At 34.1% G+C, this 72,089-nt stretch overlaps 1 protein-coding gene across 1 annotated transcript; it reads left to right on the forward strand.

Annotated features, from left to right (window-relative positions):
- Nucleotides 1-7,205: 7,205 nt before the first annotated feature.
- On the forward strand, nt 7,206-13,735 carry SLITRK6 (SLIT and NTRK like family member 6). The gene is made up of 2 exons (XM_037800191.1): nt 7,206-7,625; nt 10,035-13,735. Exon 2 carries the CDS (start codon nt 10,059-10,061, stop codon nt 12,582-12,584), a length of 2,526 nt encoding a protein of 841 aa, XP_037656119.1. The 5' UTR covers nt 7,206-7,625; nt 10,035-10,058; the 3' UTR covers nt 12,585-13,735.
- Nucleotides 13,736-72,089: the final 58,354 nt, after the last annotated feature.

The raw sequence follows: 72,089 nt of genomic DNA on the forward strand, positions 1-72,089 counted from the left end.
TGGAGATTGTCAGTTGTTCCTTCAAATAATGCATTCTGTAATACTTTGTTTCTAATAATGCTCAAATTTGTTGTTTTATTCTTAAAATATACTTTTACACTACTGGAGCAATAAGTATGGGCTGGCAATAGAACAACCTAATATATGAACCACATATTTAGAGTAAAACTTGAATACTAAGTTTTTTGGTTGGTAAGATTTTTTTTTTTTTAATATCCACTAGAGGGAGGTAAAAGAGAGGAAAAGCTGTAAAACAAATGCAGTGTTAGAAGGGATTCCCTTAATTCTTATTAATATCATACAAATATTCAAGGTTGGTTTTAGACTGAAATTCTTATTTTCATTCTTTTCTCTTCCTCCCGAATAGATTATTGAAAAGCAATTTCTACTAGCTTTGAAGATTTATAATATTTTGGGAAAGGTATGTGTCTCTATGAAAAGAAAGGAAAAACAGGTAAGTACTATTTTGAATTGATTCATTGCTCAAGATAAATAAGCCATTATTTTTGTTATTTTTGCTGCTAAATAATTATTTAAATCTGTAAAATTTATAAAAGTCAATGGTTTTTATTTTTAGTAAGTTGGAGCTACAAATGAAAATGAAGAACTACTTTTTAGAAAAGCCTCTCTGATTAATATTAGCCAAGAAAAGGACACAAAATATTTCAAAGAGTATTTGTTTGATTGTAGTGAAGAAACTTAAAATTTAAAATCGTTCTGTAGGTGAATGAAATGAATCCTACTTCAAATGAGTGTTTTAGGTGGATTTGAATGCATTTTTTATTGCCCAGGGAAATCTGATATGGTTTATCCAAAATTAATTCTATATTCCTCCCATGGATTGCTACTGGGTCACTCCCACACCAACACACCAAGGTAAAACAAACTGTGTGTGTTCATTCAAACAATTCTAACTTAAAATATAGTGCTTTATAGGTGGTTATTATTATATATTAGTTTTTTTTTAGACTTTTATTAGTAATAGTATTTCATTAGTATTTATTAAATATTAAAATGGCATAAGCTGTATTTTTATATAGGTAAATATGAAATTATGTGTAACACTGCTCTTATTTTCTTAAACACAAATATACATAGCAATCTATGGGTTATATACAATTTTGAAATATATCAAAGAGAAACCTCAATTTTAGAAAGATTGTTGATTATTATAGAGTTGTATACAGGAAAATCATCAATGGATAGTTACATTAACAAAAATATCTCTATTAGTCTTCATCTCCTAAATTGTTCATGTGGATGTGTGGATAAGATAAATACATATTTAGGGGTTGAATATAGATTGATTATGAAGGAGTTATGTTTTCTTATTATCTGAATGAATTATTTATAACTCAAAAGTTTACTCTTTAAGTTACATGGCATTTTTAAAAAATCGTTTATGCCTTAAATTTAATATTTCTTATTTTGTTTTGTTGCTTTTTAACAAAATTTTTCTTAACCAAAAAGCAAATGATATTCAATGAAATCTGTCACTAATGATTTATTCAGTTTCTAATATATTAATATTCCAGTAATGATAGTAATAGTTCAGTAAATTCCATTTACATTAATTCCACTGTTATTTAGCCAAAAACTGCAGAATGAAAAATGTACTGATTCATCTGCTGAACTGTGTATTTCACAACAAATATTTATATCTGGCCAATTCTTTTCTTTCTTTACAAAACTAGATTCAACTGTAACAAAAACTTTTTTTCTGTCCAGATAAATATAAAAGTAAATGGTCAGTTCTTAAGTTTGCTTGTCAGCAAGTCTTAGGTTGCTATTGGCAAGATTTCAATTTACTTACTATCTTGGAAACATGTCTCTTCACATCTATACAATATCATCCATATCAAATATGTTAAATGAACAACTAATGTTTCAGATGGCATTTTCTTAAGTGTTATTTGTGCATACAAAATTTAAAGATGCATTACTTGCATCTATAGAAAAAATGAGCAATATCTCCACATAGATCTTCTCAAAGAAGAATTAATAAAGACTATGCCTATTTCTGCATGATATTGATTGTCATGACTTTTGGTAGCTTCCTCTTACTAAAAGAATAGGCAATCCAAGTGCAACTGACATTTTTATGTAAAATGGTTGAATATCACAATCTTATAAGATTAAAACTATTAAAAAAATTGCATCCCTCACTGACACAATAGTTGATGAGCAGAAACAGTCATGTATGAGTTCTGACTGACAATAGGAAGACAGCCTAGATTTAAAAATCTTCTGTAGGTGGCCCATAAAACAGCTTGTCTATCTCACATATTTGATTCAGTGGTATTTGCCTATCATTATTTTTAATTGAAATACAAAGAAAGTCAGTGACACAGATTATGGTATAATAATCACTGATCACCTGACATTTGAAAAGATACAGAAGATCAATTTATTTATTTTTAATTTCCTATCTTGATCCAATTCCTTAAGTTTTTGTGATATTGGGGTGGGGCGGGGGGAGAGCCTATTTATATACACTTCTGAAGATTCTACAATAGTGAAAACATACAAATAAACTATCCAAATTCAATAATTACTTACTTGATCATTTTTTATATTCAATACACTCTGTAATATTATGGAGGAAAAATTAAATTAAGTGGATACTCCTCCCCTCAAAGAGTTTCTACAAATCAAAATCACTCATATTCTAACATTATTCCACTAGAGCTTGCTGTCTTACACATTGCTCTTTAGCCATTGTGAAAACATGAATCATCATGTTTTGGATGCTTTTAGTAGGTTTTTTTTTTTTTTTTTTAGTTTGCTTAGTCATTCATGTTAAGTAGGAATTTTTTGAAATCTCCAGTACACAGATAGCTCAGTCTTAGCTTGAGAAAGACTGTTTTGTTTTGCTTTGTTACAGGTTTTGCCAGGTTAAACAATGACATCCGAGAGATCCTTTGAATCAACAGACTTCAGATCACCAACAGGAAGTTTCATTATAAAGCTTCTCTTGGAATAAGGCAATTCCATTTTTAGTATTATACCTTTGCTCTCAGATCAAATAAGCATGCAGGAAACTTGAGATTAAAAAAAAAAAAAAGCAAATTCACCTTTATATTAAATGTTCAGTGCAAAAGGTAAGTCTCCTGAACAACTATTCATGTGAGTCTTTATAAAATATTGCATCTGTCATTTAAATTCCCTCAAAGACCCATAGACCATCACTAAGAGAAGTCATTAAACACAATAAACATGTGCAAATGTCCTACTCATCTCTGAGGACATATATTGCTTAAAGACAGGAAATCTATTCTTCCTGACCCAAATGTCGCATTCCTTTAGTTAAATTATATGTTATATTCAGAAGCCAAAATAGTCACACTTTTTGAGCTCTCTTTCCAAGGGAATAATAAGATGTGTTGACCATAGTGTTCTGGGCTTCTCTTCCAGCGAAACATGAAAGAGACCTCTAGGTTCAAGATTTGAGAATCAAATTCAAAGTTTACAGTAAAGCATGGAATTGTGGAAGATAAAAGGCAATGTTGTTTTATTATTATTTCCTAAGAGTGAAAGTGATGCAAATAAGTCAATTTATTTATTTCAAGTAGACTTTTAACATATTATTATTTGTTTTTAAAGTTTGGGTTACTGTTGTTTTTCCATTTTATAATGGACAAGAAGATAAAACAAAGTGATAAAAATTAAGTTGTAATTAAGCTATGAGATGGTTAATGAATTTTATTTATCTTATTTCTTTCATATTTCTTTTTGGGGTTTTATACTGAAGAGAATCTGCTTTTTTTAAGTATATACAATTCTAAAGGAAACTTTTAGTTTCAAATAAGAGATGTGAAGTATGTCCTTATTAATCATTACAAAATTAGTGGATCATAGTCTCTATAGATTTAAAACTTAGGCATTATTTGTAAATCTGTAATATTTCATTTTAATAGTATTATGGATTTCATTTTAATCCATTGACTTTATAAAGCAGACAGAGCCCGTACTATTAACCATTTATCAAAGATTTGTATGGACTATTTCATTAAAAACATTTATATAAGAAGTACCTTAAAAATGAAATTGATTTAGGATTACTCTGTGTTTATTTTTTTTCTTCAAAAATGAAGCTACTAGTGAATATTTAAAATCCAACTATAGTATTATCATCCCCAAAGGGTTATCAAGTTTTCTACCTTCTACTTTCAGAGTATTAAAATATACCCCAGTCTTCCCCGCAGATGTTGCAAAGCACTCTCTCTGCAAATCTTCCTGATTCTTGAAATGGAATCTATATGACATATATCTTCACTGCAACACTTTAAATGTGGCCCTGAAAAAAGGTGGTCCAATTCTCTGACACAGACCAGTACTGTGCAAAATGAAGAAATCACTTTCATTTATTTCTCTCTTTTATCTTTTCATTATACCTCCTAGATGTTCAATGTCCTGTAGCAATCAGTGCTCAACTTTAGTCTTTTCGTTCTATTTGACCCACATACATTATCAGTCCAACAACTTTCATGGAGACTTTCACCTGGTGTTTGTGGCCATTGAACAGCTTAGATGATTTCCCCCCATCTATGTAAACAGAGAAGGGCAGGCTTCCTTGTAGCCCGGAGAGAGAATGCCCTGGACTGGATTCCATCAGCTGCTGCTCTAAAATGACTCACAGAAATGGGTTCATATCTTATGACTGCTTGTTATTCTTCAATGTAAATAGAATACTTTAATGTTCATCATTTTTAGATGTATACTATGAAAAACATAGATTGTTACAAGTCACAATAACACACACTTTACAGGTCATGTTTAAACATAATCAGCTAATTTTGGACATCTTCCAATATAAAGTCACTGAGGAAGCATAGATTAAGTTGAAAGATTGGTAAAATCTGTTGCTTATTATGGTTACTTAATAAATTTATTACTAAAACTGGGGGAGGCTATATTGTGGAAGTATTTTCCATACAATCATTGAAGAATAAAAATATTGTTAAAATAAATATTACCCAACAATCATTAACACATACTCTGCTGTTAACTTTTGGAAAGAATGCCTGCATCATTTATTTAATATAATAACTAAAGAAATTACAGTTAATAAAACTCAGAGAACAATGGATTTATTCATAATCATTTCAAATGTACTAAGAAATATATTTTACTATTACATATTAGATCAGTATCAACATTACTGCTTTGAATTAAGTTAAACACACAGCATGCTCCTGAAGCAACAATTCTTTTCCTAGTCTTACTTCTGGTTTCCACCAAAAATTTATAAAGAAGTGAACAATGTTTTTAAAAATATCTTGTTAGTTAGTTTTCTCTCCTTTACTATTGTGTAATTAAACAGTATGTTATGCATTAAAATTCAATATTTAGTATGTACACAATGGATTCAAGAGAAATAACTTCAAATTCCTGTTATGTACATATTTTATATAAAATAGACATGCTCCCAATTTGGGGGAATGAGAGAAAAGGTAACCATATATCGGTTGACAGAGGATTTAATTCCATTTGTTCCCATAAAGGTTTGAACAACTTCTCCTCCACAGACTCTACTTCCAGAATATTTTTCCTATGATCTTCCCTCCAATACTGGAGGAATACACTTAGAGAAATATGTCTACCGAGTTAGAAGGGAAATTATTTTTATCCTTCGATTTCTTAACAGTTTGCATTATTTTTTCACTCCTTATCTAAATAAATCATTAGGTTGAACATGGACATCTGCTGGGAGCAAATTGGGCCAAAGAGTAATTCCTTATCTTTACTCTCACTTATTCTCTTTATTCTTTTATTATTTGCTTTTATATTCTTTCTCTGCCCCCTCACCTGTATCCCAAACTCTGTTCCATCTTGAAGCACACAATGTCATTAAAATAAATGAGAAATTCAGTGAGTGGGAGAATATAATATAAATGAAAGTGGGATATTAAAAATTGCCTCAATGTGTTTATCTTTTTAAAAATTTACACACAAATGATATGAAAACAATGAATTAGAATGCATAACAGACCATCATTAAAGAATTATCCAGTCTGATATTCTTCCATTTTTGTGATGTAAGATATAAAACCCCCCTTTTTAAAAATAGCATTTGCTTAAATGAGACTTATATAATCAGCTTCAAGGACATATAGGCAAGAGTGCTTCTATACATGGGATGTTGCAAAAATAAATAAATGATCATATCTAGTATACTCCAAATGTGAAGAAGTTCAAGAACTTGGAGTCTAAAGAGAAATGATTTTTTAAAATATAGGGCTTTTGGCATAAATGGAATCTGACAGTTGAATGCTTTATTATTGATGATTCAGAAACTTTTAAGACCTGAAGAAACAGGTAACTTTTCACATATAATCTTTATATAAAATAAAATCTTCCTAGCTGGTACTATAAAAATCAGGGTACTGTCATTTCTCCATGCTTATTTAACTTGTTTCATTTTATCTATAAAGATGTAATTACATATTTTTGAGAGTGATGAGCAGTGTTCAGTTAGTGATAGTTATGTTGTAATTAAAGATTCTCAAATATATTTTCTAATATGCATAATTCCATACGAGATAAATATTATCTTATAAAAACTGAATGATAACCTCATTTCTAGTGTCCTTATTGAACATTAGCTGGGGGGAAAGAAATAATGATGTATAAAACTTATAGTCTCTCACACATGTTGGGTTGTGTTTTTTTTTTTTTTTGACATTTTAAAACAGAATACAAAATTACAAACATTGCAGGAAAGCAGTCTGTGTTAATATTTTCAAATTTAATTATTGCATAATTTCAATTATAAATACTAGTAAAAGAACGACTGAAGCAACTACTCTGCAGATAGACTGCTCTCAGTTTTTCTGCACGCATGTGCAAACAGTATCATGTAAGATGAGAATTTAGCATAATATATTATTTAGCTTGCCATAATAACAAAATGTATTATTCATCATCCAAAAAGACGTGTAATTATTTCCATCAAAATTCACTTGCACTATGGTTTTAAAAGGGAGTGGAACGACCGCTTGCAGAAAGAGGAGTACTTGAACAGTCCCAAGGTGGAGCTCTCTCGTGTTAAATGACACTGGCAGATTAAAGTGCTCTGATGGGGAAGGGCTTAAAGGCTGAGTCAAAAGCCAAGAAGTCTCTTTATTTACGCCTACTTCCCAGCCCTTGGCAATCTGACTAATAACAAACTGAGCTAACAAGAAAGACTAGAAAGGAAGGGAAGAGAACACTGCTGCAGCTTGGATCTTAAAACCAAAGAAAGCAAGAGTGATCAATCCCAGCTCTGTTAAACATCTTGTTTATTTACTGCATTCAGCAGCTTGCAAATGGTTAACTATATGCAGAAAAGTCAGCATAGCTGCGAAGTATGCCGTGAATTTTAATTGGGGGAAAAAAAAAGGACAACCGCTTCAGGATGATCTAGTATGCACTCTGCCTGAAATATTTTCATTGAAATGCTCAGCATTTTGTCTTTAGTCAGAGGTTTTAACTTTATGAAACTATGGGACTTGCCAAAAGTGACATTTAAGAAGAAAGTAGGCAGTGACTGGTATTTTCTGCTTTCATAAAGAAACTGAATTACTTTGAACATCTCTTCCAGCTGTGCATTACAGATAACGTCAGGAAGAGTCTTTGCTGTGCAGGTAAGATGAATGTTTCCAAGCTCTCCTTATACCTATTTTTGCATTATCCTAAAGTGATTGCATTTATATATTTGCCTTTTTTTTTTTTTAAATAGTATGCCTTAAGGGATATCTAATTTCATTCTTGCTCACTGGTGCTATTAATTCTGTAGCAGATGTCTGTTTTCTCTGAATAGCAGACATTTAGTCCAACAGCTGGCTGTAGAGAAGAACAGATATAAGAATATACCACTATTTTTCTTTTATAGTATGCAGTGTGATATTGGAAACAGTATCAGTGTGGGTTTTCTGAAGGAGCGATTACTTCCAAACACCACTGTTGAATTTCAAACATAGGCAGAATTTTAAAAGATTCTTTGTATATGCTTTGCTACTTTTATTGTTTTTAGACTTGAAAATATGTGGTTTCTGAAAATATACAGATGGGGATTTTTGACCTCTTTAAAATTTTACCAGCTACTGCCAATATGGTACCATTCTTCAAATTCATGTGTAGTTCTAAAAAGAATTACAAACTGTTCCCTGAAACGTTTTGAAGAGCATAAAATGCATAAGATTAAAAAAAATAGTGAGAGTTAATCATCTGGAAATTCTTTACTATTTTCTCAAGATGCTGTTCCTGGTGGCATGAATTATAATCTTTCTTTGCAAACTATGGAGAAGTACTTTAGGATTTGTGGAAGCTAATCCACAAGTTGAAGACTCCAACTACAAGCTGCTTGTGTCTAAGCAAAACTCGCAGTTGTTTAAAGTCAAACTCTTTCCCTATGAAAATTTTAAGTCAGCTAACTTGTCCTGTACACAGAGAAAAACCATATGTTTTGCAGTCTTTGGTATCCATTTGTCTTTCAGAAACTTTGTATCATATATGTTTTAAATAAAAAGTGTATTGTCATGGAATGAAAGTTTATTTTAAAGATTATTGATAGGACTCTGGAATGTTTTATCTGATTGTGAATTTTAAGTAGATTAAAAGTCTCTGTTCACATTTAGTCCACACAAGTGAAAGTAGTTACCATTTCAAAAAGTTGAAATCATAAGATGTGGTGTGTGTTTGTCTTTCAATTTAGTTTATGTAAATTTAAGGTACAATGCTTAAACATAGGAAATAAAATTAGATACCACTGGAGTTATATTATTTGCCTCATTTCAGCTGTCATTGCATCATTAGATTTTTTTTTTTTAAACTGCTGTTTCAGATGCATAAGCCCTAAATTTTTAAGAAGTAAGAATGTGTGATATCGTCACTCTGAGCTATCACTTTTACTTACCAAAGTTAGGGTTATTCTAAAATATTTTACTACATTGCAGTTAGTTTCAGAGTTCATTGCTTGTGACTTTAAGCCTTACAATAAAAGAGATCAGCTGCTTAATTATGTGGTCACATTCAGTGCCCTAAAGCCTGTTTCAATACTGCAGTAGGAAGTCATTTGCTAGAAGTTTATATGAGGCATTACTTATTTTTTTTAATAGCCTGAAATGCACATTACAGATCATTTTTTCTTCTTTAGTTCTTATGATTTTGACTTGCTTTATAATGGGATTAAAAAATAACAGGGAATAGTCTATTCTCTTGAAATTCACATACAGTGTGACTTAGGTGAAATGTGAATGGGTATACTAAAATATATCTCTGGCAATATTATGTTTATACAAACTGTCCTGGACAACATAGTTAAAACAGAAACCTTTTTTATAGTGCTGTATTGTGTTACATGTTCAAAGGCCTATTTTACCTAAGCTTTTTAATAAATAATGAAATTAAAATTATCTTTAGCCAAAATTAAAGCACATTAAACACAATAACATTGTGTTTAAATGTTATCCTGTGACATCCATTTAAATATATATATATAAACAAAAGGCATACAAACATACGTATACAGATGCAAACATATATACATTTTTTCCAACTACCATTTTTTACATAACCTACAGTTCTCTATGCTTCTGGCAATGCCTTCGTTTTTGTCTTATGCTGTAATCCTCAAGCTTTAAATTCATTTATTCTGAGGTTAAAAAAAAATTAGGGTATTATCAAATACACAACTTTGCATCATATCAAAGTATCACTGGTCCATTCATACAGGGCTTCTCTAAAATGCAGCTTATTTGGTAGACATGAATGCAAATAATAATATTTTATATTCTCCTTGACCTAAATTTTAAATTTTGACTATGACAAAAGTTGAAAGTAGTCCAAGCCATGCCATTTCTAGTATTAAAAAATAGAAGAAAATATAGATGCAGCAAAGTATTCATATTTTTATAGTTTTTTTTTTTTTTTTTTTTTTTTTTTTTTTTTTTTTTTACTTTGTAGAGGAAAACCTATTATTTTGGAAATATCAGGTTCATCTCCTCCCTGCTCCTACCCACTAAAGCCCTTTGCTATCACTTTTTATTTTACAGAATCATATTTCATCACATGAAAACATGAAGCTGTGGATTCATCTCTTATATTCAGCTCTCCTTGCTTGTGTATCTTTACAGTCCCAGTCTCCACTCTCCTCAGCCAGAGGTTCTTGTGAATCTCTTTGCAATTGTGAGGAAAAAGATGGCACAATCCTAATTAATTGTGAAGAAAAAGGTATCAAGAAGTTATCCCAAATAAGTGTGCCACCATCACGACCTTTCCACCTAAGTTTATTAAATAATGGCTTGACAAGACTTCACACAAATGACTTTTCTGGCTTTACCAATGCTATCCTGATACACCTTGGATTCAACAACATTGCAGATATTGAGAGTGGTGCATTTAATGGCCTTGGTCTTCTTAAGCAGCTCCATATCAATCACAATTCTTTAGAAATTCTTAAAGAGGATACCTTTCATGGACTGGAAAACCTGGAATTCCTACAAGCAGATAACAATTTTATTACTGTGATTGAACCAAGTGCCTTTAGCAAGCTCAACAGACTTAAAGTGTTAATTTTAAATGACAATGCTATTGAGAGTCTTCCTCCAAACATATTTCGATTTGTTCCTTTAACCCATCTAGATCTTCGTGGGAATCAGTTGCAAACATTGCCATACGTTGGGTTTTTGGAACACATTGGCCGAATACTGGATCTCCAGTTGGAGGACAATAAGTGGGCTTGCAATTGTGACTTACTGCAGCTAAAAATTTGGTTGGAAAACATGCCTCGGCAGTCTATAATTGGTGATGTTGTATGCAACAGCCCTCAAATTTTCAAAGGAAGCATACTAAGCAGACTAAAAAGGGAATCTATTTGCCCCACTCCACCAGTCTATGAAGAACATGAGGATCCTTCAGGATCATTACACTTGGCAGTGACATCTTCAATAAGTGACAATCACAGATCAACCAAGACCATATCTCTTGTAAAACCACCCACCAAAGCACCAGGTTTGATACCTTATGTTACAAAACCATCCACTCAACTTCCAGGACCCTACTGTCCTATTCCTTGTAACTGCAAACTACTATCCCCATCAGGACTTCTAATACACTGTCAAGAGCGGAACATTGAAAGTTTGTCAGATCTAAAACCTCCTCCACAAAATCCTAGAAAACTTATTCTAGCAGGGAATATTATTCATACTTTAATGAAATCTGATCTCGTGGAATATTTCACTTTGGAAATGCTTCACTTGGGAAACAACCGTATTGAAGTTCTTGAAGAAGGATCATTTATGAACATAACAAGACTACAAAAGCTCTATCTAAATGGTAACCATCTGACTAAATTAACTAGAGGCATGTTCCTTGGTCTCCACAATCTTGAGTATTTATATCTTGAATACAATGCTCTTAAAGAAATACTACCAGGAACCTTTAATCCAATGCCTAAACTTAAAGTCCTCTATTTGAACAACAACCTCCTACAAGTTTTGCCACCACATATTTTTGCAGGGGTTCCTCTAACTAGGATAAATCTTAAAGCAAATCAATTTTCCCATCTACCTGTAAGTAACATCTTGGATGACCTTGATTTACTGACCCAGATTGAACTTGAGGACAACCCCTGGGACTGCTCCTGTGATCTGGTTGGATTACAGCAATGGATACAGAAATTAAGCAAGAACACAGTGACAGATGACATCCTCTGCACCTCCCCAGTGCATCTAGACAAAAAAGAATTAAAAACCCTAAATAGTGAACTTCTTTGCCCAGGTTTAGTAAATAACCCATCTCTGCCATCTCAGCCTAGTTACATAATTGTCACCACTCCTACATCTGCGACAAATACAGCTGAAACCATTTTACGATCTCTCACTGATGCTGTACCACTATCTGTTTTAATATTAGGACTGCTTATTGTGTTCATAACTATTGTGTTCTGTGCTGCAGGGATAGTGGTTCTTGTTCTCCACCGTAGGAGAAGATACAAAAAGAAGCAAGTAGATGAGCAGCTGAGAGACAACAGTCCTGTGCATCTTCAGTATAGCATGTATGGTCATAAAACAACTCACCACATGACCGAAAGACCGACTGCATCACTCTATGAACAGCATATGGTGAGCCCCATGGTTCACGTCTATAGAAGTCCATCCTTTGGCCCAAAGCATTTGGAAGAGGAAGAAGAAAGAAATGAGAAAGAGGGAAATGATGCAAAACATCTCCAAAGAAGTCTTTTAGAACGAGAAAACCATTCACCACTCACTGGGTCAAATATGAAGTACAAAACCACAGACCAATCAACTGAATTTTTGCCCTTCCGGGATGCCAGTTCCTTATACAGGAACATTTTAGAGAAAGAAAGAGAACTTCAACAACTGGGAATCACAGAATACTTAAGGAAAAACCTTGCTCAGCTCCAGCCTGAGGTGGATGTGCATTATCCTGGAGCCCACGAGGAGTTAAAATTAATGGAGACACTAATGTACTCAAGGCCAAGGAAGGTATTAGTGGAACAGACTAAAAATGAGTATTTTGAGCTCAAAGCTAACTTACATGCTGAACCTGACTATTTAGAAGTCCTGGAGCAGCAAACATAGAGTTTGAGAACTTTTGCAGAAATGCTGTGATTCTGTCTGGGGTCCAAACCTTGTAAATAAGTGCCTTATATGAGTGTGTCATCAATCAGAACTTAAGCACAGCAGGAATCCTATAGGAAAGAAAAGAAGAAAAAGAAACTCAGGGATCACTGGGAGAAGCCATTGCATTGTCTTCAGGCAATTTAGTCTGCCCCCAATGAAATGAATCCTTGCATGCAAATCATTCAAGGATTATAGTAATATTTCTCCATGCACTCACAAGTGTTTCATAGAAGTCCTCTTGCACCTCTAAAAGGGTTGAACATTCAAGCAACCCTAATTTTCTTGAATTACTTTTACCCATGGACTAAATACAATTGGATGTCATCATTTAAAAGTATGCCTGTATATATAGTTAGGATATGTAAGGAAAATATGGTTTATATAGACAGTATAAGTACTGCAAAAATGTACATTGTCAAATGCACCTAATTTTCATGCAATAAATGCAAAAGGAACTGGAATTTGAAGATGGAAGGTTGTAGTTATATATGCTATAAGTCACCCTAAACTTTGAGTATTTGAAGAGTAAGCAGAGTCACTGCTATGGTTTCTGAAATTAAAGAGTAAAATGATTAATAGTTCAGGTGGAATAAATAAGCAAAACTTTTGTTTTTTCTGCACATTTTGTGTGGACATTCCTATTGTCATTGCTGCTGTGAATTAAGGTATGCTATTCGTGCTCAAAGTTTAATTCTTCTTGGGATATTTTTAAAATGCTACTGAGATTCAACTGTACGTATAATTAGTGCAACTATTTAGTTTTGTCTCTTTTGTAACATTAATCCTTTGTAAATTTGAATGGCCATTATAGAAATAAGTTTCAGTGGCAAGTAATTCATTCACCAGTGTAAAACAAATAAGGAAAACTTATTTTTTATTGATGTATTCTGATGGTTGCCATAAATTAGTAGCAAAAAGGCACTTCTGAGGATAAGTGGTTTAAGTTGCCTCAAGAGTGGACAATGTAGCTTTATTTTGCAAGAAAGTATAGCTAGATTTCTATGAACTATTTATTCTGTGCAGTTATGTATATTTTTGGTTCACAAAAGTAATTATTCTTGGGTGCCTTTCAAGAAAATTAAAACACTGCTCACTACAATAAAACTAAAATGAAAACTCTTTTTTTTTAAAGTGCCTTCTTCAATTATTCTGACCTGTAATTCAATCAAGTCAGGATTAAAATACACATACACACACATGCAAAACAAGGCTTCTGTTTGTTGTCATGCACACAGAAGCATCTTGTTCACAGTGTGCAAAAAGACCATTCAACTTCTGGGTATGATTGACACAGAGCCAAACTTGAAGTCTGACCATTAGTTTTCCCTTTCAAGCAAATCATTTTCCCACTCAGTGAGAATGGAAACGTTTTATTTTCTTCTTCCTTGTTGTAGAATTAATCATAGAGCAGATTTTTACAAGGCAAAATGGAATGAATCAAGGTAATCAAGTATTGTTTCCTGAATGCCACAAAGAGCCATGCACAGGATTAGGAAGGAGCACATTCCCTATAAGGAAGTACTTTCTTTAATTTACTTAAAACTATTTTTGTGATTATTGATTATTCTTTTAAATATTTTGGTTCTCAGCATTAAACTTTCTGCACTACTAGCAAAACATACTTTCTTTTTAAATTTTAAATGGGAAGCCATTGTATTGATAACAGTAGGAGGGGTCTGTGCTGCACGGTATGAGGACAAATATTAGGTTATTATGCAATCATATCACTAGGTTTCTTTTGTAAAACACCTTCTCTGTTAACAGAAAAGAATTAAGGATTATGTACTAAATGATGCAGTAAAAACCTAAATTACACCATTAGTTTCCAAGGTTTGGAAGGACAAATGTGCAACTTCTTTTTTAAGTAAGAATTACTAAGAGAAAAATCTCTGTGCATAAGGAATGCTGTATAAATTTATCCAGTAAAAAATATCCAGCTTAGTAATGAATAGGTAACCCTCAACAGAATAATTTTTAAAATCACTGTATAAAGAAAATAACACAGCAAGAGCAGAATTCATTTTATTCTACTTCTCCTAGTTGAATGTCTGCCAATATTTTCTGATTCTAATTAGGTATATTTAAGATATTCTCATGCCTAAAAGACCATTGAAAGGATCCATGACAGCAGACAGGGGCACATGTCCCCAAGAGTGTTCTTTTGCTTTGGGTGGGAGAATTATATATTTTTAATATTTATTCATTGTTAATTTCCTGAAATAGTAATGTTGATTCTTCGACTTCTAATCAAGAAGACACAAAGATGTTTATGAAGTCATATAGGTATATCCCCCAAATTAAAGTACAATCCCAACACTAAAAACATAATAAGAGTCTAGATATAACTTATAATGACCCAGAAATCATGTTTTCCAGAGAGCAAGGGGTTTTAAAGGCTTACGTATTTCACTCTTGACACGCTTTTTCTTATGTGATTTGTTTCCCTGTTAGAAGTATTTGAGAGCTGATAAAGCCAGTGATGAATCTTGCGTCCTGTTTGTATCTCTAAGGCGTTGGTTATTTTACCTACATTTCCTATTATTTCTCCACTAACAAATAAACATCATATACTCTTTTTAAATTATTTACTTAAGCAGCCAACATGGACTATATCTCAACTAATGAACATATTTAGATTCCCAAATCCTAATTCAGTATCCTCAGCTTTATTCCATGTATCTGGTCATTCCTAAACAACTGAGTCTTTTAATTTTACTTATATTTTTTATATAAATGAAAGTAACAATTTGTTCATTGCAGAGCCATGCAAAATTCATGTCCAAATCTTAAATTTTTCTAGTATAGTGATAATAATATACAATCATACTGGATCAAACCATTTTAATTCATAGTCAACCCATTGCACATATATTGTATTAATCCTTATTTTAAAAAATCATTTTCACCAAATTACCGTGAAAAAACTTACTGCTACCTTTAACAAAATATTCTTCAGATATCCTACATTGATCCCCATAGTGAGATGGAAAATTTTCTATCTATATAAGAAATCATGGTAGCTCTCTCTAAGTCAAACTTGTATGTCATTGAAGAGAAAGCCTTTCTTTGCTGCTGTAGTATTAAACTGAAACATCATCTAAGCTATCTTTAAGCTGCCTTGATGCTGTGGCCCAATTAATTGAAAAGGCTTAGACTTTGATCCAAGATTGAAGAAAGCGATACGAGTGTCCAATTGCAATTTTTTAAAGTTTATACCCTTCCTTATGTTTTAAATATTTGGAGAACTAATAAATGGGGAGATGATGGATAGATAGATAGATGATAGAGACTCTCAATGTACATATAATTTGTTTTATTTTATTTATACTTTTATGAAAACTAATAGGTGCATAATAAAATTCACTTTTAAAAGAAGAGGTATACTAATAACTAGCAGGATTCTTTGAAAGTAAACTGATTTTCTGACCATAAGCAAACACACACTTAAATGAACATCCAAAGAGAGCTCACCAAATTTCCCCATATACACAATTTTTAATAAAATTATTATTGGAGACTTTTGAATGTATGAAGATAAAATTATTCATGAATAAAAATGCTCACTATTTGGAAAGGAGAGTTTAGAAATCCTGCTAACTGGAAAATGTTTTACAGAGAATTTGAAGATTCCTCTCTATTTCTTTTCCTTGTAGAATGATTTTTTTTTTTTTTTTTTTTTTTTGGTACAGACATGAATGGCTAGAGTTTGCTTCTTGAGAAAATGATGTATCATAAAAGGACATGCTTTTATTATAGTAAAGGAACAAGTACAAGTCTTTTCCTGTATCTGGGCAGCAACATCAAGAATAACCTCATCAATAAGAATGGACAAGTGATGAAAAATACAGTGTTCTTTTTCTCTTCAGTTCCACCCATCCCCGAAACACAGACATTTGCTTAAATATTTGCTGAGGTTTATAACCATAGCAATATGTCAAATCTGAAAATAGAATATAATAGTTGTTTATTATTGAACTATAAGGCAATCATTATAATTAAATTATATTGTTCAGTAACTTCCTTTCTTATATGAAAATAATCACCCTCATCTGTTTTACAGTACTGGCTTTTTAAAGATTAGTTCATTTTTATTATATATATATAGGATTCATATACATGTGTGTGTGTGTGTGTGTGTGTGTGTGTGTGTGTGTATAGCATAGAGGAGATCACCAGGTATAGAATTTCTTCTAGTTGCTTTGAAAGCATAGACAAATAGACAAACACCCTTCTATTAGTAAACATCTTTCAGAAGATTAGTGAATGAAGAATGGAAACAATTCAAAACAACAAATTGCACACATACAACACAAGTGTGTTTTCAATTGGAATTATTTAAAGTATACACTTTTTAAATAGAATACTTTGTTCCAGAATTTTAAAACATGGAAAGGATAAAGACCTGACCTTGCACAAAAAATTATTTGTCTCTTCACATTTGCTAGGTTTGCCACGTTTCCTAGATTCTCTGAGAGTAAGGAAGGTGTTTTTAATTACTTGTCATGTAAAATCTCTAAGCATTTAGTTACTATTTCATCATATTTGGTTTTATAAAGGTCTTGAAAAGTTCCTACTTTAAGAATCATTTTGTTTGTGAAGTGAACTCCCTCAATTCGAACTTCATTGGGTTAATCAGTGATGTAGTCACAGTAAGTGGATGTTAATATCTATTCCATTCCTTGCTGTGTGAGCAAACCCAAGGCCTAAGATCCCAGTTCCTACCTCTGTATGATTCTAAATGCATTAAGTTAATATAGAAATGCATGAGAGAATAAAGCAGCTAACATTAGAGGTCAGAAGAGTCTTGAATCTAGTAGCAGATCAGTTTAAGCGCTGTCTGTGGTGTTATCCATGTCTTTCACAGACATATTTGCAAGTCTAATTCCTAGCATTCTGAAATACTTTGAGTTAGAAGATCATAAGCCTCTAGAGTTTATTCTCACTTTCTCATTTTACAAATAAAGGACTTTAGAGTTTTGCCTTGTCATACAACTAGTAAGAGGTACGAGGCCAGCATTGGAGCCATGTTTTTGTTTTTGTTATTGTTGTTTTGTTTTGTTTTGTTTCTGCCCTGAGAGTGAAACACCAGACTTCCTGTCGTGGCAGTAACTATTCACAGCCCATATGGAATCACGAAAAACATATGCCTTGCCATTGTGCATATTTTACTCCTGCTTTTAAGTAGGGCACTCCCACTTTCAGCATTTTATTGCAAGAAGAATCAGACACTTAACTAACATTAATCATAGTTTGCATCATTCTTGGTTATTCAAAATGATTTATTAGCACATTTTTCATACAGCTTGGAAGATGCCAAATCATTAGTGGATTAGACCATGTATACATGTGACAACCAGAAAATTATTATACAGCTGTTATTTTTAAAATTTGTAATAGTTTCTATTTATCAATACCTATTTATATTTTTCAACCGTTAGAAGAATTTAATTTCTTTTACATTTAATAGAATCTAATATTGACAGAGTAAACAAAATGCAAACAGTTATCATATAATATTGATTTAAAACAACTTATGCAATTTAATTCTCATATATGTGAAGTTTATGATATCAGATATTTTCTTTTTCCATCTTTTTAAGACCAATGCACAAATCAATCTTCAGCTCCATGGTAATGCTTGGAAGTTAAAATAAAGATCATTATTTCAATGAACATACTGAATCCTAGAATGACAGCCATATAAAATGATGGATTTTTTTAAAAATCACATACAATTTAAAAATTGTTTCTTTGTCTACAATATTACCCATGTTAGTCTTTATTTAATAGTTGACTATCATTAGTGCTATGCATTACTACATGTCTGACGGAAAAGCTACAAGAGTGTTGGGTGTGAATATAAAACAGGAAACTTAGGTTAGCTGAACTCTTCTTAGCTGTGGTCTTTTTTAAGACCTGTGTAGTTTACACTGATGAAAAAGGTAGCTAAAATTTACTATTTGCCCACAAGGCACAGATACTCGGTGGCTGGTGCTTTCATATACTTACTTTTATCCTCCTGTCAAACCTGGGTTATACCATTATCCCCATTTTACCAATAAAGACAATGAAACTTGGAAAACTAAATTAACCTAAATCACATGCATAGCAGTGGCTGAGTTCATATTTCCTTGACTTGTGAAATTCCTACTTTTCCTTTTTATCCTGATCAAAAAATTAATATTTAAAAATGGGGATATAATTTCCACTTGATTGGTGCAAATACCAAATTGTTCAACTTTGCAAACATTGGATTCTTTCAACACACATATCAAATTGTTTTAATTTTGATATATTTATTTTTAGCTTCTGGTCAAGTATTAAACCTACCATCAATAATCTAAATAGGAAAGTTTGATATTTTGGAACTCTGAAGTCTCCAAATGTTTTAGACTTTATTCAATTAAAAATATTTATATTTGTTGAGCAACTTCTGTATTTTAGACAGTGACAAAGTGTTTCAGTTATGGTTCTTCATCCAAATACAAACTTTCAACATTGCATTAATAAGAACAAAGAAAGGAATAAGTTTGACTAATTTTGAATTTGATCAATGTGAAAAGTTAAAATTAATAACATAAACCTTTTTTTTTAAATGAAAACCTTGGTTTTCATTTGTAATATTTATGTCCTAATTTCTTTGGATTTTTGACTCATCAGCCTGCTCCCTGTTTTTCTACAGAGCCATATCAATAAACCCTATTTGAGGCCATGCTCATACACCTTCGTTAAGAATGTAAGTGTACAAATATAAGAATGGTTTACATGAAGGAGAACAAATGAATGTTAACATTGCAAGATGTTAAAAATGGGATGGTATATAGAAAATACAATCAATTGTAAATTAGAGTCTATAGTTAACAATAACATTGTAATATACTTTCATGAAATGTAACAAAGGTAAAATACAAAAGCTAAATGTCAATAAGGGATATAAGGGAGGAATACAGGATTCTTGGTGTTATTGTTGCTGTTTCTCCTTTTTATTTTTATTTTTTATTTTATTTTTTATTCTTCATTTCTTCCCTCTTCTTTCTTTGTGGAAGAAATGGAAATGTACTCATATAGATTATGGTGGAGAAAGTATAACTATATGATTATACCAGGGACCATTGATTGTTTACTTAGAATGGATTGCATGGTATGTGAATAAAACTGTTTAAAAAATAAACAGAAAAATACAAGTGCTGAAGAAAATGTGGAGAGAGGGATGTACCTACTCACTGTTGGTAGGAAGAAGAATGGTGCAGCCCATCTTGAGGGCAGTGTGGTGGTTCCACAGGATGCCAAGTATAGGGTTGCATATGATCTTGCAACCCTGTTAGGTATATAATTGGAAGAACTGAAAACAGGGACACAAATGCACATTTTCACACCGATGTTTATGGTGGCAGTATTCACTGTTTGCAATGGATGGAGGTGGCCTAAGGGTACATCAATTAATGAATGGAAGAGCAAACTGTAGTATATGCATACAATGGAATACTGAGTGTCTGCAAGAAGGAATGAAGTTGTGAGACATCAACTAGATGAATAAACCTTGAGGACAGTATGTTAAGTGAAATAAGCCAGAAATGAAAAGACTAATAATGCCTCACTAATATGAACTAAATATAATGTGTAAACTCTGAGAATTGAACTCAAAAGCATGGGTTTTCAGGGAAAGGTTTATAGTAAAGTTTCCTGGATTGTAAGCTCTTATAGCAGTCACGTCTATTCCTGAGTTGTTACAGTTATTTCTAAATTCTGAGATTCTGGGCTCAGTGTGTACAACCTGGTTGTTCCCTGGAACTTTGGGTATCTGTGTGAAACCAGAGACTCAGAGCTAGAGTTCTGCAGCTATGAAAGTCAGTATTACCCCATACAGCAAATGTTAAAAAAGCTGAAAAAATGATCAGACTTCAATTAAAGATATGAATGAAACTGGTTGGTTAGGACTATGGCGTATCAGTCTAAAGGGTAAACGATGATATTGAAGGTGTTTTAAAACTTCAACTTCTGTGTGAGCTCAAAGGAAGACATGCTTATTTGGTGTCAAATTTATATCTTCTGTAGCACAGTATCTAATTTAAATGGTCAGTTTATTTGAATACCATAATTACATGGAAACTTGAATAGGGAGTGAGATCTTGTTGGCTTGTATAGGTTAGTGCTTTGCCCCTATTCATCCCAGAGTAATTTGGGCAGAGAATAAAAAAGTATTTGCAAAGCCCCCTTGAGGGACTGGGGAAAAATGTGGAAATATTAAACTTCCCCACCAGGATAATTCTTGATATTCTTGCAAGCATTGGGGACTACCAATTTAATAAGCCAAACCCTCAATCTTGGGGCTTGCCCTTATAAAATGTATTCCTGCAAAGGAGAAGGTAAGCCTATTTTTAATTATTCCTAAAAGTCACCCCCAGAGAACCTCTTTTGTTGCTTAGATGTGGCCTCTCTCTCTAAGCCAACTATGTAGGTAAACTCACTGCCCTCCCCCATATATGGGACATGACTCCCTGGGGTATAAATCTCCCTGGCAATGTGGGATGTGAGTCCTGGGGATGAGCCTGGACCTGGCATCATGAGATTGAGAAAGCCTTGGACCAAAAGAGTATAGAGAAATGAAACAAAACAGTTTCAGTGGCTGAGAGATTTCAAATACAGCTGAGAGGTAATTCTGGAGGTTAATCTTATGCATTATATATAAATATCTCTTTGTAGTTTTTAGTGTATTGGAATAGCAAGAAGGAAATACTTGAAACTGTTAAACTGTAATCCAGTAACCTTGGTTCTTGAAGATGATTTTATAACTATATAGCTCTTAAGGTGTGACTGTGTTAATTGTGAAAACTTTGTGACTGATACTCCCTTTACCAGCGAATGGACAGATAAGTAAGAAAAGAAAGACAAAAAATAAATAACAGGCTGGGGGAAGAATATAGGATGGTTTGGGTGTTCTTTTTTATTTTTATTTTTATCCTTATTTTTATTTTTTAGAGTAATGAAAATGTTCAAATATTGATTGTGGTGATGAATGATGACACTGTGAACCACTGATTGTACACTTTGGATGATTATCTGGTATGTGAACATATCTCAATAAAAATGCACTTTAAGAAAAGCAAAATAAAAAAGAATGTGAGGGCTTATACAACTCTTCCCTATATTATCCTATACAAATAGTCACAACTTTACTTTGTCGTCCACACAGGGGCTCGGCAGCCAGTGGCATGCAAAGTCATGTATAACATAACTTGGTGGTTATAAGGGTATGTGAGTCAGTTGCAATCTACACACACTTGTGAAAACATACTAAATTTATGAACTTTATATAATTATAAAAGTGTATATCTAGAAATATGATTGGAAGCGTGCTTCAAGGACATCAAGTTTAGTTGTCTACCCAAGGCAAGCATTTCTCTCCACAAAACCGTGATAGTATGATACTGAGATTACAGGGAAAGAACATCAGTTCAGGATCAGATCAATAAGGATTCAAATTCCATCACAATTATGTGACCTTAAGGAACTTATTTCATCCATATGACTCACTGTTTTTTACCAAAATGAGAATAATAAGTGTCTTTCAGAGTTGCTTTTGTGACCTAATAACACATACAATAAATTACTCTGCTTGTCCATTTACAGGAAGTGGACTTCATTTATCTTCTATATGATAGTTCATTATATAGTTTAAAGAAAACCAGTTCATTTTATCTGTCCTTATTCACTCCCACAGTACCCTTTACCTAGTAAAAATGCCACGATTTTCTCTTTCACATGGTATATATATATTTTTCATTCATACTGATTGTTCTTTCCTATAAGTGCTGAAATTTGCTAATGTGCTCCTTAAAATGTAACTTATTAAGAGCATACTCTGAATTTTATCTGGCCATTGCAAAATATAGACACCCTTTAATTGCAAGCTACAATTCTACGAATATGTGCAATGTATTTACTTATTTCTCAGCTAATATTGTGCCTAGAGTAAGTTAAATCTCTCATGTCCCTTGGCAACGGCAACAACCCTATTTCTGGTCTATCCTACCTTATACATGAACAACAGGTACAAGTTTATGCTTATATCTATTAATATTCATATTAAGTGTTGACCTTGGAATTCAACTGAAACCAAAACTTTTTATTTAAGAGAGACATGCCACCCTTAATATAGTTATTATGACAATGCTAACAGGACATTCTATACTTAACTGGCAAGTTCAGCAAAACAAAAGAAAAGAAAAAATGGATTAACTGTCCAATAATTAGAATTGTCCAAAATGCAGCTGACAGTGTGCTTTACATTGCTTGAGGCATTCAACCAAATATGATATACAGTAGGAGAAAACTACTGTAGCAGAACATCATGAATTGTGCGCAAGAGAGTTGAGTAAGTTCTGCAGTTCTTTTTATTTCTGAAATCTTTGAAGCATGCCCTACAGTATTATTACAATATTTTGGATTATCAAGTATTATTGCCTAAATACTTCCTCTGCTTATTATAAACTGATACTCATTCAAAGAAACATGTACTTTTTCTTCAGACTACATTGCTTGTGCTCTCATGACTGTGTGGCATTTGAATATTCCAGCATCTATCAACAGCTGTGCCCTTCAGTGCCAATGGATGAGTTTGGAAGATCATGTGGTGGCATGTTTTATAACTCTTCTGTAGACTAGTAATTGCAGTTGTGTTAGATTAAAAAATATATATTAATTTGGTTGCAAAGCAATATTGTCAAAATTTTGCTTTGTTTTATTTTTCCTTTTACTACATTTAAACATTGATCTCTGCAATGTAGATCACCAAATGATATTTGAACATGAGAGTCCTATTACCAGTAATAATAACAGCTAATACATTTTGAACTTACAGTTTATGCCAAAAATAGTTTTAAGGACCTTACAAATGTTAAGTGACTTGATCCTCATAATAACGTTCTGTGATCAGAACTGCAACCACTCCCATTTAGCAGAGTAGGAAACTGAGGCACAAAATTTGCTCATCTTGAGAGTGTCAGATCCTGGGTTTTGCCAGGGCTGTTCTGAGGCTCCAGTATCTATGATCTTAATTGTACTAATTTGCTCCCTCTTAATTGTAATGAAAATTTGCACAAGAAAAAATTAAAAGACTATGAGTTGAAATAACAATTAACCCAACAGGGTGCTTTCCCACACCAAATCATATAAGACAATCTAAATAATATAGAAAAAATAAAGTGTATTATATTAATAATAGTCATTTTACTTCCACTTCCTCTATCAAAAAAAGCCAACATTTTACTATATGTAAGTATATATAATCTGTATATAATTATATATGCCACTGTACTAAATGATTTAAATACAATTTTAAATAAAATCATCCCTATCACTTAGGAGAAGAATTTGCATGGATCTTAAATGCAATCTTTTATTTCTTAACATTATAAGGTGTTTGAAAAAGAACAAAAAAAAGACAAAAACATTATAAGATGTTTGAAATAGTTTATTGTGCTTAAACATCATTAATTGAGCATCAATATGAAAATAAATTAATTGCAACAAAAAAGCAATAAAATATATGTAAAGCATTGCATGCAAATAATTACTTGTATTTTCCTAATGCTTAGCTATATCCAGTCTAATCAATTCATTTTCATTTAATTTAATAATGTTTATTTTATGAGACATTTTGTATGCATATTAAATATGTGCTTATACATATATTCAGATATGTATGGGTAAATATAAAATACATATTTAGTTACATATTATTTTAATATATGTTTTAATATATGTACTTTCCCTGACTTGCAATAAGAAATGCTCATTGTACTTAAAATATTCATATTAAATGGTTGTGGATGGAAGTCATCATTGCTTAAAATAAAAACATTTTATTTCTTATGCTGTCATTGATAGAGTATATTCTAAAATATCACTTTGAATTTCTGTGAATTAAAAACAAAAATGTCCAAGTTTTAGTTGACCCAAAAGAATATTTTGCTTTTTTTCTCCCAAGGTTTTTCTATTGATTGATAAATGACTGTGAAATGGAAGAAAAGTAAATGGGTTATGCGAGCATGCTTGTCTTCTGACCCAAGCCTAAATTAACCGTTACTCTAAAGCACAATCTGATGTCACCTTAAGAGTTTTACCAGTCAGTTTTATGCGTCTTCCCCCATTTATGTCTTAAAAAATACTAACTTGAAATGAAAAAAAAAAACTTATACTAATAATTTCAAATTTTAATACAAACAAAAACACAAATCTTTTCTCAGGAGTCTAAAAATACACATTATTTTCAGCACATTATTTTCCAGTATTAATTAAAAATTGATACAGGATTATTATATCAATTTGAGAAAATGTATCAGAGATTAAAATCATTAATAATTCCATGAGTCATAGTTAGGTACTTTCATTAAGAAGCTGTATTCCCCAACTTTTTATCAAGATATAAATATGCACAAATTCTAACAAAATTGGAAATATACTATATAGAGTTTTGTATGAAATTACTTTTAATTTTCTATTGTAAATGCTTATTCTCATAATATTATATATGCTGATAAAACTTATCTGTAAAGTTAGACTTGTACTTTAGTCTATACTATGTGCTTGTACGTAAATATTCATTTATACATCTGATATTTGCCTTGTGATGAATTTTCTAATGAAATTTCTTTATTAATAGGTACTTAATTAATGTGAGTTTAACATAAATGATTTTCTAACAACAATATCCCAGAGATAGGAGTATTAACCAGTCTACAATGTCATTCCATGAGAAATATGTGTTTCTGTATGAATTTGTTTGGGGGTGAGGTGGGTTGAGGAATAGTATACGTTAATTATTAGTACACACTAACACAAAATAAACATCTCCTAAAGGAATATGGAGTGGGAGCTAAGGACATCTTGGAGAGCCATTAAATCAAAATGCAATTTTGACCTTATTAAGAAGGAAGGGAGCACAGAAAATAGGAAGGGGGGAAGGAGGAAAGAGAGAAAGTTGGGTGGGAAAATCTTAGCCTGCAATGCAATTCTAAGAAAGTGGCAATTGGATGAGTGCCACAAGTCCAAGCTGACAATCAGAGGAGTCCCTAGTCTTCATTTGAAGCCTTATTATCTCTGCAGCACCTCTTTTTTGGTTGGGAGCACCTAGTGGAAGCAAGACTATGTGACACTGGATTTTGGGGGAAGCGTCTTGTCCAAGTACCCTCCATATGTTCAGAGGTCTGAGAGATGTAATTGCATTGCCCACTGCTTCTTCACGGCCTTATTTTTTTTTTTTTATATATATAATTCATGAAATCAAACCAATTTCCATTGGTGTACTTTGAATTATAGAGTGAGACTAACTTCTCCATGCCTATTTTGGACCCTTGCCTACAGTTGCTGTATCTTTTGAGTATATTCAGATAAAAGTCTTCTTTAGAAGGAGAAAGCAAAATTATTATAACCTTTCTATAACATGAAGGGAAAAAGTCACTCCTCAGGAATGTTACACTTAGTGAATTAAGAAACTGCTTTCTTACAGAGAACTGAAAATAATTAATCTCTGAATTATTTAAAATGATACTCTTTCTAACTCTCGTATTGAGTTACATAGTCATGAAACTCAGAATCCATCAAAATAAGGAATGTAATGATTTTCAGTGGCAGTATTTGGTAAAATGTTAATCTTAGCATTTCTAGGGATGACATATTAAAAACTGAAGAATATGCATATATGTGTGAATGTATAAAGACATGTAAAAATAATCTCAAAGTTTCAAAATTGTATTTATGCAGCTCACAGGTCAAAAATGTCATTGTCATTGGTGCCTTTTAAAGGATTCAGGATGAGGTAATGTCCAAATCCCTATATTATAGCTGATTATGATCAGATTGCTCTTTTACTACAGGGTCAGAGTTCAGCAAACAGTTTCCTGTTGCCTTTGTCAAAGCTAATGCTGCCTTTTCTGTATTCCCAATACCCTTCTGTGCAAAGTTCCAGATTAAAGGGACACACTATATTTGAATTTCTTTAGCTGTTTTTTTTCTTCTTCAATACACTTTTTTTTTTCTTTTTTTACTCCAAAGGAAGAGAATTCAGAAGGAAATAATTGCAGATGACCTTGACTTTTCCACTTGAGAATTAACTTCTCTAGTTATCACTCTTTTCATCTAGGAATTTAGTAAAATAACAATGCAAAGGCACATAATTGTGTAATTTGTACAAAATTAAAAGGAAATATAAATTGATACAGGACTAGTTGTTTAACCACAGCATAATCAGTCCTTTCCAAAGCAATTATCTGTCACTCACTCTACCCATTTTTCTAGAGCATGAGTCACATATAGCAATAAACATCAAATAGAATAAGAATGAATTCATTTAATTGTTGAGTTTCTCAAAAATTCTTGAAGGCTGAGGCTTTTTGTGCTCAATCATAAGAAGAGCAAAGTTACTAGTATTTGAAGACACATGAGTATCTTACTTGTAGATCTCATTTAGAGGAACAATTATTGTTTAGGAAAGTTAAATGAATATAGGGTTGAATTTCAGCTGGGAAAACTGATGTGTACATAATTCACTGAGGTTGCAGATTCTTATGCATATTTTATTTCTCAGTCATTGTGGCTATGTTGTTATAAATAGGAAATTCTAAAATTTGAAACAAAAAGTGAAATAATTATATATCTGTGCAAATTGTCCAGGATGGCTCAAAAAAGTGAAGATGAGAGTCAGGATTTCCTCCACTCAATTCCAATGGATTTTAGATATTTTTCAACTATTCATAATCATGATTTTGACCCAGAATTCATTTAATTAAAGTTTAGATATTTGTGCCAGTTTGAATGTATGTCCCCCAAACACCATTATCTTTGATGCAGTCCTGTGTGGGCAGACCTATCAGTGTTGATTAGAATGTAATTCTTTGAGTGTTTCCATGGAGATGAGCCCCACCCCACTGTAGATGATGACTGTGATTGGATGATTTCCATGGAGGTGTTGGCCCGCCCATTAGGTGGGTCTGAATTTAGTTACTGGTGTACTACGTAAGATCAGACAGAGGGAGTGAGCTTGCTACGGCCAAGAGGGACACTTTGAAGAAAGCACAGGTGTGCAGATGAGAGAGTTTGAAGATGGCCACTGAAAGCAGACTCTTGCTCCGGAGAAGCTAAGAGAGGACAAATACCCCAAGTGCAACTAAGAGTGACATCTTTGAGGAACTGCAGCCTAGAAAAGAATGCCCTGGAGAAAGCCATTTTGAAACCAGAACTTTGGAGAAGATGCCAGCCGTGTGCCTTCCCAGCTAACAGAAGTTTTCTGGACACCATTGGCCATCCTCCAGTGAAGGTACCCGATTGCTGACGTGTTACCTTGAGACTGTAACTGTGTAACCAAATAAACCCCCTTTTATAAAAGCCAATCCATCTCTGGTGTTTTGCATTCTGGCAGCATTAGCAAACTAGAACAACATTGTATTACAAGGAAAGTCACAAATGGATCATAAGTGGCCTACAGTATAAAGGAACTTCCAATATTTCATTACTTAGTTAAGAAATGGCATTATTGGATTAAATGAATATATTTCCTCAAAGTTAATTTTAGTATATTGCTTAAATTTTACAAACAAGGACAAAATCTTAGGCACTAATAAAACTATTATTGTTTTATGTTTTATCTCCTTTCATTTATCCTCTCATTGAGTTGAAGGTGCTATAAAAATAAAAGAAAGTTGGAAAGAAAGAAATATAAACAGATTGATAATTACCCATGAACATTTTCAAATGAATCATCCTTTCTCTAAATACCTCTGTCAAGATATCTGGCTAGTTTAAGAAAACAATCTCTAGAAATACTGTGTGGTAAAATGGAAGGTGTATAAAAGGATCCAAGGAGAATTAATACTTGTAAAAGATGACCAATATGTTTCACTTCTATAACCCCCTCCCCTCTAAAAAAAATTAAGCTTTTTTGAAAAATAGCTTTGAACCTAGTAGAAAATTTCAGGGAAACAGCAAAAGTCATTCTAGTCAAATACTGTTCTAGTTTGTTAATGCTGCTGGGATGCAAAACACCAGAAATAGTTTGGGTTTTATAAAGGGGGTTTATTTGGTTACACAGTTACAGTCTTAGGGCCATAAAGTGTCCAAGGTAATGCATCAACAATTGAGTACCTTCACTGGAGGATGGCCAATGGTGTCCGGAAAACCTCTGTTAACTGGGAAGGCATGTGGCTGGTGTCTGTTCCAAGCCTGGTTTGAAAATGGCTTTCTCCCAGAGTGTTCCTCTCTAAGCCTCAGCTCCTCTTCAAAATGTCACTCCCATTTGCTCTTGGGATGTTTGTCCTCTCTTAGCTTCTCCAGAGCAAGAGTCTGCTTTCAACAGCTGTCTTCAAACTGTCTCTCATCTGCAGCTCCTCTCTCAGCTCCTAGGCATTCTTCAGACTGTCCCTCTTGATTGTAGCAAGTTTGGTTTGCTCCTTCTGTCTGAGCTTATATAGTGCTCCAGTGAACTAATCTAGGCCCATGCTGAATGGGTGGGGCCACACCTTCATGGAAATTATCCAATCAGAGTCATCACCCACAGTTGTGTGGGTTACATATCCATGGAAACCCTCAAAGAATTACAATCTAATCAACACTGATATGTCTGCCCACGAAAGACTGCATCAAAGATAATGGTGTTTTGGGGGACATAATACATTCAAACTGGTGCAAATATTAAAGAAAGATTACAAACTATAATAGTATTTTAATTGAAGAAATTACTATTTTGACAATATCCACACTACTAGTGATGTTGTGATGTACAATATTTAATGTCTCCTAGATTCAATATTTTATAATTCTGAAATCAAAGCAAAACTCTTATGTAATGTACACATAATGCGAGATATTCACTTAAGCAGGATTGGATTGTTATTTTACTTGTCTAGACAGGTTTTTTCATTTTTGTTTCACTATTAAAGCTGGTGTTTTGTCAATAGTGGCTTAAGTAATGAGCACTCCAGAGCAAAAGATTTGGATGGGGTCTACAGATTAGCACTGTTGGAGGTAACAACTTGAATAGATGATCATGCATTTACTCATACCCCACATACACCTCAAAGCTTTTCCTTTTGGGACACCTAGAGACCCTGTGTGTCCAATGTGGGTAAAGAGGAAGTCTGGGCAGTATTGGTGGGAAGTTTTCATTATGACTGTTAGACCATCTCCACAAGAGTTGGGCTTCTTGTCCCTGGATTTCAATAGCGGCATATATTGCAGTAAATCCTTTTAGCTTTAAGTGACCAAATTCTATTCAGGAGGAATCTAGGAAACTTCTACTAAGTCTCTAAACTTTGACTAAACCTTAAGTGATAAATACAATTCAACAATTTGCCTTGAAAAGAAAATATGTTCTTTTATATCAATAAGGCTGGTTGACCATAGTAACGTACCTAGATAAGGTATTTCTGGATATTGGAGAAGTGTTTATAGAACAAAGTTTTCCTACAGACATTTACTGACATTTTAGTGCTTCCAAGGTGTGAAATTTTATTAAAAATATAATTGGAGCTTCCTCATTCAATAAATTCAGTGCAAATAGGATTAGGGACTGTAGAGGATAAAATGTTAAAAATAACAAAGTTGATTCTTCCAATAGCATTACTCCATTTTACATGAAAAACATAGCACATCAACTGAAATACATAAAGGGCTATGATTAATTTTGTATAAGCATTTTACTCTAGCTACTGTCTTTCAAACTTTAGCAATTGCAAAGAGAAACGGGCATTTTCATCCAGTTGATCATGGAGCAGAATATCCATGGACCACACTTGGGGAAACACTACCTTAAAGCAGTGGAATCGGGGAGTTTGTGGAAGTGGGAGAAATATTGATATGTTCAATTTAGACAACTGAATGAAAAAATGGGGAAGAAAACTACTAGGAATATGGGCGAGATAAAAGGAAGGGAATGATGTGAGTGAGTTGCTTTATGGTGCATCATAGGAACACAGACTCAGGCAAAACAAAAACTTTCAGCAAATGACCACTTCATTGTTTGCATAACACAGAGAGCAGAGAAGAGGTGCTAGCATAGCTGGTCTCCCGGGAGGACAGATTATTGGGGTCAGTGTCGGTGGACAGCACATCCCACTTCATGTGGGGAGGGGGGGATCTGGTGCTGTTTGCTTTTCAAGTATTCATTCACCCAAGGGGGAGGGAGTCCTGCCACCCAGAATTCCTGCTCTGTAACTGCTTTCTGGATTTAAGATATGATCAAGCCCTTTCATTATACTTAACATCTCTCCTGGGCTATGGAATGGAAACAAACTGAGGCAACCTCCTGCAATAGAAAAGGAGGTGGGAGTAGGCTAGGGTTGGGGGATGGCCACTGAGGGTGTGTGTGTGGCTTCCCCAGCAAATGATCTAGGAATTTAGTTGAACAGTTAATAGACCATACAGAACTTAACTATTGACTGAAGAAAGACACAATAGCTCAGAAAACAATTCATACAGAAAGATTAATGTTTTTATCAGAATTCTCATTAAATTTGGGGTGAAGCTGAAGGGGGTTAGTGTCTTCAACACCCCCCACCCCCAAAAAAACAGACGAATGAATAATTTCTTTTACCTTGTATTCAGATTCAAAAATCAACCCTTTCTGTCTCCCCAGAACCCTGATTGTTCCCTTATTTAGTCAAAAAGAGTTGTAGAGTTTTCCCTAAATTTTTGTGCATATCTCCTTCTTTGTGTCTTAAGTTCAGGCTTTTCTTTCTATCTCTAAAAGGCTCAGGCCATGTCCTCCTGTTTCATTAAATCCTGCCTCAATGTCCTAAATACTCATCATTAGATACTGTTATATATTGCCTTATGTTATTATTTACCCCTCACTGTCAGTATCCAGTCTCTGCCTCTAGATTGCACAACCAGTAATATCAGAAAGCAAATTTTATACTTCCTATGTCCCCACCACTAGCAAAAGAATATACTCATAGTAGGAACTCATACATATGTCAAAAATTGTTTGACAGATAATCTATGTTCTTTGTCAAACTCCATTAACTGTTTGAGATTCCAATTATCTTTTTTGCATATCATTGCTGCTGAAATCTTTGAACGAAATAGTTTTTAATCTCTGAGTAAATGTGGGTTACTATTTACTAAGAAATAATAAAAGTTTTATACTATTACTAACTTTTATCTAAGAGATAACATGAGTTTAATACCACTACAATGTGTTTTCTAGAATCTTGATTTATGTCATGCAATAGTAAACATTAGTGATGGCAATATGAGACTATGCAAAAGACATTACTATGTAGAGCTTAATTCTAAATGTGATAGGTTGAATTGTGTACCCAAATAAACACATGTTCATTATCAGTGTCTTTATGTGTGTGATCCCACTATGTACAGGCCCTTTTGAAGAGGTTATTTTTGGTTAAGCTATGCACAACTGAATCAGAGTGGGTCTTAATCCAGATTACTTGGAGAAAGCATGGTCTTGCCAATGCCAAGAATCATGGCAAACCAGCACCAAAACACGAGTCTTTGCGGAGAAAGCATGGTCTTGCCAATGCCTTGATTTTGGACTTCTAGCCTCAAACCAAGAGCCAATAACTGCTTGATCTTTAAGTCAAACCAGTTTGAGGTATTTGTGATAGCAGCTCTGGCAAAGTAAGACAGCAAATTTATTAAAGATGGGGACAAGGTTTGCAATAGATTCTTTATTTAAGGATGGAAATTGATGACAAAATCTATTATATTCTGGTTGCATATTATAGTGCCTAACCTCCCACATTTAGGACACTAAGATTTTTTATTTATCAGCATATTAGGTTTGTTTCATTATAGATGGTTTAAGATAATAGCAAGAATAAATATATACTCTGTATACTTTTTGTGCAGGTGCTAGACACATCCAAGTTTGTGATTTTTTATAAACTTTTGGGGGGATTACAAAATAGTCTAAGGCATAGTGCAAAAAAAAAAATCCTTCTGTGCATTAACTTTTATAAGTGTGGTTTAATTGAAAGTTTTTAAGAAATTTGGGCCAGATTTGACAAATGTGTCAAAGATGTCAACAGACCAATGCAGTTTAACTGGCTCTATATTTAATTCAAAGTTCTGTAATTAGTGCTTACACATTTGCCCTCTGTGGATAAGGTATGAAACATAATAAAAATGGACAATGATTCCAGAAATTGTACATGCTACTATTCACTGACATGTTGAGACTGGTGTTAGTGGAAGTTTATTAGATTATTAAGAATCAATTAGATTATTTTAGAGAAAAAAAAGCAGAGCAATAACAGTGAATTGTTAAAGAATAAGACAAATAATGTAAAGGGATTATTTACAAGTTATGTACAAGCAGGGAATAGAAAATCTGATAAATACCTGTCAGCCACAAGGAGTTAAGCTTATAACATAGAAAATTATTTGTATTTTAATATTATAAAAATATCTTATTAATACTCTAATAAATTAACTCCTTGAATCACAAAAACTCTAAAAAACAAATATATTTAAGAATCTTATGATTTTCTTATATATTTGTAAAAAAGAAAACAAACTGTATAGCAACTATCAAAAGATTAATCATGTATTTTTCAATCGTCATCCATATAAATGGACTTGATAATATAGTCATGAAGATGATTCCTAATTTGTAGTATACATAACTTCAATTTGTTCACACACTTGACCATTGTAAGATCCCTGTGGAGAACTGCAGCATGTGCCTCATTCTAATCTACTCGTGCCAGCTACCAGTAATGTCAGGGCCAGGAAATAACTAGATTAACATTGTCATACTAAGAATGTCCTTTCTCCTAGGTTATTTAGAAAGAATTACCTGTCAAGTACAGAATAATGACAAATGCTGTGAATGAGATTGCTAGTTTTCCAAACAGTTTAGCTAACTAGAATCTTGTTATTTTTTGTTTATTGTAATTGAAGAGTTCAAAAGGCCAAAATACAAACCAATTCCATTTCTTCTTGAGAAACAGTCTTAAAATGAATACAGCAAACAGTACACAAAGTTGTTCAGTGAACTTTGTTCAGTGAGCTTCAAAAAAATCACACGTAAGAGATCATCACCTTGTCTGCCAAGGTGTTGAGCTGAGGTGGACATGTTGCTTTGGATACAACAATTGCATGAATTATGGGTCTCCCACTTTTAGGAAATAAACACGTGGTTTGCACTTATTTTGTTTATTTCCTCAATGTAATTTCCTTCTGAGACATTTGGTAAATACTGAAGTACTGAACCACTGAAGAATAACAGTATATATCTCAGAGTTAAGCATCTTTTCAGGAGCTATAATTATAGTACATGCTTCAGGTGCAGGCTTCTTTGTTAAATGGTCCAGTTTCTTTGAGGTAGTGGTTGGCTCTAATGCTCTGATGCCATGAAATGTGAAGCATCTGTTACTATTCATCAATAGCTGAAAAGATTCATGGCTTTTCGTTATTCACCTCCTAGAGAGACTATTATTCACTTAGATTGCAGCTCTTCAGTGATTACAAGAAACCTAAGAGGAGAGGGAACTCAATTTTAAGCAGAAAAGCAAGTAGATGACTGACAATTATGAAGCATGAAGGAAAACATGTACCATCACATCCCAGGAGTACGCTTGGATTTTTGTTTTGTAATGGCTTTTAACTTAAGGCAATAGAGTATTCTCATAAGGCAGAGATGTATTAATTCTACCACTTGCAACTTTCGTTTGTAAAGAACTGCTAAACCTGCAACCTTTAAAGTGTTTGCCGCTTTCAAAAAAAAAGAGATTTCTTTTTAAAAATGGAAGAAGCATGGAAGGTCTGACCTGCTTATAATATCACTATAGATTAATTTATTACCACTCTGCTGTCATTTATGATGACACATTTTTAAAGAGGGTACCCATACATGTCCACATGCCCACACACACAAAGAAATCGGTAAGTTGATTTGGTTGCTAAAATACAATACATTGTACACAATGCAAAATGTACAAACTTGCAGTAAAAATTAAGATATAATTATAACATTTGCTGCTTTGTAAAACACAATTTCTTATTGCTCTCAAGCACTTAAACTGTGCAATTACATTCGTGGGCTTTCATTAGGAATACAAAAAGTGGTGAGAGGATATTCTCTATCTTTTCTTAGAAGTATAATAGATTCATCTAATCTTTTTACACATCAGCCTACAGAGTTAAATGTTTTTTACTCAATTAGAGAATTTTTAAAAATTTAGTATGATTTTAAACTATTTCCTTGGCTCATATTTTTATTGACATTATTTCCATCATTAAAACTATCCATAAAATATGAAAACTATGGACCATGCTATATTACATAATATATGAATTCTGAAAAAAAATCGATGCCGTTTCTTTCTGAAATAGCATATCCAAATATTATGTATAATATTATACAACACAATAGATGCATAATAATAGATTGAACCTATGTTGGAAGAGGTATAAGTCAGGAGAAGACAACTGTTCCCATTTCTAAATAACAACAATGGTCAGGCTTGAATTAGTGTATTTTGAAGATTGCATTTAATTATCAGAAACATTTCTTGTAAAGCTTACATGCAATAACAATATTCATCCTATTCATTTCTCTTTCCCCAACATCAGGACCTGACATAGAGTGGGCATTTCCTAAATCTTTATTAATGGACAGATGAATCTCTCATGATCTCCTGATGGTGTAATCTGCTGTCTTCACTCAAGTTCATGAAGTTGTTTTGAAATGTCATAATCTCTCAGGATCATTGCTGAGCATGCATTTCTTCCTTCATTTCCTGATTCAACTTTTCAAACCCTTGGCAATAATATCACAGTGATGAGGAAATGATGTAAGCCCTGAAATGAAGGCCCAATTTTATGTGCTGCCTTGATATCTGGTGAAATCAAGAGAGTCTCCAATGGCTTAATAAGTTCCCCAACCCACTCTGCTCACAGAGATGAAATCCTTTAGCCAATGACCCTCCTTATCCAGGGGATCAGATACAGAATCCTGAGTAGCAGGTTTCAGGCCAAAATTATTCAAACAATCCAAGGCTGTCCTCCAACAGGAATCAGGGGCATTCTATCCTCTTTACACTGCAAAGCCTGTCTCCCACAGACTCTGGTTATTCACTCTGTTCCTGAGTTCAACCCCATGTGGTCCTGTATGACATGCGATGTCTTCCTCCCCTGGTCTATGAGTATCTGTGACTAATAAACTGCCATTGAACTCCTCTGTCCAGTTTCCTGTGTCATGTGCTGGGTCATCTCTGTAAGCCCAGGGTGAGAATCCCTTCATCACCAAAGGGGAAACAAGAGGCAATTAAAACAATGTCTCCCTGAGAAATATACTCTCATAACAACCCCCAAGTTCCCACAAATTGAGGCTCTGAATAATAATTACAAATAATTAATTCCTTGATTTATCACCTTGATTTCTTGATTTCATCACCAAAAATATCAGCAATTAGAAGAAAATCATAATCTACAATGCCAAGATAAATATTAAAGTTCTCTAATATTTCCCAGGTAAGCTTTGCATAAGTATTTTTAATACTGTAGTCTAATACAACCATTTTATGGAATACAAATATAATCATCACTTAAAATTTACTAATCATCAAATTTTAGTCATGATAATTAATGGTAAAGGTTTTATTGCGGTGACTTAAAAAAATGCTGTTTAATGCTATCTGAAACCCTGGGCCTTCTTTTAAGATCTAAAGTACTCATAGAACATGAAAAAGAAAAAATAAAACCGCAGGAAAATAGAATACCATCCAACACCGTGTTAATAACATTATTAGGAGAATTTGATGACGGAGGGACTTCTATTGGTTCAAATTTGAATTTATAGATGTCACTGATTAATGCATTTAATTCTAGATTTCCTTAAGAGAAAGATAAGCTGACACCTGAGTAGTGCAGGGTGAAGAATAGTCAGAGGAGTTCAGAGAAAGAGTGGTATCTACAATCAAGGCTTCAACAAAATCATATAAGTTTACATGATAAAACATAACAAACTTTAAAGTAAAAAACAATTCAATCATAGAAAATCATCTGGGAAATTACAAAGACATAGACACAATGGGAAAAGGTAAACACTAACTGCTCAAAAGCCAAAAGAAAGACATGAAAGGTTTCTTCCGTCTTTATAAGCCTCAAAAGTTACAAATACCACATCAAAAAGATGAATGTTAAACCAGCAAAATGAAATAGAAATCCATGAAAAATAAATTCTTCAAAGAGTTTCCAATGTTCATTCACAGACCTATTTGATTCAACATCTAAAGAACAATTACTTAAGGTCACTCTAATATCTGTATCTACATGGCACTAAAAACAGTCTCCTTCTCCCCCATCCCCCAGGAACCAAATCATGTAGGACAATCAATACATTCTGCAGAGATGTTTAGGTTAAGCAGCTACAGCTGTGGACAGACTCAGAGGAAGACTTAAATCATAAAGCCACCAGACTAGCAGTGTAAATGTTCCAGAATTTGATGAAAACCTTTCTTATTCTGCTCCCCTTTAAGGGTTTTTATCATTTGTGGGGGAAATAACAAAAAGAGGAAGAGAATGCAGATTGCAGGAGACCATATTTTAGCTATGGAAATAGCCTAACACTAATCCACTGAGAGGTATTGGGAGATAAAACATACAGCATAGTATGTAATGTTTAATGCAAAAAATAAAAGATAAGACTATAACATTTGTTGTGTGATTGAAATTTTGCTTTTATTTTTATTTTTATTTTTTAAGTAGCATAAGAAAATTAAAGAAAGTGAAATTTTTTAATAGAGTCCTCACTGGCATTTTTTACACTTGTGTAGAACTTTTGAAACTTCCCTCTCTACCTCAACTCCCAGAAATATTCAATGGACTCATTGTTTTGCTCCAAAATTGTGTTCCTTCTTTCAATAGTATTCCCATAATACTAACATTAAAAAAAAAAAATCTTATTTAGCCTACTCAGTGTCATGATGTTAAAATATATCTTAATTAACACAAGCATTAATTCCATTTTTAAAATGATGAAATTGAAACTAATTACAGTTAAGTATCTTAATGATGGGTAATTTAGCATGGAAATGAAATGACAAAGATTCAAAACCAAGTCTGCCTGGCCCCAAAGGCAACACTCTTATCCATGCTTCTACATACTTCCTTTTTCCTCTCACCCTATCAATGCTTAAATCACCTTCACTTTCTTCTCTAGCATTGCCAGATCAATAAAATATAAATAGTATTTTCTCCTATTTAATATTAATTTATAATGCATAATATTCTACTCTTTTGTAGAAAATGAATGTGCATTGAAAAGATATATTTAAAGGAGCAGGAATATTATGGACAAAAATATAAATAAAAAGGCAATCGAGATGCTGAATGTGATAAAATTGAAAATAGGTTAGTTTCTTGAAGTGAGTAAGCCAAGCAGGTCAAGCTCCTTGAGAATTGCTCTCTTGATATCCCTTGGGGAATAACAATCCTAAGAACCACAGGACCATACTCTTTTTGAGAACTGAGAAAATGAAAAGGTAACACATAGTCACTCTAGAACAAGATCTGAGTCGTCTCCTCTATAATCCTTGACAAAATTGCCTAAAAGTGTACTTAGTACATAGTTAGTTAATTATTATTGATTGAATTCATTGAGCCAGGTTTTAATTGTTATTTAGATTTACTTCTGCCTCTTTCTGGGACATTCCTGTACCGATTTCCTAAATCTCTGACCCAACCCCAAACCTATACATAACCCAGGAATTGTGTTACCATTTCATTTGCTATATGTGTTCTACATGCTTTGGCATTAGGTTAGAGTACTTTAATCCTAATTTTTCTTTTACATTGGACTAACTCTATTATGACAGAAAGGTTCTCAACCATTCCACACCACAACCTTCATTTATAAATGAGGACCTAATGATACCAAATAAAATTAATAACATCTTTGCTTCCATTTTCCTTACATCTCAGAACCATTGAATATAATACCTCTGGAATGATCACAGTGCCTTTTATAATGTTAAAGTGATAATCTCTCTTTGGAATCAGAGCAGGTTGGACACAATCTGTGTAATTTCTCAAATTACTTAAGGTTTACTTAGTATACTTTTCCTTTTTGTGAAGTTCCATTACTATGATTTCTCATCATGAGGTAGATTGAGGTGAATAATAGGCTAGAGAATAGCAAACACATAGAATAGGAATAAGAAAAGGATAAACTATTTATAAAAGAAAGTTAAACAAGCCTCACCTGTTTTATTGTAGGTTTTATTAGCACAGGGCATTCAAAATATTTCTAAGTCTGTAACTATGTTCTTGATCTTAGATTTTGAAGTAAATCATTCACAGAAGAAATTGCTTTTAAAGCTTTCTAATAGCTGTTTTGTGATTAAGTACAAGACGTATATTGTAGTGCCAAGTAAAGTTTTAATGTTTTTCTCTGGCTATGTCACATCAGCAAATGTCTAAATTCTAAAAATATTAAATTATTATATAAATGTACAGCCAAATTGGTTTCATAATATAATCAACAGCTTGTACCAATTTTCAAAAAGATGATATCTATGCCATGCTTATAAAACTTACAATAAATTGTGAAGTGGCAGAAAATCAAGTCCCTGATAATAATGAATAATTGAAATAGTTCTCCTCCTAGGAGCAGAGTATATAAGTAAGAGATAGAAAGTATCTTGATTAACATCTGTTGATTAAGTTAATTGAGTTAATACTTTAGAAGCCTGTAAAACAAATAAGGCAACATGTTAGTCATCGATTTTAATGATTATAAAAATATATGTGATGGAGAAGGATTCCAAATAGTAGTGATTGTGTGGCTATTAAAAAATTCAAAAAATGGTTAAAAAAATTGAAAATAGCCCCCCATTATGAAAACATTTGATATCAGTATACAGAACTAGTGAATCAAGGCACCAAAAAAGGGTATACTTCAACATTAAACATTAAAAGTATACAATGGGTATACTTCAAGAAAACATTAAAAAGCAGAATCTCTAATGTCAATTCATCCTAATGTTTAACAAGGACAAAATACCAATTACTCCATTTTACTGAAGGCTGACTTTTTTGGAAATTCATAATTCCAAAGCATAACAAGTTATTCTTTCAGAATTGATGTTGCTCACTGGGTTACTGGAAAATAGGGAAAGGATAACTTGCCTTCTGTCTTCATTACAACTCTTATAAATAGTACTGACCCATTATTTGAACAAGGGGATGGGTATTCCTGACTCATAAAATGTTGGGCCATGGTTACCTTAATTTGCTACTTCTTTTTGCCTTATCTGACAAATAAGCCAATTCCTTACAAATGTATCTGGAAATACATATAAAGCAGAATAAACATATAAGATTTTTAAACAAGGAGGAGGCTTTAAGCTGGGAAATGCAATATTAACCAATCTCTCTAACATAGGACAACCTTGGAAAAAGAAATCGACATTGGTGGTAACTGCTAGGGGAAAAAGGTTCATAAATTATTATATTTATTTGTTTCCATGTGAAGAAAAATAGGCACTATGCTGTGTTTCAGGTATCTCAGAAACAATTTCAGGGTTTTTCCCAAATAATCCTCTGAAACAATCTCTTACTCTTCTTCTATTTGTCTCATAATGTCAGTGATTTCATGGTTTATATGGTCTAATGGCTTTTGCTTATTACCTTCCTTCAGTATATATCTATGCTTGACAATCCTATTATGTCTGCAGTAGGTTGAATTATATAACCCAACAAACACATAACCTTAGTCTGCATCTCTGTGGATGTGAACCCATCTTAAATAGGACTTTATGAAGATGTTATTTTTAGCTATGGTGTGGCCAACTGAAGAAAGATGGCTCTTAATCCAGATTACTGCTGACCTTATAAAAAGAAAGCCACAGGAGGAGCCAGAAGCTGGAAGTCAGCAGGAAACCAGAAGCAAAAGGAATAGATGTCACCTGTGACAGAAAGCCAAAATGCAAGCCAAGGGACCCCAACCAGCCAGCACCAAAACACTACTGACCCCAAGAAGAAGCAAGCCTTCTAGCCTCCCAACTGTGAGGCAATAAATTGTCTAAGCAGCTCAGGCAAACTGAGACATTGCCTTAAATGCAAATGTCCCAATAAACGACTTATGATTGGAACCTCATTTATGGTACATGAGATCAGCAAACATTATTTTGGCATCAGTAATTATTGTAATTGTCTTAATATTTTAAAATAATGGCTACTAGCAATAAAAAAAAACTAAATGATTTAGAAGTTAAAACATGTTCATTATACTGAAAATGGTGATTTTCCAACTTTTTCTGACTCAATACACCTAAGGAATATGTCCCACTTCCTTCTGTAGTAATAGTTCAATAAAGCAATATTTCACAGGAAAGTGGGAGAAAACCAGACAGGGAAAAGACAGGTAAAGGTAGAGAATTCTGACCAGGCAATTTTTAGACCCTATGTGTGCCAGTTTGAATGTATTATGTCCCCCAAAATGCCATTATCTTTGATGCAATCTTGTGTGGGCAGACGTATTAGTGTTGATTAGATTGTAATTCTTTGAGTGTTTCCATGGAGATGTGACCCACCCAACTGTAGGTGATAACTCTGATTGGATAATTTCCATGGAGGTGTGGCCCTGCTCATTCGGCATGGCTCTTGATTGGTTTACTAGAGCACTATATAATCTCAGACAGAAGGAGCTCACTGCTAGCTGCAGATGAGAGACAGTTTGAAGATGGCTGTTGAAAGCAGACTTTTGCTCCAGAGAAGCTAAGAGAGGACAAACGCCGCAAGAGCAACTGAGAGTGACCTTTTGGAGAGAAGCTGAAACCTACAGAGGAACATTCTGGGAGAAAGCCATTTTGAAACCAGAACTCTGGAACAGACGCCTGCCATGTTCCTTCCCAGCTAACAAGTTTTCCGAATGCCATTGGCCATCCTCCAGTGAAGGTACCTGATTGTTGATGCATTACCTTGGACACTTTATAGCCTTGAGACTGTTACCATGTAGTCAAATAAACTCCTTTTATAAAAGCCTATCCATTTCTGGTATTTTGCAAAAGGGCAGCATTACCAAACCAGAATGCTATTTAAGGTGGCTTGTCCCTGTTGTCACTGATTTAGAAAGAACAGACTTTTGAAAAAAATTCATTAGGGCTTTTAATATTGTTACAACTTTTTATTGCAATATGTGCATATTTGTGTACATCCAAAATAAGCTAGGAACCTGTCATATTTGGAGAACTATAATATGTAAATGATGACTAACAGATGAAACAGGAAAAAATATGTGAGTTAAGACATATGCTGGGGAAGTCACAGACATATTCAGCAGCATCTACCAGCCCTTGCCCACATACCCCCTTCTTTTCTATTATGTACAGATGTTTCAACATGTCTCCATTTCATGGCCCTGGAAAGACAATTAGGTCTAATGGAACAGCCTGCCTCACTGTACCTTGAACCCAAAAACCAGGAACAAGCAGCCCCAGCTGCTTATCAGGATAACTACGCAAAAATGTTGCTGGACAAAGGCTTTTTGCTCAGCGGTAGGACCCCCTACTCCTGGGGTATAAATATTCAGCACTTAAGCATCACAGCGTCTCTCCTCTCCAACATGAAGTAGAGCATGCCGAGCTGCCATCTGGTGACCCTCACCCAAGCAGTTGGTCTCCCCAGAATGACTGGATCTCTTCCCCTGCTCTTTTGGGCCCTTTTTGTTGTATGAGTAATGAAATGGTCATTTGCTAAAAGTTTCTGTTGTACCTCAGGCCAAGTTCTCACAATGCACCATATAGCAATTTTCTCTACAACACATAACTGCCAAATAAAATTTTTGCAATTAAAAATGGATTAGTACACTTGAATATGATTTTTTTTTAATTCACAAATCATGTGTTAATAACTTAATTGGTCAAGAAACTGTGGGGATATACGTCTCGTACAGACTCTCTTAGATCAGAGTCAGTCATGTACAAACCAATTAAGGTGCATGCTAATGTGCAAAAGATGGAAAGTAAACTTCCCTAAGTACAGAATAGAGAGAAATTAATTATAACCAATGGAAACTAAATGGACTTTAAGAACAATTGACACAGGTGGTGAGAGATTTAAGGCGTAGTAAGACTTTAACTGTAGAAATTTAGGGAAAGAGCAATCTGAATAAGAAAAAGAGAGAAGCATAAGCTCATGGCACATTTAAGAAGGGAAAAAAAGGAATCATCCTATCGAAGTGTGGAAAGCCATAGTAAGAAATAAGTCTGCAGAGATGATTTCTGAATGGTTTGACTTTGTTCACTCATTTAGCAAATGATGATTGAGCCTCTCTACAAACATGCTAAGCTAAATGGATTTCTGTCAGCAAAACAGATTGCCACTACTGCAAAACAAAGATTAAACCAATTATTAAGAAAATTAATTCATTATGACCATGACCATGTTTCAAAGGAAAAGTACAGGATCTTATATGAAGATATAAAATAGTCCCTAACTTTTTGATAAAGTGATATTTCCTTAATTTGTTTGCTCCCCCACTCTCTAAGATGCACATGTCATACCTTTCCTTTCTCCTCACACCTGCAACATCTTCCTTATACTCATACTTGATGAATGATCTAGCTTTTTATTTCAAGTATGTGCAGTCTCTGAGGCTGGAGAGAGCTTGATGAATTCAAAGGATTGAAAAGACTAAAAGATTAAAGCATGGAGTCTAAGAGTGGAGTGGTATGAGATGACCTTGGAGCAGGAAGCAGAGTACAGAATATGCAAAGACATTCATTCACTTATTATTCAACACGTATTTCCTGAATATTCCCAATTGGCCATGGTTTAATACATTTTAAAATTCACTGTTCTAGTGCTAAGGAAATAATGGTGAACAAGATGGGGAAGGTCACTGCTGGCATGGATTATAAACTCTAGTTGGAAGAGACAGTCACTAAATAAATAACTTTTTAAAAATGCAATCAAAGCAAATGAGTAAGATGATCTTATGGTGCTATGGTGTCTAAGGAAAATGGAAGTAGGCCATGTGGCAGTAGTTTCTCTTAAGGCCTTCAGATGATTGCATGAACATACCCACATTTTCTGGCATAAGCTCCTTTACTTAACTCATTGTATGTGTTAACCACATCTACAGCATACTGTCATAACAATATCTAGATTAGCGTTTGATTTAACAACTGGGTACTAGAGCCTAGCCAAGCCGATGCATATAACTAACCATCACACCAACCAATGCCCCAACATCATTTTAAAAATCACATGGACAAGTTCTTTGAAAATAGTAACAGATTTTATGTACTTCTATCTTCTCTTTGCATTCATAATTCTATTCACTTTCCCTACAGATTGTTAACCTAATGTAATATTTTTAAATTTAAATTAAAATGTTTATTTTTTTTGCCAAGTAATGAGTAGGATGGCCATATAAATTCAAAGAAGAAAAGAAATGATATAAAACTGGCTAATGTGATATTTTAAATACTTTAAAATCCTGTATGGGTCCTCACGTCATAAACACCCAAAACAAATACACATATGCAGATAGAAATCTTTCTAACTAACTTAAAATAGGAATATTCAATCTTTGTAAAAATATTTGTAAAAAACTTTGTAAAAAGCATGCTGGAAAATATTAATGGGATATGAAGAGTATGCTCTTTGCATTATCTCCTTTGTAATTTAATGAAAGAAGGAACCAGTAAGATGTTGTGAGCAACCATAGCAGCTTGGATAATCACAGGCACAACAAAATGAAAGTAGGATAAAATTTCCAAGTTACATATAAAACTGAAAAATGTTTTATAGAATCATTAACTTTGAGCTGTCTGTACCATGGAGCAGAAATTATTTGCATCACTAGCAAAAAATATCTCCCAATTAAAATAATAGCACTGAATCTGGGGCCTTGAATCAACAGTTAACAATGAGGTGAAGTAAATATCTTTTCCTGATAATCCTTGGGTGGATTTTTCCCCAAATGACATTGACCAATTGAGACACTAACTTTTCTGCTTTACGTCCAAGATTCTGTAAATTTTTCTGACAATGGTTATTTGATACTTGGCATATACTTCAGAAGAAGTACAAAGAATTGAATGACATTGTTACTACTTACTTACATGCATAAGTTTCACTCTCCTTTATATCTAAATAAAACAAGATTAGAATACATTTTAAAATCCAACAGTATTATATATTAATCCACAGATACATGGACTAACTAAAAAGCAAAAATTCTATCCATTGCACTTTAACAGGCATTTTCAATAAAATGATCATAGGAAAGTACTAAATAAAACTCTAATTTCTATCTGTATAATCTGTATAAATATTTTTGTTCAAAGTGTTTAAGATATGTTGATCAATATAAGATTTTCAAACATTAAAAAAAATATTACAATAAGATAGCAATCCATAAGAAAAATAAATGGAAATAGTTCAAAAATGAAGTGCAAATATGTAAAATCCGTTGTCATTTTAGAACAGCTTGTTAATGTGATTTTTAAAATGATGTTGGGGCATTTGTTGGTGTGATAGTTAGCTTTATGTGTCAGCTTGAGAAGGCTCTAGTACCCAGTTATTTGAACAAACGCTAATCTAGATATTGCTGTGAAGGTGTGTTGTAGGTGTGGCTAACATCTACAATCAATTAACTTTATGTTACCCTAGAAAATGTGGGTGGGGCTGTTCCAATCAATTGAAGGCCTTAAGAGCAAAAACTTAGGTTTCCTGTAGAAAAAGAAATTCTGCCTCAAGACTGCAGCATAAAATCATGTCTAAGTTTCCAGCCAGCCGGCCTGCTATACACATTTCTGACTTGTGATCCCCACAACTGCATGAACTAATTCATTAAAATAAAAATCTCTCCACACACACACATCACATAAATCCTATTGGCTCTACTTCTCTAGGGAACCCTGACTGATACAACTGGTACCAAACTGCTTTAGCACTTGGATTCCATTGGATATAATATTAAAAAAAGAATATGATGGTTTTATTATTCTAATTTGGTTTTACTTCACTATTTATAATAATTTCTCATTATATCATTTGCTATTTTGTAAACCTGACAATTGAAAATGTTAGAATGCAACTTTAAAATGTATAAAAAAAGTATATGAAGCATATGAACAAAAATATTTGAACACTATTGATAAAGACAATTTTAATGACTTTGGACTCATGAACACAATTGAAAGCCATGCAAGGGTTTAAATAAAAGACTTATTATCATTGTGTTTTCATAAATGCTGTTACTAATGAATTCATTATTAATTTTATAGGCATCAAATAGATATGTTCAAACATACTCTCTGAAAATGCTAATTTTTAAACTACACTTCAATCAATAGCCTATAAATTCTACAGCCATGAAAAGTATTTGGCATGATCAAGAAAACATCATATATTTTTAATGGCTATAAGAAGTATTTTGTTTGTTGTGTGAGTGTATGCACATGTCTGTGTCCATTTTTGTTCTAATTCTGATAAACAAAATTGATGTCATCCATTGCGTGAGATGCAGGAGTAGCATAAACTAGTTCAATGAGCATAAAGTTGTAACACAATTTCCTTCAAGACCCTATCCCTGACTCTTATTCATATTTCACATATTCCAAAATTCTAAACATGCAGAACTTTATTATGTTGGACAAGTTCACAATAATGCTAGTTTTATATTTTGCTTTTACATAAAATCATGAGATTGATTACCAGTATTCCAGTTTTCTAGAAAAAAGCAAATTTGGAAGACTAACTAAAAACAGAAATGAATTGCAGTTCAGGAGCTAATTTTAAGGAAGAAGACCTACATCTAAAGCAAGCAAATGAATTCAGAAATCATAAAAAACTGAGCCTGGTTTCAGATGGTAAACCATCCATAAAAACTTCAAAGGGCATTACTTGATTACACTATATTTAGTGTTTTCATAATGATGGCCTCAAGTCATCATAGAAAGTTTGAATGATAGTCATTGTTTTCTGCTGAAGACAGCAAATCATTTTTAAGTATGCCATAAAACATAATCAAAAGGATTATGTTTTTTAAAGGTCTCTAGCTGAACAGTTTAAACTTTTATTAGCTGAAAATTTTGCTATTTTGATACACTGCATTGCCCAACAACATCAGAAAAAACAGTCTTTAGTAGTTCCAGGATACACGGAGCCCATTATACCTTGCAATACTTGAATGGACATTTCATTTCAAATTCACTTAAAGAAAACTGCAAGTTTCAGGAGCTTTCTAGTATTGTTTGCCAAGAAGAACATTGTTTGACATTTATAGCATAAGATGATATCACTGCAAAAGATGTTCATTCTCTGATGTTTCAATGATTGCATATTTTCGGAATTAACCAATCTATTCTCTGTGAAGTAAAGAATAATTTACATATATGATGGATTTTTAATGCAATTTTTATTGTGAACTTTAACATATATACTTACCAGTGATAACCCCCAAAGTATGATTTAACAAGTGGTTAGAGAGCACATTTCAAAGAATGTCATGGATCACAGTTCCACCACCTCAGCCATCTCCATTACCATAAAATATAACATACATACAGAAAGGTGTTACCCCTTGATTTACAGCTCAACATATAATGGATTTTTAATGGTATAAATTTCAAGTAACTTTATGTTATCAGATTTTGGGGGCTACTGCTATCAGAAATGGATAATTTTCTCTTATATTTTATGGATATTTACATTTTCTGCATGTGTCACAATGTGACATTAGATTACTTTGTGTATGCATTAGAGTAAGGCACTGAAAACCTCTTACATTCTTTTATGAATTATTTATATCTGATTTACATCCTGATAACCTATTTAATCCCAATGATTTCACAAAGACACTAAATTGCAACTCTACAAACTGATCATCACTTATACAGAAATAAATGAAGACATAGATATACTGGACGTTAAACAAAATATATATGTCACTGCCTGATATAACAGACAGTGATTTCAACTCTTGATAATTCATATTGTCTTTACTTCATATTAAAATTAGACTAGCTTTTAGTATTCTCTGTGGAGACTGGAGAATAAAATGGATGAAGCTTTGAAGTCCTAATGTGCTTATATTTAAAGAAAATTCCATATAAAGTGAACAACAGTTATTTTGACATTAATTATGCACTCTAAAAAAAGTCACACATTTGGTTAAGTGGTTTCTAAGAGCCAAAACAATATAGGAAACAGACACAAAAGTTTTGATGATATAAAACCAAAGAAGCACCTCAAGTGGAATTCTACAAAGAGACATCAGAAAAATGTGACCCATCAATCCTGATAAAAGGGAGCAAAATGTAATCTTGTGGACAGATGTCTTTGATCATACAAATATAGCAACAATTTTTGTACAGCTGTTTCCCAGATTGTCTCTCATGGAAGGTCAATGACATAACTAATTTTGTGAAACCAATTCTAAAAGGGACCAAACAGGGTAGGTAAACTGTTCTCTCAGTGCCTGACGATAACAGAACATCATGTAAGTAATAATGATTACACTCTATATATTCCTCAGAAGCCCCTTCCAAATGACTTTTCCTTGAAACGGAACTTTATATACAATCTGAGCAGCACAGAGTTTCTATTATCTGAGAGAAGCCTGGAACACAAATGTGATGCAAGTTGAAGTCAGGTCCATCTGCTTTTCCAATTAATGAAGAAGGTGCATAAAAATATCAGGAACTTTTGCCAAAAGATTTGTGTACGGGGCCGGCATTCTTGAAGAATTGATCCCTCGGAAATCCATGCCATAGTCAAGTCAACAATATACAGATTACAGGGAAGCAGATATTCAAAGTTTACAGAGAAAATGTAATAGTTGTATGCCATGGCAATAGCCTGCATCATTAAAGTCCAATCATGACATATACACTTGAAATAAAGTAATTTCTTTTTTATTCCTTCAATATAAAATAAATGGTAAATGTGTAACTAGGAAATGTTTAGTTTTTCTGCTATGAAAACAAATTAGGTAAGAGAATATTAATTGTTGAAGACTACAGAAAATATTGATGACTTTGGTTTGAAAATAAGTCTGAAGGCATTCCCCAGCAGTAATTTACTGGTAGGATCACTTGTTTCCTGTGATAACTCCTAATTCAGAACAATAAAATGATGTCATTAGAATACTGTCTCTTCTGTATTCCTACAGAGAAACAGCCAGCTTATCCAAGATGTAATGAAATTGTTAGTGTACAAACGGGAAAACAGAACCAAATATATTTCTATTTTATATGTGTGGAAATTTTCCAGAACATATTTCCTGCCAAGACAGTAGTTGATTGTTTGTTGTTTGGGTTTGGCTTAGATTTTAGGAACACGAATCAGGTAATATATAAAGAATGTGTAAAAGCTGGTTCTTTTCCAATTCTTTACCATTAAAGCCAAGTCCAAGGAAATAATATTAAAACCTTAAAAATAAACTTATATTTTAATACCTAGTTTGTCTCTCTATGTGGAGTGCAGATAAAAATGAGTATTAATTTGGAAAACAGCACTACCTAGAATTCACCTGTTTTTTATGTAGAACCTTAGAATCCCCAAATTGCAATTTATGTAGAAATATGGTACATGCACCATTAGTATAAAGTTCATAATAATGCAATTTTAAAAAATGGGAATAATGCATTCTGAATCCATTTGATCAAGCCAGGAATGCTGTGTTAAGAAAAATATTAGTAATATTTTATTGCTTGCATTCAGAGAGAGAAAGACAGAAAATTTTGAAATGTTTATTTATTTTGCTTATCAACCATAATATATGAGGAATATTTTCTAGTAACTAGTCAAATTGAAGCTTGGAGTTTAAAATGTTTTGAGTTTGGTTTTAGTATATAAAGTTGGGAATGATCAGTTTCAGAGGTTTTAATTTGCATGTTGGCTTCTATAAGCTCCTACACAAAAAAACAAGCCACAGGAAATTTCCCTATTGTTCCTCGTAACTTATTACTACCAGCCAATATCATAGGGATTTATCCCTGAATTTCCCATGGAACTCTAATAAAATTGAATTTGATTTTAAACATCCAGGTAATTATTCTTCATCAAATTTCATGTTTCATATTTTCTCCTCAACCTGTCCATAGTGTTTGCATGTGTATGTGTGTGTGTTATTGAAATTATCTCAAAAGTCTTGTCAACACAAGTTCAAGAAAAATGAGCCTCAGGTTTTCCTAAACACAGATGTGAGGAAATTAGTAATACTTCATAAGCAATGTGCTAATAGGAGCAACAAGGCAGTTATCTCTCCTAAGGCTTCCAATGTGTTGTCTTAGATGTACTCAGCTAGGCATGCATTAAAGTTTGTTGTATAAGAATATTTATTTCATAAAAATGAAATATGGTAATTTAATAGATTATCTTATAAACCAGCATATTTATCATGATTATTATTTTAAATATTTACTTATTCATACATTATATCCAGAGGTTATAAACTAAAATCATAAAAGTGTTTCTGAGTGGTGGCAACTCAAGGTTTTTTTTTCCTTCCTTTATTTACATTTCTGTATTTTCTAAACTATCTGATAAGCATCTACTAAAAAGATAAACAAATGTGAAGGATTTAAATGTCACTAGTAGTTACAATTTCCTTTACTCCATCTTTTCATGTGTACAACCATGAGTAGAAATGCCCACCAATATAGCTTTCAGGTATTAAAAGAAGAAAGATATAGCAATCAGTAAAAGATAATTGCAATTTAGACTCTGAAGCTATAGCATAAGATAGAAGTAAGAATATAATTTCTTCCAGTTTTACACAATATAGTGTGAAGAGATTATGTGCATAAATAAACATGCCTTTTCTTAGTTTCACAGTATCTTCCTGAAAATAAATGTTCTGTTCTGGGACCACACCTCCAAATCAGAAATAACTAATTGCTCCCTTTCTGGTTGGTTAGGGTCAGACCTCCCTCTTCTTCAGCTAGTTAAATAAATGATTGCTTTGAGGACAATAAAATGGAATCTAAGTCTTTTGGCAGTACTTACCTGTGAGATGCATTTTGCTCTCCTGTTTTAACTTACAGCCAAATGGTCAAGAATAGGAATAAAACAAAATATAAATTTGAGTGTTTTAATAATCCAGTCATTTTATTAAATCAACTCAAGATACCTCCATTATCTGGACATACATCAAAAATCATCTCCCTATTTAGCTTTACTTTTGTGTTGGTATTTTTAAAGTTGATAATTCCAAACAAATGGCATAGAAAGTGGACAATGTCAAACACATGAAGTCCACTTACAAATCAACAGAATAAATAAAAATAAATGGAATGGAAAAAAAGAAGGAATCAATAGAAAAATAAACCCACATGCATGAAAATATTCTCAGCTTCACTAGAAATCTGGAAAAAAATGGTAGCACCAGATTTTATCTGTGAATCAGCAACTATACTATTTATTGTACAAGAATTATGTCACATAACCTTCACAGTAATCCCCTATGAATAAAATATAATCCTCAATTTAGAGATGGGTAACTTGTGGCAATAACAGGTTAGTATTTACCCAAATCAGATTATAAGTGGCAGAGGCAGGATTTGTATTCTCACTGTCTCTGTGTAGATACAAACACACACACATACACACATACACACGCACCCACACCAAATAAACAAAAACCCCAAACCAACTATGTTTATTATAGTATTATTTGTATAAGCAAACTATTGTCAATTTAAATAACCATTACTAGAGAAATTGTTACATAAATCATAAGACATGTGCAGTATGGTTTTACTCTGAAGATATTAAAGAATAAAGTGTGTATGTATTGATATAAATAACTGTGATATATCATTTACTAAAATAGCATGCTGCTGAACAATATAATATGATACACTATAATTTTAAGTGAACACTATAATGAGTGTTGATACATGTATGTATGTAATATGTATGTGTATTTATATGTGCAAAATTTTTTAGAAGAATACACACAGAACTCTTTGCAGTTGTTAAATTTGGGAATGGGATTAGGATGTGTTCTTATGTGCCCTTGAAAAAGAGAAAGTGTAGAAGTTTGATTTCCTTTTTGCATTTATAAAGAACATACATTGCTATAAACTTGAAAGAATGAATTATTATTATAATTTTATCATATTTACTGTTATATTGTTAAGATATACACTTCTATGTGGCTTCCTTCATAGACTCCACAGAGAGTCTCAATTGAAATGAAAGGAGTTGAACTCCACCCCCATTCATACATTCAAGTTCCCAAGTAACCACATAAAAGTAGAAAAGGAATGCTATAAGCTAGCTCAAACTGGTTGTTAAAGGGCAAAGCATTCATCACATCTTTAAATGAAAAGTAATCCCTGCAAGTAAAGCCAAGGTTGTGTTTTAGATTAGCAATGATATGATGGTAGGAATGGAGGTTAGACAATGATTTGATGTTTGGTTATGATAATCAAAAATTAAAGGACATAACAATTGTGTTTACCTATACATATGCATTAGATTTTTCTTCTGCTGACATTCTTTGGGGGAAGTGAAGTTATACTTGATATTACTAATTTACTTGTAGGCAAAACCCAACAGCACCTTTTTTTTTTAAAAGAATAGCCTCAAAATCATGAGAAGTTATCCAAACCCAGGTATTTATAATCCTAATTCTCTCAATAATTCATATTTTCACCTCAGATAAATTCACTTGCTCTCTCCATTCACAGCATCAAAAGTAAAGAGATGGAAGAAGATGGTGGCATAGAGAGGAGGGGAAGTTAGTTTGCCCCCCCCCCCAGAACAACTAATAAACAACAGGAACAACTAGTAAGTAATCTGGAATAACTGCAGGGGGACAAATGTAACTGTCCACCTATCACATGCCAACCTGAATTGGGAGGAATGTCCGAGATTGCAGCATAAAATCTGTAAGTAAAAACTGTTGATCCAAGCCAGGACCCCCCTCCTCCCATGGCCCAAACTGCAAAGCCTCGCAGTGCTAGAGAGCAGCACTCTCTGAGCAAGCAAATATAGCTCAGCTGAACTCCAACTGGGGTTTTAATTAACAAATGTGAACTGTCTGATATAAGCTATGAATCCCCAACAAGCAGACAGAGCCTTTTGGTGACGACTGACCTTGGAGAGTTGGAGGGTAGCCACGGACTGGCCCTGAAGGGGGCTTTCTGTCTCTCTTTCAGTTCAGTGGAAAAAGACTCAGCCATTTTCAGTTCCCAGTGCTCTGACCCAGACAAGGGTGGAGATAGCACAGGCAGAGAGACTATTCAAATGTAAATGACCCTTCCTAGGGGGTGTATCTTCCCTAAGAGGAAGAAGGTGGTGTTGAGCTCTACTACCCACCTTCCAGAACCAGACCCTAGAGCCTGGGGGAAAACAGCCATGGGCCTCAACTCCTTACAACATTCTGGAACTACAGGCTGACAGGTGCCAACTGCTGGGCAGAAAAGCCCAGTGACTTGAGACCTCACAGGGTGTATCAATCTTCTAAGACACCCTCAGGGAAACTGGATACTATTGCCTCCTTCCAAGACCTGAGCCTGTCCTGGTCTGGGAAAACCTGATTGGGGTAACCAAGGAAACAATATGCCTAGACAACAGAAAACTACAACCTACACTAAGAAAAACGAAGTTATGGCCCCGTCAAAGGAAGAAACTTACACTTCAACTGAGATACAGAAATTGAAACAACTAATGCTAAATCAATTCAAAAAGTTTAGGGAAGATATGGCAAAGAGATGACATGTATAATGAAAACACTGGGCATACATAAGGTAGAAATCGAAAGTTCAAAAAAAAAAAAAAAACAACTAGCAGAATCTATGGGAATGAAAGACACAACACTAGAGATGAAAGACACAATGGAAACATACAACAGCAGATCTCAAGAGGCAGAAGAAAACACTCAGGAACTGGAGAAGAAGACACCTGAAAGTCTACACATGAAAGAACAGGTAGAGAAAGAATGGAAAAGTATGAGCAATGTTTCCAGGAATTGAAGGACAACACAAATGCAGGAATGTGCATGTCATTGGCATTCCAGAAGGAGAAGAGAAAAGGGGCAGAGGCAATAACAGTGGAAATAATCAATTAAAATTTCCCATCTCTTATGAAAGACATAAAATTATGGATCCAAAAAGTGCAACATACCCCAAACAGAATAGATCTGAATAGGCCTACACCAAGACACTTAATATTCAGATTATCAGACATCAAAGATAAAGAGAGAATCCTGAAAGCAGCAAGAAAAAAGCGACCCATCACATATGAAGGAAGCTTGATAAGACTATGAGCAGATTTCTGAATAGAAACCATCAAGGCCAGAAGGAAGTGGGGTGATATTTAAGACACTGAAAGAGAAAAACCACCAACCAAGAATCCTATATCTGGCAAAACTGTCCTTCAAATATGAGGGAGAGCTTAAAATATTCTCTGACAAACAAATGACAGGGTATGTGAACAAGATACCTACTCTACAGGAAACACTAAAGGAGGCACTGCAGACAGAAAGGAAAGACAGGAGTGAGAGGTTTGGAAAACAATTTTGGGAGATAGTAGCACAGCAATGTAAGTACACTGAGCAAAGATGACTGCGAGTGTAGTTGAAAGAGGAAGGTTAGGACCATGTGGGATACCAGAAGGAAAGACGAAAGATAAAGAATGGGACTGTATAACTCAGTAAAACCTAGGGTTCTCGATGATTGTGATAAAAGGTACAAATATGTTTTTTACATGAGGTAGAACAAATGAATGTCAACATTGAAAGGTGTTAAAATAGGGTGGGAATGGGGAGAAAACAGAATCAATGCAAGCTAGAGACTATAATTAACAGAAATGCATTATGCTTCCTTTAATATAACAAAGGAAATAAAGAAAAAAGTAAAGTAAAAGGTCTAACAAAGTGTGTGTGAGTGTGTGTGTTTCCCTGCCCAATTTATAAAGTGATTAGAAAGCTGTATATAGCACAATAATGTTGAATAATTGTTTTCATTATAACCTTTTTCCTCAGGTACTCTAACACCTCAGCATAAATCAATAACCTCAGTCGATTTCACTTTCCACTTTCACAGAAGTCAAACATGCTTACACAAATTGCTTACATTTTGAATTATAAAAATGAATAAATAAACAAAGTAGCTGCATAATATTTTATAACCTTCTTTAGGAAAACAATCATGTTACTTATTTGTCCCTATTTTCTTTTGGCAAACAAATGCTATAAAAGTGTTACCAGTTTGAATTGCCTTTCCCAGGAAACAATCTGTTTACGATACTGTTCAGTGAAATGTGAAATACTTTTTGTGTGCTGTACCTTCTGATTTAAGGTTTTTTGTTTGCTTCTTTTCAATTTCAAAATTTGAATTTAAATTTAGAAAAATATGTCAATCAACTGACTAATTAAATATGTTATGCTAAAGACAGCTTGACAATGTCAGAATAAACATGATACAAAACATAGTAAAATATTTCTATATATTAATTTTCAAGGCATCTTAACTCAAAATGTTCTTGATTTAGCCTCAATCTTTATTATTAATTTCATTTGTCTATTCAGTATCTTTATAAGCCAGAGGGCTTTTTTATAGCAAAAGGATTATTATAATCACTTAGATTTCAAATTAATATTTCATTTATTTAATTTGAAATTCAGAAACATCAATTTGTTATCCATTAATTTTAACTTAAACATGCTTACATAAATTCTTATATTGTTCACCTATAATTACCAAATAATACTATTACCAACTTATAATTCTAATAAGGATTAGAAAATGTCATTACATTCAATTTTGCTTCTCACACAAAAGTTGAGAAGCTCAAGTTTAACAGATCATATTTCCTAAAATACAAGTCCACTTTACAAATTAAATATCTCCAGGCTTAGTTTGAATTTTAACATAATTTAATTCAATCATTTCAAAATCCTGACAGAGAAAACGTAAAAATTTTATCATGACTTTAAGCAGTAAATAAGCAGTACATATTATGTATACAATTTACAAGCATAGAATATTGAATTCTCTTAAACCGTTAATTCCTTTTGCAATATTGAATTCATGCAATTTATCTTTTATGTTTCAGCCAAAATCTAAAGAAGCTAAACATTTGGGCTTGAAAGCACAAAACTAATTCATCATACCATCTAAAGTACAAGATCCTCATATAATTTTAGGCAGTTTGCACGATGTACGTATCTTCCAAATGATTAGTAATGTTTTGCTTAAATCTAGCATTATTAATTTGGAGTTTGATTTGTTTTATCATCTCTACATCTCTAGGCATGCATACCATCTGCCTGCTCAAAATCTCCATTAGGCTGTTTAATAGACAGCTCAGTGTTAGCAGCTCCTTTTCCCTAAAACCTATTCCAATTGCTGTCTTACCCCTCTCAGTAGCTGAGTAAGCATCTTCACTTTTCTGCTTTCTGTGGCCACAACTTGGAGCATCCCTCAGGTGCTCTCCTTCATTCACCCTCTATATCCAAACTGTGAGCAGCTCTCCTTTCAAAATATTCCAAAATCCATCACTTTTCACCAACTGTGCTTTTTATCATCCCTTATCTGCAGTAAGAACAGCAATCTCCTAACGAGTCTCCTAGCCTAGTCTCATAGCATTAAAAGTGGTTATGGTGTTCCTCCCTTGCTTAAAATGCTCCCATGACTTCATTTCTTAGTTAGAATAAAAGCTAAGGTATTTACTCTGGTCTACCAGACCCTACTTGGTCTCCCTTTCCATTCTCTGACCTATCTCCTGTTCGTTTCCCATAGCTTATTCCAGTCATGCTGGCCTGCTGGTTAATTACACATCTTTCTTCTACCTGGAATATTCTTCCCCAGATTTCTGCATGGCATGGCTCATTCCCTCACCTCCCTCACATATTTTTTCAACTGTCAATTGCTCAGTGAGGCAATCCATTCTCCAGAGATCCTTAGACCTGAATTCTGGCTTATTTCTCTCTTTATTACTTATCTCTATCTGACAGTTTATGTATTTCTTCTTTCAATTTCTATCTCTCTTCAGTAGAAGGAAAGCTCGGTGAGGTTCACTGATGTTTACCCAGTGCCTAGAAAACTGCTTGTCAGTTACTGAGTTTCCAGCAAATACTTTTTTGGAAGTTCATCCAGATACCCATCAAGTAAAACATCTAATTATAGGAGTAGGATGAAGAATAAATTTTACATTAGAGAATTACTTTTAGACTGGTAAATTTAAGAATATGAATTGACTCTCTAGAGAATCAGTATGGCCATGAGATCATGAAAATTACATTAAAAATATTTTATAGTTTCTGATGTAGCAATTCTGATTTAAAATAAGTATGTATTGAGATGCACACTCATTTTATGTGATAAAAATTTTTAAATGCAAAAGCACTGATGGTTCATTTAATAATTTAAAACTAAGGATTAGAAGGCTTTCAATTGAAAATGAATGAAATTCAATTAATAATTAGAAAATAGGTATATTTACTGAGGCATAAGCATACAGATATAGAAGTTTTTCTAAAGGGTAAAATTAAAATAATTACTAGAAAATCTACTCTTTAAGGCCATGATTACAATTTCTTGATCAATTTTTATATAGAGAAGCTCCTTATTGCATCTCAGATGAAGTCCATGTAAGAGCATTCTGAAACCATTAATATCATACATCATAACATGGATAATAATTTTGCTGCATTTGCCTACATTTGGGTCAGTTCAGAGCTATAAAATGTCAAAGCCAAATGATGAACTGTAAAATTAAAAGCATTATCAATTCATAAATAATGTTATTAAGAATAAGACTTCTTGACATAATATATTGCAGCTGAGTCAAATAATGGATTTAATTTCTAGTTTCTTGTTCAGATATTATTAAATAAAGTTCACCACAAATCAACATGATAAACAGACTCCTGAATTTAAGGGAGCATTTTGTCTTAGATCTCCAACTGGCACCTGGATGTTGGCAATAACGTCTTTATGTTTTATGCTCTGCCATGGAAATAGACTACAGGAAATGAGTTGGTTGTTTAATGCATCAAGCCCTCAACTAATTAATTAACAAATACTTTCCAAGTAGTTTCTAAGTACCAGTTACTTAGGATGGTGTGGTAAATATGATAGAATCCTCTATCTTCATATATTTTACTTTCTATAAGGAGTGACTGACAATAAGCATTTCAGATTCTTTTAAAAGATGTGAAAAGAGTAAGGGTGAGACAATAAAAGTGAAGTGAAAATGGAGGCTAACATGGATGATGGTTAGAGAAACCCTCTCTTGTGCAATAGCACAGACATGAATAAAGTGATTCATATTAATAACAGGAGGATTTGGGAGAAGGGCTTTGTGGGCAGAGAGAAGAGCAGATGCAGGAAAAATCTCTGGTTGTTTCAGGAATAAGAAGACTAATGTGTCTGAAGAAAGGGAGCAAAGAGGAAAACTGTAGGATATAGATAGGGAGAAATATGCAGAGGACAATCAGAGGGTCCTGTGGCCATAGTTATGATTAGTTTTGATTTTATTCGAAGTGTGATAGGAAGTCTTTGGAGGCTCTTGAATAGGAGACAGATTTTATCTGGAAAATAGCAATTAAATAATCATCTGTATGTGGAAAAAAACTCAGTATGCAAGTTAAGTCGCACATTCAATGTTTGTAATGTGTCCTCTACATGATGAAATTGAGAGTACAGTAGTGGTAGAAAATAAAAAGTAAAGCAAGGTAATATTTACAAAAACAATGACTCGACTAAAAAGAGAGGTACTTCCAAATTGTTACCTTTACTCAAATCTTCAAATCAGAGAATGCTGTCTGACCTAATGAATCTATTCAGCAGAAGTCCTGTCACAAAATGTATGTAACATAGCAATATTTAGGATAGAATTAAAATTATTTCATATTAAAGACAATTAAAGAATTTTTCAGAAAACCATGATTAATGATTAAGCGGATGTTAATCGTTTGCTCCTCCATTTCTTTTTAATAGACACACAAAAATACTATCCTCTAAGCTTCTCAATTTATCAATGGATAGATGCTACAATATTACTATTCTTTATAGATTAAAATCTGTGCTACTCCAATATGTTTCTGCCAAAATCTACAAATTTCCTTAACTACCTCCTTTAGGCTAATTGCTACTGGGTTTTATTTTCCTGCTTCTGCTTTGCTGCTGCTTTTGCTTGAGATTCTGCCTCCTCTCCACCCCATTCATTTCCCATGCTTCATCTCACTTATGAAAATCTATTCCACCCTGTTCTAAGACTGACCTGAGGAGTAACTCGGCAGAAAAAGTGCAGACCACAAGAAGAAGAGAGAAATGGGAAGGAAAGATAATTAAATTTTCATTATTATGGAATCGTGGAAACCCTGGACTGCAACCTCAGCTTTCTTCTCACCTAAACTGCCTGTTCTCCTTCTCTGAATGCCTCATTTTATCCCCCAACTCAGAAATCCCCTCCCACAACACCTGTAGTAAAATGCCTAGGGGAGCCATAATTTTTTTAACAAGGAGGAGGAAATGAAACTCAGCTTTTTAGTTTTCTCTTCCTTTTTTCTCACTTCCTGGCTCTTTCCCAAATAACTGGATGTGGTATGTAACTTAGAAAATCACAAAAATGATGTGTGCTTACCTTAGGGATAGGAAAGGAAAGGAGAAAATATAGGATGCTATTCTTTTTTTTTTTTTTTTTTTTTTTGATCCAAGGAGAGAAACTGCTAGCAAAGAGGAAATGAAGAAAGATTAATTTCACAAGTTCAGAAGAAAAGTCAGCCAATTACTGTAAAGCCTCTCCTTTCTGAACACACACAATATCCCCACGAAGTTTGCATGACTGTAGTATGAAGTTTCTTACATCTCCAGTCCTGGAAGTTTCTATTTCTTTTCTGCTCTTGTGATGACTAAAATATTTCAGAAATAGCAGGCATGTTTCAGAACTGAAGCCTCCCCTGGCTAACTAAGAGATGGGACAGCCTCGCTTATCCCTGCTAGGCATTTCCCACATTCTACCTTGAAACTATGGGAGCTAGCACTGTGGCTTCTGTAGTGCAATCTATTAGTGTTTCAAAACCATAGTACATATTACAATGCAAAGAATTAAAAGTCCAAGGGAGTCAATATGAAGTAGGTACAAGAGTTGAAAGATGTAATATGTATATTTAATTAATGAATAAAATTGAAATAGTAATGTAATATTCAAGAAGTCATAAAATAGTGCATATAAACATAAGTTGAACACATGACACATATTATACTTAATCCATTAATTAATGAGGTAACCAATATAATGTTATTCCTAATTTAAAGAACATTTGGAAAACCAAAATGTTTATTAGAGAACAAAATTGCAGGGGAAAAAAAATTGCTTAATGTCAAAAAGGACTATAAACTACTATCTCCACTGCTATTTGTTCCACTAGACACATTTTTTAAAAATCTGTACTGGAGAAAAATCTACAAGTATACCCATAACTTCTCTAAGTCTGAGTTCTTTAATCAGTAGTTTATACGTAGTAGAACTAAGTGTATTCCCCTAGAATCTAGATAAACCTCAAGTTACCTTAACCCCATAAATATTAAGAATTTTTGTGGCTCACCTTTTGCCTTATTTTCAAGTTCAGTATAATTTTTCTGACACATGTATGAATGTACAATTGGCTTTAGGCTGCAGGAGCAGCTCATTAAGTATGGAGTTATGTGGGCAACTGAGATCTAAATAACCAAGAAAGACTGTAATTAAGGGATAAAAATCAAGATTAAGGGAATGTTCTTATATTCTAGTATACAAATTCTATATTTTAGCCTTTGGAAAATTCCAGTGAACTGAACTTTTGCTCCAGGAATATTTTCATTGAGGTACCTACGTGTTCGTGTACGCCCAACAGTATTTAGGAAACTTTCCCTTAGATAACAAGGTACTTCTCAGTATTAAACCAGGTAATGAAGTAAAAGTGGACTGTGATAGGAAATGGAAGAAGGAAGGTATAGAGTAGGGTATGAAAAGGGAGTGAAGAGCAAATTCCTCTTCAAAAAAGTAAAGAGGAAGAAATTGAGAGTTTTTTTGAAATTGGAGAAAAGTATCTTCAGTATTAACTCATATGTTACTTCTTTTTGTCCCATTCAATTCTGCCATTTCTTCAACAATGCTTCAAAAGTTTTCTCCAAAATGTAAAAAAAAAAAAAAAAAAAATTTCCAACCAGAAAGTTTTAACTTTCATAAAGTGATAGATAATTTTGGTTTTGTGCTTTGTTGTCCACTCAATTATATAAAGTGTGGTGTATTATATTCTTGCTTTAAACTGATGCCTATTATCCTAAAGTATGTGTTAAATTCTTTAAGTTGGGAAATCATATAGTTTTGTATGAATATTGAAAAATTAACAAGAGTAGAACTTAGATGAGTTTAGTTATTTGCATGTAAAGATGGTAGGTCCAAATAGAAAGACACTGCCAGGGTGTAGTAAGTTGGAGAGAAGAGATGGAAGAGAGAACAGAGCTACAGAATTAAATTATCTCAAAAAATATCATTATCAATTCTTGTACCCCATTAGCATTGTTTACTTCACTTTTCTCATGTTTAATCTGAATCTGACTTTCCTTATATATTTTTTCAATAAAATGATATAATACAATTGCAAAACGGACTCAATGTCATCCTTGAATGTCTTGACTTGATTTTGTTTGACATCATTAGACAGATTCCTTTATTTTATCTATAGAATAGAGTGTGGTTGTTTAAGAAATGCTTGCAAAAATAGAAGGAAATTTTGTAGTTTATCAGAGCATAAGCATGTATCTACTTGTCAGCACACAAACACACACAGAGACAGAGAGAGGGAAGTAGAATTACATACACACACACAAACATGCACGGGCATGTTAGCATGGAAGAATAAACTCAGTGGCTAAACAGTAAAAAACTCTAGTGAGTAGTCAGACTAGCAAATGTTCACTTTGCAGAAATGTTGCCCTTTCTTCATTATTGCCAAGTATTAAAACATTCAGTGTTATATCAAGTAAGCAGGCACAATAAAAGAAAAAGATGCAAACATTCCAAATACTTTCATTATGTAAAACAAACAAAACCTTTTTTAAACAATCTAATTAAACAATCTCCAGTAGCTTTAGACAATGTCTATAGTAGCAAATTAAATTATACATTTTGAAAGTGTGCTCTAGATATTCAATTTCACGATACCCATTTTCATTGACTTCTCACAAAATAAATGGAACTATTATTAAATGCATATTCTAAACCAGTTTCTCCTGGTTTCCAGTTATCTTAGTCTCTATATGGTGCTTATCCGTGTGTATTTAGTTTTCACCATTTTGTCTCCGTTAATAATATAAGAGCTTTCTGTGTATGTGTTACCACATGTGAGCTTCACAACAATCATATGAGCAAAATTAGATGAATTCCACTCATTCTACACATAGGGAAACCCACATGGAGTGATTAAATAATTGGCCAAAGCCCAAAAGCTAGTAAGTAGAATTTTGAAAAAGTTAATTCCTAGACCTTGTAGTTAATCACAACTACACTGCCAATGTACGGATTTTTTAAGGTTTCACATACGTACTTTTCCATGTCAATTAGCATGTTCATTGCTACAGTGTTTGTTCTTTCCTTATGGGAATGCTAACACATTAACCATACCATTTTTTTTCATTGAACATGTCATCCTGTGCTTAATGCTTTCCTCATTTATCTCACAGATCACTCACTTGCATATACCTCCAATTCTTATGTAGAGATTAAATAAGAACTCATAAATACCTGTTTTTCCTTTCTTTCTGAGCTCACAGTACTATGCGCAGCCCAGTTATTGGATGTGATTGGGCTGGATGTGTGAATTTTCCTTGTCAATTGGCTGAAAGCAGAAGTGATGTGTATAATTTCTCTGCTGAAGCAGTTCACCGCCAATGTGGGACTCCATTGTAGTTCTTTTCCCTTGCAGCAGTGACAGAAAAAAACTGTATCTCCAGATGGTGTAAAGGGAGTTGTTAGTTTGGGTCTGTAAATGACTGTTCAGAGTAGCACACTACTGACATGTGTTAGACAAATAACATAAGTGAGAAATATTTTTGCTTAAATCATTGAGATTTTGGATTTGTTACTCTAATGTAACCCAGATAATCTTAACTTTCTTGTATTTCTCTACCATTTTTTGTGCTCAACTAGAAAAATTCTTTATCGACTCTGTTTGCATGCACCCTGGTAGTGGAAAAGGCAAAAGACACACCCACACGATGTTCCATCTGGTCCCATTTTATGACTGTATATCTCAAATGAGCCCTTAAAACTATTTGATTTATTTCATTTCCCTTATCAGTGTGATCTGTTCTCTGAAAAAGTTAGAGCACATCTCCTTTCCATATAAATTTCTTAATATTCTCCCCTATTCCACTCTTGAACTCATGACTTCTCATCTTATTTCACCGAAACATAGAAGCAATCTCAAGACAACTACCTCAATTTCCTACCATCAAATTTAACATCCAATCATTGTACCCTTTCTCTACTCCTCTTTATACCAAAATTTCTTGAAACAGTTGGCACTGGTTACTTTTTCTATTTTTAGCTTATTTTCTCTTCAATCCACTCCTAGAAAATTCAGGGTTTTATTCCCATCACTTCTTGAAATTACACTTGCAAAGTTTACCAAAGACTTGTCAGTAAGCAGTGATCATTTCTCATCTTTCTTGATTTCTCAGAATTATATAACAGAGTGGAAGGCTTTCTTCATGAAGCACTTCAATTCAGACTTCAAGGAACCCCAATCATCTTGCTTTCCACCCACAACACTGAGCATTCATTTCCATCTCTTTGATGGTTCTTCCTCTTCCTCATATTTAAATATTTGAGTACTCAGGGATTAGTTCTTGTCCTCTTCTCTTCTATAGAGAAAAGAAGAGAGTCTATAGTCAGTCTCTCATTGATGTCTTCTAGTCCCTTAACTTTAAATGTCATGTTTCCAAATGTATATCTTCAGAATTGTAACAATATGTCATCCATGAGTCTTGATAACCATACTCCTCCTCCTCAGAATATTCATATAAGTTAGTCACCATTCTCCCTTAGGCCAAAACATTCCTTGAATCCTCCCTTGTCTTCACATCTCACTTATAATCAGCAAGTTATGCGTTTTCAATTGCCAACTGTACCTCAAAAGTTCATTTCATTTTTAACCTCCTCTTCTTACCTCTTCTTCCTTTACATAAGAGGTTGTTGGGGAAACATGGTTAAAAATAAATTCTTCTCCCATCCCAGAGAACCTCTCCACAAAGGGAGAAGAGAAAAAAACAAACAAACAAACAAGCAAAAAACACACTTTTATTATTAAATAAGCATAAAACCAGAATGTGATACATCACAGGCAATCTGCAAAAAGATTGGCAAAGACAGAGAGCTCATCCTTTTTATGTGGTTACATGGATTGAACCCAATACATATATATTCTTAAGATATTTCAGAAGTAGATTTACAATTTGGGGCTAGAACCAACCCCACACATCCTGGAAGTTATGCTAATTTCTTCCCAAGGGACTGGAAGTGGGTAGGTGGGGGGCTTTATCTTCCTTGATTACAATACAAAGACATGGAGATCTTCTTCTTTGCAAGAGGCTCATTCAACCTTTCACATCTTAAATTTGCATGCATTTTTAAAGGACAAAGAAAGAGAATTTATAATTATAGGTTTTCCAAAGTAAATCCAAAGAGCTATGGGAGGGAGAAGAATGTCTCTTCCCTTAGGTTTCACAGATGGAATTAAACCCTTTATTACTATTTTAAATTTTATTTGCCATTAGAAGGCCAAACCACCCTCCCTTTTGCTATTGGACCATGGCAATGGATTCCTGAAGAATCCTTGCTTAGACTCTAGACCCTCTTCTGCACAGTATATCCAACCACCTTGAAGCACTCAGGGTGATCTCTTTAAGAAATAAATCATAACCTCCTGCCTTCCTTTGAGAAGAATCCTAAAATAGCTTTCTTTACCATTAGAATAAAACCAAACTTTGTGACCATGGATTACAAAGACCTATGTGATCTATCCCCTGTCTCCTTCTTCAACTAATTTTCTATCATGTTCACTGTAAGGACAAATACAGATTTGAAATTTATCTGTTGAACACAAGTGAAGAGAGCTCCTCTCCTCTTTTCATTTACTTCAGAAAACTTTTAAGTTTTTTCTCTGTCCCCTTTGAAGTGTATATAAATCTATATGTTAAAGGTTAGATAGGGTGGAGGCGTGGCAAGATGGCAGACTGGTGAGCTGTATGTTTTAGTCACTCCTCCAGGAAAGTAGGTAGAAAGCCAGGAACTGCATGGACTGGACACCACAGAGCAATCTGACTTTGGGCATACTTCATACAACACTCATGAAAATGTGGAACTGCTGAGATCAGTGAAATCTGTAAGTTTTTGTGGCCAGGGGACCCGCGCCCCTCCCTGCCAGGCTCAGTCCCGTGGGAGGAGGGGCTGTCAGCTCCGGGAAGGAGAAGGGAGAACTGCAGTGGCAGCCCTTATCGGAAACTCATTCTACTGATCCAAACTCCAACCATAGATAGACTGAGACCAGACACCAGAGAAGCTGAGAGCAGCCAGCCCAGCAGAGAGGAGACAGACATAGAACAAACAGCACGAAAAACTCCAAAATAAAAGCGGAGGATTTTTGGAGTTCTGGTGAACATAGAAAGGGGAAGGGCAGAGCTCAGACCCTCAAGCTCATATGCAAATCCCGAAGAAAAGCTGATCTCTCTGCCCTGTGGACCTTTCCTTAATGGCCCTAATTGCTTTGTCTCTTAGCATTTCAATAACCCATTAGATCTGTGAGGAGGGCCCTTTTTTTTTTTTTTTTAATCCTTTTTCCTTTTTCTAAAACAATTACTCTAAGAAGCCCAATACAGAAAGCTTCAAAGACTTGCAATTTGGGCAGGTCAAGACAAGAGCAGAACTAAGAGAGCTCTGAGACAAAAGGCAATAATCCAGTGGCTGAGAAATTTCACTAAACACCACAACTTCCCAAGAAAAGGGGGGTGTCCACTCACAGCCATCATCCTGGTGGACAGGAAACACTCCTGCCCATCGCCAGCCCCATAGCCCAGAGCTGCCCCAGACAACCCAGTGTGATGGAAGTGCTTCAAATAACAGGCACACTCCACAAAACTGGGCATGGACATTAGCCTTCCCTGCAACCTCAGCTGATTGTCCCACAGTTGGGAAGGTGGAACAGTGTGAATTAACAAAGCCCCATTCAGCCATCATTTCAGCAGACTGGGAGCCTCCCTACACAGCCCAGCAGCCCAGAACCACCGTGGGGGGACGGCACTCACCTGTGACATAGCACAGTCATCCCTCAACAGAGGACCAGGGGGTGCACGGCCTGGAAGAGGGACCCACTCACAAGTCTCAGGAGCCATACACCAATACCAAGGACTTGTTGGTCAGTGGAAGAGACAAACTGTGGCAGGACTGAACTGAAGGATTAGACTATTGCAGCAGCTTTAAAACTCCAGGATCACCAGGGAGATTTGATTGTTAGAGACACTCCCACTCCCTGACTGCCCAGAAACACGCCCCATATACAGGGCGGGCAACACCAACTACACACGCAAGCTTGGTACACCAATTGTACCCCACAAGACTCACTCCCCCACTCACCACAAAGGCAAAGCAGGGGAGAACTGGCTTGTGGAGAACAGGTGGCTCATGGACGCCACCTGCTGGTTAGTTAGAGAAAGTGTACTCCATGAAGCTGTAGATCTGATAAATTAGAGATAAGGACTTCAATTGGTCTACACATCCTAAAAGAACCCTATCGAGTTCATCAAATGCCAAGAGGCCAAAAACAACAGAAAATTATAAAGCATATGAAAAAACAAGACGATATGGATAACCCAAGCCCAAGCACCCAAATCAAAAGATCAGAAGAGACACAGCACCTAGAGCAGCTACTCAAAGAACTAAAGATGAACAATGAGACCATAGTACAGAATACAAAGGATATCAAGAAGACCCTAGAAGAGCATAAAGAAGACATTGCAAAACTAAATAAAAAAATAGATGATCTTATGGAAATTAAAGAAACTGTTGACCACATTAAAAAGATTCTGGACACTCATAGTACAAGACTAGAGGAAGCTGAACAATGAATCAGTGACCTGGAAGATGACAGAATGGAAAATGGAAGCATAAAAGAAAGAATGGGGAAAAAAATTGAAAAAATCGAAACAGACCTCAGGGATATGATAGATAACATAAAACGTCCTAATATAACACTCATTGGTGTTCCAGAAGGGGAAGAAAAGGGTAAAGGTCTAGGAAGAGTATTCAAAGAAATTGTTGGGGGAAACTTCCCAAATGTTCTAAACAACATAAATACATAAATCATAAATGCTCAGCGAACTCCAAATAGAATAAATCCAAATAAACCCACTCCGAGACATATTCTGATCACACTGTCAAACACGGAAGAGAAGGAGCAAGTTCTGAAAGCAGCAAGAGAAAAGCAATTTACCACATACAAAGGAAACAGCATAAGACTAAGTAGTGACTACTCAGCAGCCACCATGGAGGCAAGAAAGCAGTGGCACGATATACTTAAAATTCTGAGAGAGAAAAATTTCCAGCCAAGAATACTTTATCCAGCAAAGCTCTCCTTCAAATTTGAGGGAGAGCTTAAATTTTTCACAGACAAACAAATGCTGAGAGAATTTGCTAATAAGAGACCTGCCCTACTGGAGAAACTAAAGGGAGCCCTACAGACAAAGAAAGAAAGAAAGGAGAGACAGACTTGGAGAAAGGTTCAGTACTAAAGAGATTCCGTATGGCTACAATAAAGGATATTAATAGAGAGAGGGTAAAAATATATATGACAAACATAAACCAAAGGATAAGATGGCTGATTCAAGAAATGCCTTCACGGTTTTAACGTTGAATGTAAATGGATTAAACTCCCCAATTAAAAGATATAGATTCGCAGAATGGATCAAAAAAAATGAACCATCAATATGTTGCATACAAGAGACTCATCTTAGACACAGGAACACAAAGAAATTGAAAGTGAAAGGATGGAAAAAAATATTTCATGCAAGCTACAGCCAAAAGAAAGCAGGTGTAGCAATATTAATCTCAGATAAAATAGACTTTAAATGCAGGGATGTTTTGAGAGACAAAGAAGGCCACTACATACTAATAAAAGGGGCAATTCAACAAGAAGAAATAACAATCATAAATGTCTATGCACCCAAACAAGGTGCCACAAAATACATGAGAGAAACACTGGCAAAACTAAAGGAAGCAATTGATGTTTCCACAATAATTGTGGGAGACTTCAGCACATCACTCTCTCCTATAGATAGATCAACCAGACAGAGGACCAATAAGGAAATTGAAAACCTAAACAATCTGATAAATGAATTAGATTTAACAGACATATACAGAACATTACATACCAAATCACCAGGATACACATACTTTTCTAGTGCTCACGGAACTTTCTCCAGAATAGATCATATGCTGGGACATAAAACAAGCCTCAGTAAATTTAAAAAGATTGAAATTATTCAAAGCACATTCTCTGACCACAATGGAATACAATTAGAAGTCAATAACCCGAAGAGACTTAGAAAATTCACAAATACCTGGAGGTTAAACAACACACTCCTAAACAATCAGTGGGTTAAAGAAGAAATAGCAAGAGAAATTGCTAAATATATAGAGACGAATGAAAATGAGAACACAACATACCAAAACCTATGGGATGCAGAAAAGCAGTGTTGAGGGGGAAATTTATAGCACTAAATGCATATATTAAAAAGGAAGAAAGAACCAAAAGCAAAGAAATAATGGATCAACTGAAGAAGCTAGAAAATGAACAGCAAACCAATCCTAAACCAAGTACAAGAAAAGAAATAACAAGGATTAAAGCAGAAATAAATGACATAGAGAACAAAAAAACAATAGAGAGGATAAATATCACCAAAAGTTGGTTCTTTGAGAAGATCAACAAGATTGACAAGCCCCTAGCTAGACTGACAAAATCAAAAAGAGAGAAGACCTATATAAACAAAATAATGAATGAAAAAGGTGACATAACTGCAGATCCTGAAGAAATTAAAAAAATTATAAGAGGATACTATGAACAACTGTATGGCAACAAACTGGAGAATGTAGAGGAAATGGACAATTTCCTGGAAACATATGAACAACCTAGACTGACCAGAGAAGAAATAGAAGACCTCAACCAACCCATCACAAGCAAAGAGATCCAATCAGTCATCAAAACTCTTCCCACAAATAAAAGCCCAGGGCCAGATGGCTTCACAGGGGAATTCTACCAAACTTTCCAGAAAGAACTGACACCAATCTTACTCAAACTCTTTCAAAACATTGAAGAAAATGGAATACTATCTAACTCATTTTATGAAGCTAACATCAATCTCATACCAAAACCAGGCAAAGATGCTACAATAAAGGAAAACTACTGGCCAATCTCCCTAATGAATATAGATGCAAAAATCCTCAAGAAAATACTTGCAAATCGAATCCAAAGACACATTAAAAAAATCATACACCATGACCAAGTGGGGTTCATTCCAGGCATGCAAGGATGGTTCAACATAAGAAAATCAATCAATGTATTACAACACATTAAAAATTCGAAAGGGAAAAATCAAATGATCATCTCAATAGATGCTGAAAAAGCATTTGACAAAATCCAACATCCCTTTTTGATAAAAGCACTTCAAAAGGTAGAAATTGAAGGAAACTTCCTCAATATGATAAAGAGCATATATGAAAAACCCACAGCCAGCATAGTACTCAATGGTGAGAGACTGAAAGCCTTCCCTCTAAGATCGGGAACAAGACAAGGATGTCCGCTGTCACCACTGTTATTCAACATTGTGCTGGAAGTGCTAGCCAGGGCAATCCGGCAAGACAAAGAAATAAAAGGCATCCAAATTGGAAAAGAAGAAGTAAACTGTCATTGTTTGCAGATGATATGATCTTATATCTGGAAAACCCTGAGAAATCAACGATACAGCTACCAGAGCTAATAAACAAATTTAGCAAAGTAGCAGGATACAAGATTAATGCGCATAAGTCAGTAATGTTTCTATTTGCTAGAAATGAACAAACTGAAGAGACACTCAAGAAAAAGATACCATTTTCAATAGCAACTAAAAAAATCAAGTACCTAGGAATAAACTTAACCAAAGATGTAAAAGACCTATACAAAGAAAACTACATAACTCTACTAAAAGAAATAGAAGGGGACCTTAAAAGATGGAAAAATATTCCATGTTCATGGATAGGAAGGCTAAATGTCATTAAGATGTCAATTCTACCGAAACTCATCTACAGATTCAATGCAATCCCAATCAAAATTCCAACAACCTACTTTGCAGACTTGGAAAAGCTAGTTATCAAATTTATTTGGAAAGGGAAGATGCCTCGAATTGCTGAAGACACTCTAAAAAAGAAAAACGAAGTGGGAGGACTTGCCCTCCCTGACTTTGAAGCTTATTATAAAGCCACAGTTGTCAAAACAGCATGGTACTGGCACAAAGATAGACATATAGATCAAAGTAATCGAATTGAGAATTCAGAGATAGACCCTCAGATCTATGGCCGACTGATCTTTGATAAGGCCCCCAAAGTCACTGAACTGAGTCATAATAGTCTATTCAACAAATGGGGCTGGGAGAGTTGGATATCCATATCCAAAAGAATGAAAGAGGACCCCTACCTCACCCCCTACACAAAAATTAACTCAAAATGGACGAAAGATCTCAATATAAAAGAAAGTACCATAAAACTCCTAGAAGATAATGTAGGAAAACATCTTCAAGACCTTGTGTTAGGCGGCCACTTCCTAGACTTTACACCCAAATCACAAGCAACGAAAGAAAAAATGGATAAATGGAACGCCTCAAGCTTAGAAGTTTCTGCACCTCAAAGGAATTTCTCAAAAAGGTAAAGAGGCAGCCAACTCAATGGGAACAAATTTTTGGAAACCATGTATCTGACAAAAGACTGATATCTTGCATATATAAAGAAATCCTACAGCTCAATGACAATAGTACAGACAGCCCAATTATAAAATGGGCAAAAGATATGAAAAGACAGTTCTCTGAAGAGGAAATACAAATGGCCAAGAAACACATGAAAAAATGTTCAGCTTCACTAGCTATTAGAGAGATGCAAATTAAGACCATAATGAGATACCATCTAACACCGATTAGAATGGCTGCCATTAAACAAACAGGAAACTACAAATGCTGGAGGGGATGTGGAGAAATTGGAACTCTCATTCATTGTTGGTGGGACTGTATAATGGTTCAGCCACTCTGGAAGTCAGTCTGGCAGTTCCTTAGAAAACTAGAAATAAAGTTACCATTCGATCCAGCGATTGCACTTCTCGGTATATACCCGGGAGATTGGAAAGCAGTGACACAAACAGATATCTGCACGCCAATGTTCATAGCAGCATTATTCACAATTGCCAAGAGATGGAAACAACCCAAATGTCCTTCAACAGATGAGTGGATAAATAAAATGTGGTATATACACACGATGGAATACTACACGGCAGTAAGAAGGAATGACCTCGTGAAACATATGACAACATGGATGAACCTTGAAGACATAATGCTGAGCGAAATAAGCCAGGCACAGAAAGAGAAATATTATATTCTACCACTAATGTGAACTTTGAAAAATGTAAAACGAATGGTTTATAATGTAGAATGTAGGGGAACTAGCAATAGAGAGCAATTAAGGAAGGGGGAACAGTAATCCAAGAAGAACAGATACGCTGTTTAACGTTCTGGGGATGCCCAGGAATGATTATGGTCTGTTAATTTCTGATGGATATAGTAGGAACAAGTTCACAGAAATGTTGCTGTATTATGTAACTTTCTTGGGGTAAAGTAGGAACAGGTTGGAAGTAAAGCATTTATCTTAGGTTAGTTGTCTTTTTCTTACTCCCTTGTTATGGTCTCTTTGAAATGTTCTTTTATTGTATGTTTTTCTTTTTTGTTTTTTTTGTGTTTTTTTTTTTAAATTTTTTTTTCCATACAGTTGATTTAAAAAGGAAGAAAAGGTTAAAAAAAGAGGGAAGGGAAAAAAAGGAAAAAAATATGTGGTGCCCCCTTGAGGAGCCTGTGAAGAATGTGGGGTTGTTGTTCTACCCTGCCTCGATGGTTGCTGACATGACCGCGCACATGGGGAGCTGGTGGTTTGATGGGTTGAGCCCTCTGCCGTAGGTTTTACCCTTGGGAAGACGGTTGCTGCAAAGGAGAGGCTAGGCCTCCCTATAATTGTGTCTAAGAGCCTACTCCCGAATGCCTCTTTGTTGCTCAGATGTGGCCCTGTCTCTTTAGCTAAGCCAACTTGAAAGGTGAAATCCCTGCCCTGCCCCTCTACGTGGGATCAGACACCCAGGGGAGTGAATCTCCCTGGCAACGTGGAATATGACTCCCGGGGAGGAATGTAGACCCGGCATCGTGGGAT

Source organism: Choloepus didactylus, chromosome 12 (assembly GCF_015220235.1).
Source record: "Choloepus didactylus isolate mChoDid1 chromosome 12, mChoDid1.pri, whole genome shotgun sequence".
Classification (NCBI taxonomy): Eukaryota; Metazoa; Chordata; class Mammalia; order Pilosa; family Megalonychidae; genus Choloepus; species Choloepus didactylus.

Coding starts and splice junctions, on each gene's coding strand:
- SLITRK6 (XM_037800191.1), top strand. CDS start 10,059: ATGAAGCTGTGGATTCATCTCTTATATTCAGCTCTCCTTGCTTGTGTA.